This window comes from Cupressus sempervirens, chromosome 5 (genome assembly GCF_028749045.1).
Source record: "Cupressus sempervirens isolate cs-2001-9-10 chromosome 5, ASM2874904v1, whole genome shotgun sequence".
Taxonomy (NCBI): Eukaryota; Viridiplantae; Streptophyta; class Pinopsida; order Cupressales; family Cupressaceae; genus Cupressus; species Cupressus sempervirens.
Window position 1 is genome coordinate 1,008,001,228 of NC_143122.1, and position 72,089 is coordinate 1,008,073,316.

The window sequence follows — 72,089 nt, forward strand, 5'->3', positions numbered from 1 at the left end:
ACAAGGAAGAGGAGGCTTTCGTGGTACCTATTTCCATTGTAATGAATAAGGTCATCGTGCCTTTGAATGCCCTCAATGACAAGAAAGGGTAGATAGAAGAGTTGAGGGACAAGCTAGGGTTGCTCATGTGGATGAGGATGCACAATCATCACATTTAGAGGATGCAGAAAGAGGAGAGACCTTGGTAAATGAAAGGGTCCTACTAAGTGGTGAGATTGAACCAGGACAAAGGAGGAGTTTGTTTTGTACCAGATGCAAGTGTGAGGATAAATGTTGTGACGTGATCATTGATGGTGGTAGCACAGATAACTTGGTATCAGAGGAGATGGTCTCTAAGCTTAAGCTCAAGAGGGAGAGACATCCCCAGCCCTATCAGATTGCTTGGGTGAAAGACGATCATAAAGTCTTGGTAAGTGAACAATGTTTAGTAAAATTCAAAATTGGGAGTTACCATGATGAAGTTCTCTGTGATGTTATTCCGATGGATGTTTGCCATCTATTGTTGGGTAGACCGTGGCAGTTTGATAGACATGCAGTACATGATGGACATGCAAACACATACTCTCTAACAAAGGATGGAGTTCTCCACAAATTGAAGCCCATGAAAAAGGAAGGTGAAAAGGTATGTAGCAGTACTAGGATTTGTCTTGTTGATGGAAGAAAGTTTTTAGATGGCATGAAACATCAGCGTATGTGCTATGCTTTGATTCCTAAGAAAGATAAAGAAGGTAGTAGTGAAATACCACTTGAAGTTTCAAATTTACTAGGGGAGTTTGGAGATATTATCTCTGATAATTTTCCAGAAGGATTGCCACTAGTAAGGAAAATCAGTCATCAGGTAGATTTAATCCTAGGAGCTAGTTTGCCTAGCAAGGCTGCTCATAGGATGACTCCTACTGAAACTGAGGAGCTAAATAGACAGGTTCAGGAGCTATTGAAGAAGGGCTTGATTCGGGAGAGCCTAAGTCCATGTGCAGTAACTGTATTACTTGCACCAAAGAAGGATGGAGAGTGGAGGATGTGTACAGACTCTCAAGCTATAAATAGGATAACTATCAAGTATCGGTTTCCTTTGCCAAGAATGGAATTTCAAGTAGGGGATCTAATCATGGTACACTTAAGAAAAGAAAGATTTCCAGCAGGTACTTACAACAAGCTGAAATGAAGAAATTTGGCCCCTGCAAAATTTTGAAGAAACATGACTTAGAAAATACATATGAGGTGGAGCCGCCAATTGGTATTCACATTTCTCCTATTTTCAACATTGTAGACTTAACAGAGTATCATGATGATGGTGCAGATGAGGAGCTGGTGTTATAGCCATGTCCAATTCTTGCTTCTAAGAAGGAGGAGATAGAAGACATTCTAGATCATCGTGTGGGTAGGAGTACCAGAAATAGGTAGTATGAAGAGTATTTGGTCAAGTGGAAAGGACGGCCGATCGAGGACTCAACTTGGATTTCAGCAGCTGAGGTTTCCCATTTGGGATTTCCTCTACCATTCATAAAGTGATAGAGTCACTTTTCAATCTACCCTAGGTGTCTGATGCCGGAGCATCGAGAGGTATAAGGGAATCCTGTGTCACCCAAAAAATGTACTTAGACTTAGTTTATATTTCATGTGTTTTCATTTTTGGATACCCATTTGGGTCAAATAAAGGTTCCAACTCTCATAGTTCCACTATTAGTTTTCTAAGATAGAGTATTTGAACACCTTGCGATACGTGTAAATGCCAAAAAAATAGGAGTATGAAATTGAGCCATCATTTTGGTGAACTAGGAGGTGTAAATTGGCCAGATGAATTTAATTGTAATTTAGAGCATTCCAGAAAAAGAATCGGGTCAAACGGCCCCACGGTTTGAAAGTTATCATAGTTTTTCGAGTTTTTGAGACCTCCTAAGAATGTTTCAAATTCAGGTTAGGGGCATTAAATGACCACGAAAAGGGCCATAAAATGGGGGACGAGCAAAGCTCATCCATAGGGCCATAGAGTGCTTCGAGAGCTTTTTTAAAATGTAAACGGTTCGTCAATCGACGCTACAGTTCAAAAGTTATGCCTCTCGAAAGTTCGGTTACCGTTTCTGGATTCTTCTGGATTTGCGTCGAATTATAACACAACTTATGGAGCCTTTTATTTGGTCGGTGGATGCCAACTAGTACTTTCTAGAATGTATTCCTAGTCCTTAACCCTCTGGGGTCTATTTAAAGAGATTTCTAGCATTGTAAAAGGCAGTTTGGAGTGGAGTTTGAGAGGAGGTACAAATAGGAGAAATTATCTCCAAATTTATGCTATTGTAAGCCCTTAGGGCATGTTTTGAAGTCAATTTTCTCTGTACTGAATGTACTAGTTTATTTTCACAGTTAATACAATTTTCCTTTTCCTGTTGTGTCCATTCTGTGCTTGGGTTGTGTATATACATACATACATACATTCATATATATATATATATATATATATATATGTATGTATGTATACGTATACATACATATATATATGTATTTATACGTATACATACATATATATATGTATGTATACGTATACATTTATATATATATATATATATATGTGTGTATGTATGTATGTATACATATACATATACATACATACACACACACACACATATATATATATATACATACATATATATAGATGTATATGTACATACATACATATATATGTATATGTGTATGTATATATATACGTACACACACATATATATATATCTATATATGTATGTATATGTGTGTATATATACACACATATACATATATATATATACATATATGTATGTATATATGTGTGTGTATGTATATATGTATGTGTACACACACACATCATATTGTGTCATAATTAGATAAAAACACATAAATCTAAATTTCCATCATATAGTGTCCATGCATAATTAATAATAAAAAGTCCAATGTCTAATAACTAACGATATCAAAACTATAACAAAGTGTCTATTTGAGTCCACAGTAAATAATGTCCATGATACATATCAAGATCTTCTACAACATGTTATACTTCACTAACACTTGAGTAAGTATGCCTATGTCTATGAGATGGAATAGATGTTAGAGTAATAAAGTATTCTTTTATTAATTAAATCATATTGATTTAATTATTAATGCACTTATTATCTCTATTTTACTTAAGCTAAACTTTAGGCATATAATAATTAATTATTATCATGCAACCTAGGTTAGATTCTTATTTGGTTTTTGATCTCCTTTTATAAGGATTGATCTCTTTGTAAATTATTCATTCACTTTTGATAATAGCAATTTCTCTTTTTGCTCATCAAGAATGTCTCATCTATGGATTTGGCAATTTCAACCTCCATAGCTTTTTGCTTCTCTTTTTGTTGATAGGTGTTTGCATGTGGGTGATTCTTGGGAGCTGTGGGGTTGATCTTTCATCAACTTCAACATGGTATCAGAGCTTTAGATGTCCATGCCCCTATTATGTTTATGAGAGGTTTTGGCCTGGCTTTCATATATGTGTTTTTTCTTTTAGAGGGTTTATTTTTTCAGAGATATTTTGTATTGAATCTAGGGGGTCACTAATTTTCAGGTCACTTTGAGCCCAAACTGACATCACCATTGAGCTCAGAGTGCCCAAAAACCCCTATTTTCATATAAAATTTGTTCATTTTGGACACAGTTGACTAATAAGACAAATATTTTTGCTCTCAAAATTTGGACACACTTCCTAATGCAACAATTTGTTTTTTCCAAAAAAAACTAAATTGATTTGTTTTTTCAACTTTATTGAAAAAAATAAAAAAAATAAGGCATGTTTATAAAAAATAAATCAAAGTTTCAAAAAAGAATTTGTTTGTTTTATTTTCAAAAAATATTCAAAAGTGCAAAGGACATTGCACAATGCTAACATTAGAAAAGTACTGACGTAGTAGGTCTAACATCCTTAGGTGTCACGTTAGCAAATTTGGAGCCAAAATTTGATGACCTTCAAACTATCTCTTCTTTGATTTATTTTGTCCTAAAAAGTTGTATGTGGTTTTTTGGCCATATCTTGGTCATACAAAGTATTTTTTGACAAATCGTATATCATTAGAAATCTCTTTCCAAGATTGTCACGAGGGTGTAGGTTATTTGTACTTTTGATGCTGTTTGGTTTCCTATTTATGTAGTCAAAGCCAAAAGTTCTATTTTGCACTCTGGGAAACATATCTTGAGCTCTAATCTCTGATTTGGGAATTTTTTATATTGTTGGAAAGGTCTTTGAGATCTCTTTCCAATGATCATGGTTTTTTATCTAGATTATGCTCCAGGAAGATTCTATTCAGTCTTTTGTATTTTTGCATTATGGTGGATATCTTGGTTGTTTCAGGTCTGAAGATCAATTTTGTCGATTTAGATGATTCGTCATGGGTTGTACTATTTTTTGTATCAACCTTATGTCTCTTTTGATCTTTGTTCACATCCTTTTGTAGTATTTTTGCAAATGCCCTAAAATAAAGTGTCACTCAATTGCATTTTGGGATCTTGCATTTATTTTGTATTTTGTTGTACTCGCACTACATTATAAAGTGCCTTGGGGGTTTATATGTTGGCCATATTTTCCATCTTCCTTTGTCAAGTGAGTGTTCCTTCCATGACATTAACCTCATGATGTGTCGATGACACGTGCTAGTATAGGTGTTTGTACTTCTTTTGCACTCTCAATGTTCCTGGTTCTTCTTTCAGTAGTAGATATTGCATTCAATTTCAGTGTTCATGTCTTACCTCTCAGCATTATAGGGGGGTTATGTTGGTTCTATTGCTTTCTTGGTTCACTAGAGTGAGTTATGTATTCAATATTTGATCCTATGTACTAGGCGATTGCAATGGCTGGATACTTATGCATTTTAGTGAGATGGATCATTTACCATATAGACAATCTTTCATTAGTCTTATTTAAGTAATTTAATCAATTACTAATTACACATTTACCTTTTGACTAAGTCATCTAGCCCACCTCATCTATCCTAGTCATGTGACACATCACCCTTTGCTCCAATAATTAACTTAAATTAATTATTAACTAACCCTATTTATCATCACCCACAAGTCCTATTTTTAAGGGGTCAAGGAAGGGTATGTGTCTTGATGTGGCTTACTCCTATGGACACTTATTTTCATAAGACTTAGTCCCATAGACTCTTATCTTCATGTAACCAAGACTATACCACCTTGCCTATAATCTAGTGCATGGTCAAACCACCTCATATGGTCAAGGGGGACTCATGGGCCACTTTCACAAAGAGTCCCCATGAAGAGTGAGTCTTATCACCTTATTATAAAGGGTCTATGTGAGATACGTGACTCCCATATCTCCCTTCCATGTAAAACTCTTTCTTATCGTTGCACAAGAGGAGGAAGATGAAGAAAATACTGAGTTTGATGAGACTACACAACTTCAAGTAGTGAACATAGTCCCTCCAATGACTGTGGATCAGGTATGTGTAAAATTAGTAGAATCTTAAAGCATCTTGGGTTTCAAAGATATTTAATATGATTCTTTGAATAATGATGCTCAAGTTAAGCTTGAAGGCACAATGATTGATATGATGATCAAGTTCAACCGCACACCCCTTGAATTAGGAATTGGTTATCCAGTGGGATTGTACAAAAGAGTGGATGCTAAGTGGAAATGGCCATTATCCATTGAGAAGAAAATAAGAGAAACAACATTGGCGCAAGTAATGCTAGATTTAGGGAGGACACACATGTCTATAGCCCTTAAAGATTTTGTTAAGAAGTTTATGCCAAGGGATAAGACATACAAAGTTTTGAAGAATAAAGCTCGTAAAGTTGAGCAGGACAACATTAGAGAATGGAAAGAAGCATTTGGAGTGTTTACTGCATCTGTGGAGGTGAGGGAAGGTTGAGATGCTATTGAATTCAAAGATGAATACAAGCAAGAAATAGTCAAGCTGATAGGGGAGATCCAACAACTTGTCAGTGAGTATGAATAGAAAGACTCTGTAACAATTGAAGATGACACTAACACCCCTCCACCTAATCCAAACATACTGATAAAAGAAGAGATTCAAAGTTTAAAGATAGACTCAAGAAAACTCTGTACTAACCCAATTTTTCTACAAATAGTTGAATATCCAAAGCTTGAGGTAAAGAAGACTGATGATGTTAATGTCACATTAGTTGTAGAGGATCCAAGTACCGAGAAACTTGGTAAGCCATTAATTGTATATATGCCACCAACTTATATTCCAATTTTGAAAAAGATTGCAAACTTTGAGAAAGATTCTTGCATTCAATCGATAGAAGATGGAATAAAACAAAAAGGGCAAGATGCTCAAGCTCTTATTCAACTATCGAGTGCAAAGGCTAGAGAAAAAACACAAGTGATACCTATACAACAGGTGATATCTACACCAGTGCTGCAACCAAAGGTGAGATTAAGTGAAAAGGAGAAGCAATTGCAACTACCACTGCTAAGTGATACACCATCTAGATATTAGGATGTGACTCATGGGGATGAGGAAGATTATGAGTTAGTGAAACTTAATGAGGTAATTACATTAAGTACATATGATTTGAATAATCTTACGCTAGAGAAAATGCAAGAATTGCAAATCTTGTTGAGCCATAAGGGAAAAAAAGAATAGCTATGAAGGGAGCAAGAGAGAAGTTAGGTACTTCATACTATAAAAGATATTTTTAGTGCAAAGGCTAGAGAATGAACACAAGTGACACCTATACAACAGGTGATATCTACACCAGTGTTGTAGCCAAAGGTGAGATCAAGTGAAAAGGAGAAGCAATTGCAGCTATCACTACCAAGTGATACACCATCCAGATCTTAGGATGTGACTCATGTAGATGAGGAAGATTATGAGTTAGTGAAACTTAATGAGGTAATTACATTAAGTACATATGATTTGAATAATCTCACACTAGAGAAAATGGAAGAATTGCAAATCTTGTTGAGCCATAAGGAAAAAAAGAATAGCTACAAAGGGAGCAGTAGAGAAGACGGGTACTTCATACTATAAAAGATATTTTTACAAATGCATTTGGAATCACAGATGTGAAGGATCAGTATACAATTTTGGATCAACTAGTGTATGTAGTTGACCAAATTCAGGTAGATGACATATAGACAAATGTGAAACTTAATGAGGTAATGATGTTAATGTCACATCAGTTGTAGAGGATCCAAGTGTTGAGAAACTTGGTAAGGTGTTAATTGTATATACGCCACCAACTTATATTCCAATTTTGCAAAAGATTTCAAACTTTGAGAAAGGTTCTTGCATTCAATCGGTAGAAGATGAAATAAAACAAAAAGAGCAAGAGGCTCAAGCTCTTATTCAATTGTCAAGTGCAAAGGCTAGAGAACGAACACAAGTGATACCTATGTAACAGGTGATATCTACACCAGTGCTACAACCAAAGGTGAGATCAAGTGAAAAGGAGAAGCAATTGCTACTATCATTGCCAAGTGATTAACCATCCAGATCTTAGGATGTGACTCATGCAGATGAGGAAGATTATGAGTTAGTGAAACTCAATGAGGTAATTACATTAAGTACATATGATTTGAATAATCTTACACTAGAGAAAATGCAAGAATTGCAAATCTTGTTGAGCCGTAAGGAAAAAAAGAATAGATATGAAGAGAGTAGAAGAGAAGACAAGTACTTCATACTATAAAAGATATTTTAACAAATGCATTTAGAATTACAGATGTTAACAATCAGTATACAATTTTGGATCAGCTAGTGTATGTAGTTGACTGAATTCAGGTAGATGATATAGAGACAAATGTGAAGTTATTACAATGGTCTAAGAGAAGAATGGAGCATATAGTGTTACAAAAAGTTTCACAGGAACTTGTATAGAGACAAGTCGAGCTTTCTACATATATTGCACAGTTGGAAACAATTTCAAAGACCATCAATTCTTTATATTTAAAATTGTGTGATATATATTTCTTTACAACAGATACTACACTCTCATTAGAGCTATTGAATGTGGATATAAGAGCTAATGTTATTACATTGGGCAAGAACACAAGTTCAAGCTCATCCTCTTATTGTGACCTAACATTCAATCAAAAGAGGTTAGATGAGCTCATGAATAAATATATAGAGATAAGGCACAAGTTGGCATTGATTCAACTTTACTTTTTGTCGCATATAGAGATAATTTAGAAGGTAATATTTGTGGTTAGAGACATGTTGAAGAAAGAGACACATGTTTCCAATCTTATAGGATTCATTGATCTAGTTGTTGAGCTAGAAATTTAATTTCAAATTTTGGAACAAGTACATGAGACATGAAACAAAAGCTATGCCAATACTATGGCAAGTCATTAATAATTCTTTGATAAGTATCAGCTAACCCAAACAGCTCCAAGTTCCATCAATGACAAAAATAAGGGGGAAATGGAGATGATATGTGAGGATATCAGAATGGGATGCTCGCTTAGTTTAGTCATCAAGATTACCAAGTATGACCTTAAACTTCTTTGGTAAAGACCCAACAACTTGAACACAGGATACATTTGTGGGACCCACATGAGCTATTAAGAAAATAATCTAAGAAAACATAAAATAATCTAATTAAAATATAAAACATACCTCAAGGGATTTTAATTGATCTCTCATATATATATATATATATATATATATATATATAATGGCACCATTATATTATAATAACTTAATAAAATGATGTCACCCCATTGATAAATTTACATGAACATATGTAAATATATATTATAAAAATAAAATGAATTATAATTTTTCCAACTATTTCTTCTACCCTTTTATTTTTCCTTTCTTTTCAACCGACTTAACACTTGGCAATTTGAATTGACAAATAATCTTTTATGTTACAAAAGCCAACAAGGAATGATTCTTTCCTTTAAGCTGAAGCATGTATGGTAGATGAACATCCTTTAAATTACACCCGACTGCCTTTTTGTGACATGGTACATTCAGTAATAACATTTCAACTTTCCACCCGATTGCCATACTCAAATCAGCTCCATCTGTTAAACTCGACCCCTTCCTCATTCTATTATATAATTTCCATGCTCTTAATTCTGGTTTCATAAACCTCAAACCTATGTCAACTCAGAACCTTTTGCAAATATAATTGTTGACGTCTTTGTACATGTTGCCATACATATTTCTTTCTTCTGAAGTTGAAGTTTCCTTTATACTCTGAGAGATTGATTGACGAAGGAAAGATATCGAGTGTCCAACAAAGCTCAGCCAACTTCAGATAATATACCAAGTCATGTGAATGATCAGTCTTTCCATGTTGCTAAATATGTTTCTTTCATAATCAGTAAAGCTTTTTTCAATTCCATAACAATAGTTTGAAAATTATATTCGATCTTGAATAATCATAGGAAATAGTTGTTATGAATCATAGTAAAGTACCAAGTCATGGAATCATAAAATATTTAGCCAATGGAAGTTAAAATATAGAGAGTTTTTGTAAGTCTTTAATCACAGAATGTGAAATGCTGGAAGCAACCATTTACCATAAATTAATAGAGCTGATTGCTCTAAGAATCTGAAACACCTAGGACTCACTGGCTATTTAGCGATGGAAAAGGTGAAGAGGTGAGATGAAATCCCACAAGGATAAAGAGAATAAAATCAAACTTGATATTTTTAAAAATAAAATAAATAAATCTTACTTAATAGCTCATGCTCATCCCTATAATGAAATCGAGCGGTGGTGATCAGGTCATTGAGCCCATCAAAAATTATTGGCCTAGGTAGTTTATATGCATGTTTACCATCTAATGATCACTTGATGTCAGTGGTGCCAATTATGCAAGCATGTCCATTTCATAACTGTGCAGACATTCTAAACATCAGAATGCTTAGGTGGCTAGACTAAGAACATCCCAAATCTGATCCCGAAGTAGGGAGAGCCATTCTAATTTAATGGATTGTGTGGGGATAAGTATGGTCCGAGGTTGGGAGGTTATACCTATGCTAATGCTTCTCCTCTCACCAAGTCAAGGCTGGCACAATCAGCTAAAGATCCTCCAATTGATACTTGTATGTTTCTTTCCTTCTTTTCTTGATAAGTATCTACTTTACTTGTATGTAGAAAGGATAGTTCAATTATTATCAAATGATCATTAATCTAGTTAGTTTTAGTTGATCATAAATATAGTTATTTTCAATTGATTGTTAATCTAGTTATTTCAATTAATCATAAAGACATTTATTTTCAGTTGATTGTTAAATTAGTTATTTCAGTTGATCATGAATATATTTATGTTTAGTTAATTGTTAATCTAGTTATTTCAGATGATCACAGATATAGTTATCTTTAGTTAATCGTTAAAGAAGAAGGATGGATCACTAAGGTTGTGTATTGATTATCGGCAATTGAACAAGGTGACCATCAAGAACCGATATCCTCTTCCCAGAATCGATGATCTCTTTGACCAGTTGCAGGGTGCCCGAGTATTTTCAAAGATTGACCTAAAGTCGGGTTACCATCAGTTGAGGATTGTGGATAGCGATATCCCCAAGACAGCTTTTCGTACTAGGTATGGCCACTACGAGTTCACCATGGTACCTTTCGGCCTTACGAATGCTCCAGCTGTATTCATGGGCCTCATGAATGGAGTATTTTGTACCTTTTTGGATAAGTTTGTGGTTGTGTTTCTTGATGACATTCTGATTTATTCTCATGATGAGAGAGAGCATGAAGAGCACTTGAGACAGGTATTGCAGAGGCTGAGAGAGAATCAGTTGTTTGGCAGCTTGTCGAAGTGTGCATTCTTCAGACCCGAGATACACTATTTGGGTCATGTCATATCGGCTGATGGTGTCTCAGTAGACCCATCAAAGATCAGGGCTATCATGGATTGGCCAGCACTCACCAGTGTTACCGAAGTGAGGAGCTTTATGGGGCTAGCAGGTTATTACCGACGCTTCATTTTAGGATTCTCTAGATTGGCACACCCCATCACTTCTCTTCAGAGAAAGGGGAAGAAATACAAGTGGACAGAGAAGTGTGGTAGAGCCTTTGAAGAGCTCAAGAGAGCCCTCACGAGTGCACCAATTCTTGCAGTACCAGATCCTGTTACAGATTTTGTGGTGTGCACCAATGCATCTTTAGATGGTTTAGGAGCAGTCCTTATGCAGGAAGGATGACATATTTCCTTTGAGTCTAGGAAGTTGAAGACTCATGAACTCAATTATCCTACTCATGACCTAGAACTAGTGGCAGTGGTTCATGCCTCGGTGAGATGACAACATTTCCTTCTGGGTCATAGATTCGAGCTTCATTCCGATCACCAGAGCTTGCAGTACATATTTTCTCAGCCGAACCTTAATGCTAGGCAAAGAAGGTGGATGGAGTTCCTCTGTGAGTATGATTTTGATGTTCATTACATCAAGGGAAAGGAGAATGTGGTTGCAGATGCCTTAAGAAAAAGGCACCATGAACTTTCATCTGTGACTACTTGCACTGACTTGAGAGAGCAGATCTTGCAGCACTTACCAGCTGATGAGCTCTATGCAGAAGTAAGTCAGTTAGTACATTCTCAGAGACCCTTGGAAGGGAAGTTTGTAGAGTATTCTTTGGAGTCTGATGGACTTTTGCGGCATAGGGGACGTATGCATGTACCTTCCATTGGGGGTTTGCGCGAGCTCATTGTACTTGAGGCTCACAGAGCACCTTATGTAGCACACCCCGGTTTTAAGAAGTTACATGCAGATTTGAGGAAATTGTATCATTGGCCAGGCACGAGAGTGCAGATTGCTAGCATAGTTGCGAGATGCCTCGAGTGCCAGAGGGTGAAGGCGGAGCACCGTCATCCTGGCGAGCTTCTCCAACCACATGAGATTGCAGTGTGGAAATGGGACACTATATCTATGGATTTTATTGTTGGTCTTCCTATGTCATCTCATCGCCATGATGCCATTTTGGTGATAGTCGACACATTGACCAAGGTTGCCCATTTCTCACCCGTGCGTACTACATTTACAGCACGAGACATAGCTCAGGTGTTCTTGCGGGACATTGGTAGACTTCATGGTGTTCCCCGTAAGATCATATCTGACAGAGACTCTTTGTTCACTTCTTCATTTTGGAGAGAGTTGCAGTCGGCTTTGGGAACTAGGCTCAATTTTAGTACAGTGTACCATCCTCAGACTGATGGCCAGACCGAGCGAGTGAATCAAGTTTTGGAGGACATGCTACGTATGTACATGATGGACCATCAGGTCAAATGGGAGGCATACCTTCATCTTTTCGAGTTTGCCTATAATAATGGGAATCATTCTTCCATAGGTATGCCGCCATATGAGGCTTTGTATGGGAGACCGTGCAGGACACCCTTGAGTTGGGATAGGATTGAGGATCGAGTATCTATTGGGCCCCAGTTAGTGAAGGAGATGGAGCAACAGGTGACCCTGATTAGACAACGCCTGAGAGAGGCACAGGATAGGCAGAAGAAGTATGTAGATGCGAAGAGGTTAGATCGAGAGTATCAGGTTGGTGATAGAGTGTTCTTGAGGGTACGACCACACAAGAGTCTGATTTGATTCGAAAAGGGCTCTAAGTTGGCACCCCGGTTTGTTGGGCCGTTCGAGATCCTTGAGAGGATAGGACCTGTTGCATACCGTTTAGCTTTGCCACCTAGCCTGTCACGCATCCACAATGTATTTCATATTTCAGTACTTAGAGGATACATTTATGATGAGTCTCATATTATAGATTGGGATGCTTTACAGGTGGAGTCAGACGGATAGCTGGCACTGGAGCCTATCTGCATTATTGCCCGACGGACCCTAGCACTTCGAGGCCGAGAGCTGGACCAGGTTAGGGTCCAATGGGATTGTTACGATGAGGTCACGGCTTCATGGGAGGATGCAGCGCAGATGCGATCTCAGTACCCGTACCTTTTTGATGAACTCCAGGAGGAAGTTCATGCCTAGTGGGGGAGGATGTGAGGTCTCGCCCCAACCCATCGTAGCATAGTGATACATTACCCTTATTTTTTTATTTACGACTCGAGATGTCGAGACAGTAACTGATGCTTATAACATATTTTATTATTTCATGTTGTGTGATGTCATTTGCAGATATATTTGATGATTGTCATTTAATGTTCATGTATATGTATGTTGACGAAATCAGTAAAATGTAGGATTAACACATTGAGTTGGAATCTTTATGATTAAGGATATAAGTAGGATGCGAGAAACCCTGATTTATGTATGTTTCAATTTATGTAAATTTCTGATACGTATATATGTACATGTGATTTTCGGGACTACTGATGTGTGCAATAAGTGTGCAGATATTTTAGTCGAGGAAACCGACGAAGGAACAAAACTGATCTCTATGTGCTAATTTTTGGAAACCTTGTTGTTCCTAATTCATGTATTGTGTTGTGAGATGTATGTATGTATCTCTCTGTGTTCAGTAAATGTTGATGTTCGTAACTATGTTTTGGTTAGGGTCGCTTGACACTCGTAAATTGTTTATGTGCTTCAGTGTGTTGTTTAGGGTTAGTCATCCCTAATTCGAATTTGTGCTTGATTTGCAAGTTAGAGTGGTTAGATGGACCTATTTTATTCTTAGAGTTTATTTGACTCTAACCTCTTTCCTAAGGCTTTTAACATGTTTTTTATTCTAACCAAAGGGTTTGGGTATGGGTTAGGGGTCTTTTCCAACCCCTAAGCCCCTTTTTTTGACTTTAGAGGTCACTCAAAAATCCCCTTTTTGCCTTTGTGCGAAAATTGCAAGTGGTTATCATGAGTTGTCTTACCCCACCTCTTTTTAGGGTTTAACCATGGTGTAGGTTGAGTTAGGAGTTTCTAGAGCGGCTAGTGGGTGGAAATAGTTATTGCTCCTTTTGGGTGGTTGAGTTGGAGGCTTATTTAGAGGCCTTCCTTGGTCTAGTGGTTGGGGTTACCCAATCTCTACATTTAGAGAAGTTTTCTTGAAGCTTGAAGGAAGGAAGGGGATACTCTACTCAAACTGGTTCATTTCCATTACCTCTTTGTGAAGGTAGGAAACTCCCATCTCCCTTATTCAGTTTTTATGTTTTGTTTCTTGTTCTTGTTACCTTGTTGTTGTTTTACTGTTGTACGGTTGTGGGTATGTTGGGAAGATTTGTAAACCATGTCTTTTTGGTTGTTTGCCTTCTTGTTTATGTTTGAAATTTTGAGTTTTATTTGCATGGGTGTTTTGGTATTACTCACCCTAGGAGAGGGCAGAAGTGACCAATTTTGGGAGAGGTCTGTTTAGTTGGACTCCAACCTGTGTAGAGTCTCTTCACAGGATGAGAAGAGGGATAAAGGGTAGGGTGTTATGGGCCACTACCCGTCAGCACAAACCTGGTATGAGTATGGAAAGTTAAATGGAAGAACGGAAGTTCTTGGTTATTGGCCCCGATTGGGCATCTGAATTTGGTGTTGTGCTTGACTTCTCCAGTTGGAAGAATCCACCTCTCCCTAGTCAGATTGTCAAGTAAAGGGGATTAGAACTTGCATCATAAATTTGAAGTCAGACATATCCCTTCAACTCATTGGAGTACTATATGTACTAGGGATTAAAAGAAACTTAGTCTCTATTTTTGCTCTTGAAGAAAAAGGGAATAGAGTTACCTTTATAGATAGAGAATTTTTGGCATGGCCAAAGAACTCCACCATAAAGAAAGCACAAACTATAGGAATAAGAAAAGGATGTCTTTAAAAATTTTGCACTAATTCATAAGAAATATGACTCAAGTTAATTTGGCACTGAAGACTAGGACATCTTCATTTTTGTGTTTTGTCTTCACTGGAAAAAATGGTAACTGGGTTGTCCAGACTAATCAATCCCATAAAGAAGCATGCAAAAGGTGTGCCCTAGGAAAGAATATAAAGGGGAATTTCCTAAAATGTATTGGTAAAACTAAAAATGTATTCAAATTAATTCATTATAATTTATGTGGACTCATGTCTGTACCCTTAATGGGAGAATTCTTATATTATATAATCTTTGTATATGATTTCTCTAGAAAGACTTGGATATAGTTTCTTAAATGTAAAGAATTCGAGGAAATCCTTATAAGGTTCAAGGAATTCAAAGCTCTTATAGGAAACATTTTTGGGAAGAAACTCAAAGTACTCAGCACAGATATGGAAAAGAGTACACTTTCAAAAAAGTCAAAGAATTTTGTGTGAATGTTAGGAATAAGAGGGAGTTTATTGTACCTTATAATCCACAACAAAATGGAATTTGAGAGAGAGAGAGAGAGAGAGAGAGAGAGAGAGAGAGAGAGAGAGAGAGAGAGAGAGAGAATACAAAAATTATGAAAGCTACTAGAGCCATGTTGTACGATGAAAACATAGAAAATTCATTTTGGAACGAAGCCTATAGATACTCGTCTACATTTAAAATAGATGCCCACACTCACACCTAGATTTAAAAAAACTCTTGAAGAAGCATTCACCATTGTAAAACCTAACATAAGTCACCTAAGGTTTTTTGATTGTCCTATCTACATTCATGTGCCTAAAGAAAAGAGGTCTAAGTTAGAACCCACTAAAAAGAAAGGGATATTTGTGGGTTATAGTGAAAAATAAAAAGCCTATAGAATATACATACCTGAACACAAATTTATTGAACTCAACATAGATGTCATTTTTGAGGAAGACATTGCATTCAAGAGATCCAAGAGCTCTTGTGAGATAGAAATTCAAGATCCTCCTAAAGACATGGAGGAGAATCATGCTCCTGAGGTTCAAAGGGAGTATTACGGACAAACTATAAATTAAAATCAAAGGACTCTAGTAGATGAACCTAACAAAACAAAAAGAGACCACTTTGGGGTAGAAAGATGATTAAAGAAGCTAAAAATTATGCAACACCCAAAGGAACTTTTAGAGAAAGTACGAGACCCCAGAGATTCTCTAGATATGTTGCCTTGGTGAGTGAGATCATTAAATCATAACCAACTTGTACGAAGCTATCAAACATCACGTACGGAAATATGTTATGATAGAAGAGTATCAATCCATTGTAAAGAATGATGTGTGTGATATAGTTCCAAGCCCAAAAGGGAAATTTGTTGTCTCTTCCAAACGGCCCTTCAAAATCAACAATGTTGTAGATGACAATACAGAGAAACACAAAGCTCATTTTGTTGCCATAGGTTTCTCACATAAAGAGGGTATTGACTATTAAAATACTGTGTACTTGTTACATGTTACATCTCAAACAATGCAGTAATAGATCTTGTGGCACCTGAAGGCTGGAAGATCCATCAAGTGGATGTGAAGACAACTTTCTTGAATGGGACAATTGAAGAATTTTTTTTTGAGAAACCAGAAGGCTTTGTAATACGTAATGTTGAATCACATGTGTGCAAATTAAAGAAGGCTTTATATGGACTTAAACATGTCCCTAGAACTTGGTATGAGAGGATTGTTCGCTACCTTGTAGGACTAGGATTTTTCAAGAATGGTGCAGATCCAAACCTCTATTTTAAGGTAATTAATGGTGATATGCTAATAATTATCTTATATGTTCATGACCAGCTAATCATAAGAGAAGATTTCCTAATCTCTCAATATAAGGACATAGCTTCAAATTTTGACATGAAGGACATGGGCATTTTACATTACTTCCTTGGATTGGAAGTGTGGTAGGAAATAAATTGCATCATTCTTAATCAAGGAAAGTATAACATTGACATTCTAAAAAGGTTTGGAATGTTAGACTGTAGACCCATGTCTACACTTATGGAAACCAATTTGCCAATTGAAGGAAACAATAGAAGAATCAAAATTTGCAAATCCCACTCTATAGATAGATAATTGGATCATTGACATATTTGGTCAACACAAGACCGAATACATGTTATGCAATGAATGCTCTATGATGGTTTATGTGTGAAAAAAAGGAGATACATCTTGTTGTTGCAAAACATATTTTGAGATACCCTAAAGGTACAATTGGGTATGGTCTTACATACAAAAATATTGACCTAGATCTATATGGATACTCTAATTTAGATTGGGCTGAAAGCATTACCAATTGAAAAAGAACATCAAGTTGTTGTTTCAATTTAGGATTGGTAATGATCTCATGGATCAACATGAAACAATCATCAATTGCATAAAGCTCTACAGAAGCCTAATACATTGCAATCTCTAAGGGAGCAAGAGAAGCAATATGGCTCTATAGATTGTTTGAGGGATAATTTGGTGAGCCCTTGAATCCTACAATTATTTGGTGAGTTAATCAGAATTGTATCAAGCTTTTTGTGAATCCAATGTTAAATGATACATCAAAAGACATAGAGATTCCTTATCACTATGTGAGAGACATGGTCGCAAGGAATGTGATTTTGTTGGAGTATATTAGTTCAAGTGATCAAACAAGAGACATTCTCACCAAGCCTATATCCAAGGTAAAAGTTGAACACTCAAAACAAACTTAGTATGGTTGAAAATGTAAGTCAAATCTGAGATTGAGTCTCAAAATTATTATTGTTAGTAGTTCTAGTAGGGCAACCCATAAATTTTGGTCAGATGTGGGGATCGAGTCTTCTAATGCATGATTGCCCCTTCTTTGCCACCCACAAATTAATTTATCCTCTACTATATCTTCCAACCCACAATTGAATCAACTCAACTACTACTATAGGGGGGTCTCAATCCAGAATATAATCAATACACACTTGTCATCCATTATATATGATTACTAGTAGTAGTGGGATTCCCACTGGCAACCATTTCCTATGTGGGTGATGCCTATACCAAAGTTTCCCATGTCTTTGCACTTGAATTTTGGGACCCTTCCAGCAAAACCCTAACAATTATGTTGTAGGGGCTTGCACAATATTTAGAATGATCACAATCTCTTTGGCTTGCTACTACTATCTTTGTCTATTCCACTATCCCTATCAATGCCTATGCCATCTATCAAGGTAAACAAGCTTAAAAAGGAAGGTCTTCTAGCACCATGCGATAATCTATTTGGGGCCCAGTCATCTATAGAATGGTAGGGGGTACCCTTCGCCTTTGAGGGTTAGCACACCATGTTTTTTTGTATGGAGGGTAGTTAGTTTGTAGTATCGTGAACAATTTAGAACTTTTTAATAGAGTTGAGTGAGATGGGGGCAAAAGCATCTGCTTGTTTATTGATTGAATCAACGCACCAAGCAATAAAATTCTCTCATTTCCTTGGTTCAAAACAATTAGCTAGTGGACAGGGATATAGAATGCGACAAGGGTTATATAAAATATTTATAATGTGTAAACTCTTTTGTGATCATGTGTGTGACTCCATGAATTTATGGGCCCCTATGGACATTATTGAAAGGTGACAATCTTTCAAACAATGAACACTTGTATTTGACATTATAAGGTGAGAAATTTACAATGATTTGTTTCACTATTGTGATGGATATCACGTGACTTGATATCCATGGATATACAATGAGATGATAGTTAGTATCTCTTCAACATTCTAATAGATATCATGCGACTTGATATCATCTAGAGACAATTATGATCCTTAAGAGATAATGGTAGTGGATAATGTATTCGTGGATATACAATGATTCATTATGGTAGACATCATGAGACTTGATGTCATTACACGTACCATTATTTGGATATTTGTGTTACGAAGAATGTCACATGACTTCATATTTGTAAACATACCATATCTTTTGATATCATGAGTAAGGTGATATAGTTGTATACTTGTTAAACTTGTATCTTCCCTAGCTAAGAGGGAGTGTTGAAAAATGATAGCTTCAGTTAGACATATGAATGATATTAATCAATAATATGATATAAATATATATGTATGTATATATATCAATATATATTGTGTATATCGATACATACACATATCTAAATTCTTGGAATTATATCATCGTATTGATCTAATATTTGAAATTGGCTATCATTCATACACCAAATCAAAATATCATATATAAGCGGTTCCAAGTATAATGGTGATGTGCATTTAATCTTACAAATTATTATTTCATGTTCCACATATAATTCCAATCAAGCCATGATTAGTAGTGCAGAGATTCCAATCAAATTGAGTCTAATATCATTACCTGTGTAGATCATTGATTATGGTATCAACACGCAGTTTGTAATTGCAAGTCAATGTGTAAACCCCAAAAGTAGTCTGGGACTAGTTTGAGAAGTGAAATGACACTAATCCAAAATTCATGTCCCTTCCAATCAAAATAACATATACTTATATGAGATCCGATTGGACCTAGAGGAACACTGAAATCAATTAGTGAAATCCTCTTAGAGATTGATCATTCAATCATATTTAGATTTGTTAAAACAATAAATAGAATTTAATAATATTGTTTGTCATTTCCATATTTAAAAAACATAATAATTATCCATATTTTGATTGCAACTTGCAAGATGGAAATTTCAGTCAATAAGCATATCATTCAAGGGTCGAGAAATTCAGGAGTATATAGACTGTTCAAATCTAAAGGAAAACTCATTTTCTTCAACAAAGAAGAAAACCAAAGAATTTGTTGTATATGAATAGTCCATGATCTTGCATTAGATCTAAAAGAGTACCCTTAGTCTATCGTATTAGTGTACAATAATCCTCATATTTTGTAATTTTAATACATCTACTAACCAAAATATATATACAAACTAAAGATTTACCTTCATTACCTATATCCATTGTAGAATACACTAATTGACAATAAATGATCATTTATTGACTTTGCATTATCTTAGTACTTTGTACTTCAATTGTTATCATACTAAGGCTCTCTTAGCACACTGATCGACCTTAAAGAAATTCAAATCACTTTAGTGTGTGTGATTTGATTTGACATAATTAGACTTTTCCATTTCAAAATATCTTTGACAAATTATGATTTGAAGACACAGCCACACAAAAAATTGGAAAAAAAAAATTAATACCAAAAAAATGCTTTTGCTGTGGCCCGTGATTTTGACTATCAATCCTCCTCCTAACATCATTATTAGGGGATAATCTTATGTTGTTATTCCAAAAAACAAATCGTTCTCTCCAAGTTTCATTGATTATTTTATCTTTCCAGAGCAGTCTACTACAAAATACCCATAATTCATACTTATTTGAGTCCTCCACCCTTCGATGCCTTCTATTGACTGATTAATATTTTTCTACTTATTTTCATTTTTTCACTTTGTCTTTGTAATGAGGTAAGCTACTTGGTTTGATTATATTGATGTGATGACACATTGCAAGACATTAGTGTTTTCGGTGTGTGAGGTTGAATCCACATTCTCATTTGCACTCATTAGATTTTTTTGCGAAGAACATTTTCATCCCCCTTATAATGAAAATTATTGGTTCATTGGACCACCATTTTTAATGTCTAGAGTTATAGGCTAGGAAGAAACTTAAATGGCACTGTCGACTCCAACACAAACAAAACATTAGAAACCATTCCACGGGAATGTCTCCAAAACTCGATATGTTCGAAATGATATCGATGAGATTTAGAGATTAGGCATCCCCTTTAAAATGGGATCTCAATTCCTACCAAAGGGTTCCCAAAGAGTCATTATACACAATCTTAAAAGTTAGATAATCCAAAAAAAAAAAAAAAAAACCCATCAAACCAATACTTCAGAAGACCTACAACAAAGAAGTCTATGTAAAAGTATGACTAAAACCCCAAGGAAGAAAGCTTTGGTTATTCCTTAAGAAACAAGCCTTCCCTATGTTTACGGACATGAAAATGTTGAACATGTGGGGATGTAGACAAAATAATTCCAATTGGTCTGCAAAGAATCATGTAACCAAAGTTTAAAGTAATCATGCAAGAAATGTACGTGTATGAGCATTATTAAATACCACATGAAACAAAGATATAAGCAAATATTAAATGAGATTATAACCTTGCAAGGAAAATAATGTTAGAAATCCACAACATTCCTATCAAGGTCAATTGAGGAGAGAGGAGAGGGAAGGCACTATGAAAGCTTGAGGATAGAGTTCAAGCTATCCTTTGTGTCCACCCATTTGTTAACCAAGGCTAAGAAAGAGGATTGATCAGTACCACATTGGTCAAAAGCTCTATAGCATTTTAAAGTATATAATACTTGAGGATGAAAGCTATGAAGGGGTTCCAAAAGCCTAATGCCTCCTCTATCATACTTTACATTTTTTGTCAAAACATTTTGTTCAAATCCAAAACAAATAATCCGCTTCTAATCACCATCCATCTTGCTCCGTTGTCTCTAAACAAAGAAAAAATGAGCCCCTTTCAATAAACTGGCCTTGATAATTGAAACGAACACAGTTGGTGCTTGCCGAGCCTTCTAAAATCATGTTCCAGTCTACATCACAATTTGTCTTTAAACAAAGAAAAATTGAGCTTCTTTGAATAAGATCACCTTGATAATTGTAAACAATATGATTGGTCCTTGTTATAGAAAGATTACTACTTTAGGATCTATCTAATTTGTAAAGCCCTACAGGTTTCCTCCATGACAATTGTTTACAAACTTTTCATACAAATGGTTACATTCAACCAAACACCAACATGCCCCCGCGACAAAACATAGGGGCAATGCAACTTAACATTGTCAGCAATATAAGTGATAATCTAGATGTTTCTACAGTTTTTGCTAGAGCTGTTTGGTTCTCACATTGGATATACAGTTAAATAATTTTATTTTAACCTAGAGCACACCAAATGGATGCGGAAGGGAGATGGAGGAGAGCTGTAGTAGATGCTTAGCCAGAGGAGAAAACAGGTAGAATAAGCATTCAAGTTGGAGCATAGATTGGAGATTGTGTAACTGCTAGGCACAAAAGTGAAGTTGGAGGTAGCAAGAAGGATCTACTCAGGATGAACTGCAATTACAGCAATATCCATTGACGATAGGGCACTAGTTAAAGCAGTGTCCTTTCAAAGATATGTATGAGATGTGGACCCTGTAAACAAACCCTCACAATTTCAAAGATAGGGCCCCAAAAGAAAACCTGGTATTTAATTAAGATACAGTTTTATTCTGCAAAGTAGCAATTTGTAAAGCTTAATCTACCACTCCACAATTGGAACCCAATGGATAATTTTCTCTTTTAATATGTGTTTGCTAAGTTACCAACAAGAAAAAGTGCAACTGGGGAACAGATATTCCCAGACAAACAAAAGATGGATAACTGGTAATAAACTGCAAAAATGTTTTTTTCCTTCATATTATAATTTTATTTTATTGTATGTAAGTTTCTGCGGAAAGCTTCACAAATAGTCAGTTACCAAAATTGCATCAATACATATTATCTAGTATTTTACACTTGAGAAAATTACAAATTGTATAAACTTGCATTTTTGCACAACTCTGATACCTTGTTCATGTCCATCCCGATCTTACAGAGTTCTCTCATGGAAGTACAGTTAAATAATTTTATTTTACAAAAAATATCAATTGCCAGGTGTCCTAATATTCACATTTATTTGTAAGTGAATCTGTTAGCTGTATTAGCATTTGTAGATTGGCTTAAAATAAAACTGGCAAGAAATCTTGCAGAACAGAGACATTAAAACAAGACCTGAAATGCAAAACGATGCCCAATTTATTAACCAAATCATGAATAATATAAAAATTTAAATGCTTTGAAGAGCCAAAAAATACACCTTATCCAACCACCAGTGACTAAGGAATAATAACTAGCCATGAATTATTGGGTAACTCGGGCATGTTTGCACCTGTATAAAAAAAAAAGTGTCACAATCTAGAGCTACGAATTATGAGTCAAATTGAATCCATCGATGTCTTTCAAAGTATGTAAACTCCCCTTAGAGGAGAGAATGAAAATTAGTAGTCAAATGTATATTGATTGAAAATATTTCAGAATTTGCAGTACATTCCATAAACGATAAGACTCCTAAAACACTTCATATGAAGTTGACCTGAAGATCCAGGAAGGAATTCAAAAGTAATGTTTATATTTTATATCAAGAACATCATATCAAATCTCTTACAAACAGCTTCAGGATACATGCATTTTTCATTCACAGTTCAAATCCTACCTACTTGCACATTTCTGATTCTTCAAGCAAGATGACATAGTAATTTACATAATTTACACTAGTCGTAACTCATACACAACCTATTCATGTAAGTAAATGGTAGAAATAATTGCATGCATATTGCTCCATAATCCTTATTACCTCCTTATTTCTGCAAAAATTGTTGTTGAAGCCATAATAGATGTCAACATAAAGATGCAGATTCCATGAGAGGGATTACAAGACTGAGCAGTCCATCAAGATTATGAAATTTCAGATTGATAGCCTTTTTCACCACAGATATTTCATGTTCTCTATAACTTGAATCACTAGCAACATCCAAAGCACTACCTGCTTTTGCAAAAGCTGTAAATGATGCACTAGCATCATCAACCTGCAAGTATAAAAATATTCTCTTACATGCTTTAACTAATAGAAACTGAGAAATAAGTACAAAAAATTGTTCAGAGGATAAAACAAAGCTAAATTGCATGGATCAATGTCACAGTGCAATTTCATATTCTAGAACAACATGTATCATCTACCAAATGCCCCAAGGCAATTTTCAACTTACAAATTGTAACAAATGGTTATAGTGTTGGCAGTGTTGTGTATCAATCACATAATTTCCTGATGCATTTAGAGATGCAACTCGTTTTTGTTGATTCACTACTGTTAATGCATGGCAATTCAAGTTGTCAACATTAGATGCTGATGAACAAGGAGATTCACCTGCACAAACAAAAAGTTTAAATACTAGTAAATATGCTAATTATAAATCATAATAAGTTCACACAACTCAGTATACATTACTACATTTTACTACAATGACAATCAACAACTACCCTGGGCATTAGATGTCTCTCCGTCTGCACATACTATCCATTACAGAAAAGACTAATCTTAGAATTGTCATACAAAAAGTTTGGAATTTCAACCATATAATGGACAAATTAAGAATTCTGATGCCTAAAATCCACAAAATTCACTGAAAATCTAGTTTCGCAGTATCTTCTTTAATTAGTTAGAATTTGTTGTTGGGAAACTTGGGTAGTTAAACAGTTGGCATAACTGAGGGAGTTACACGAATGGGAGCATAAGAAATTTCTCCGTATCATAGTAATATGTCTCCAGAAGTCAAGAGACTTCAGATGAAGTTTCTTCAAATCTCTCTTAGAAATCAAGAGCTTCCTACAGAAGTTTCTTATTCTTTTATGTATAAATCAAATTGGTTATCTTCCTAACTGTCGATATTTTGTTGGCAAGGGCTAAAAGCACTAAAGAAATACAATAGGACTTGAGGTTGCTTTTACATTTTGCATTTAATTGTACAAATTTTTCTAGTATAAAATATTCTCAGCTCCCAACAAGGTATTAGTAAGGAGAGAAACAATAAAAAGGACTAAGATGTTTTTCCACTGAAGTTTTATTGATTGATTCTAATATTGCCAATCATTGAGTGGCACCTTATCATGTTTTTGAATAAGGGCATTCTCATCCTGGTTCTCATCAGCTTTTTCTAGGTGGCTATTATTAAAAATTTAACAGCTTGCATTATAATGATGACTATCAAATACCAATATAATATGTCTTTGCTTTCAGTGAAATTTTCATTAGTAGTTATAGTTTTTTCTATTTTTAATTTTAAATTTTTTAGGTTGTATAGAACTCCATACTTTTTGTTCATTTAAACATTTAATTGGTTTTACTTTTTGATATTTATTATTTTCTTTGTTCTCAATGGAATGACTAGATGTAACCATCAAAACACATGATTGTTTAAATGCTCTAAAATGATCACCAACTAACCTAATGATCAGGAGTAAGATGTTTGTCTAGTGAACTATTATTGATTGATTGATAATTATTAATATTCCTAACCTTTGAACGACATAGTATCATGCTTCTAAATAATGGCATTCCCATCCTAGTTCCCACTTGCATTTTCTAGGTGGTTGTAATGTCCCCTTCCTAAGCTAGTTCAACATGGTGGCATCATTAGGTTATTTAGCCGATTCCCAAGCGCTAATGATTAGGATCAGGAAATCTTGGAAGCAATATCAGGTGAGATGTCATATTTGGACATTTGAATGAGCATAACATTTCTTTCTACAGCCTTTTGGGTTAACTCTCTCATGCCTACTATTTTTAGTAAGTTAGTTATCAGCTCCAACAGAGTTGGCATACTTGCTATTTTTAGTATTGATGGTAGGTCCAATTTTGATGATCATCCCAACTTTGATATAGGCCAGGGATTTTACACTAAATGATGATAAATTATATGATAATAGAGTTAAATTAAATATTATATATTAAATTTATCGTTATTTTTATTTATTTACTTAATGAAGGGACTATAGAGGCCAAACATTAAATTGAAGATGATTTATTTTAATGAATGGGCCTTTATTATTTATTGCTACAATGGGAGATTGGAAATGGAAGTGCTTCTTATTAAATAAAAGCGAACAAAATATTCCTGAAAAATAGTGAAAAAATTAAGCTATTTTTTAAAACAATGAAAAAGAAAAGCTATTCCAAGAAAAATAGTAAAGAAGCATGAGAAATATTCTCAAAAAGATAGCAAAAAAGCAAAAAGTGTTTCCTTTTCTTGAAAAAGCAGCGGAAAAGCTACAAAAGAAGGAATAGGACTCTCATTTAGGGATTGTCATGTCCCCAAATTTGAATGTAATAATTTAATTTAATTAATTAATTAACTGGTCCCAAAAATTTAAATAATATAACAAAAGGACCTTTAATTGGTTACTTTAATTTATTAATATGGGGCACAAGTTAATAATATTTGTATTTGTGCTTCCGATTGATTTAGTATATCTCGGACCCATTTTATTTTTAATTGTGTCTGTAGGTAGGTGTGGCCATCAGCTATCTTTGTACACCCTCAGAAAGGTTTCCCCGACAAGTATTTAAGCACATGTAGGTAGTAGTAGGTATGCGATTTGGTTTATTATTTCTCTACAGCGAATTCTTGTTGGGATTTCTTTGTTGTTCGTCATTTCAAGAGTGAAAGATCTTCTCTACTTGGCTCTTCCGACTTAAGTGGGATTCAACCCTCACCCTATTCTGTTTGTATGGTTTTGCTTGGATCTGGCGAATCAGAGCGGCATTTTATCTATTATTGTATTTGGCAAATCTGAAGTGCTAATATTGTTTCTCTATGTGCACTATCTTTATTTGCAAATACTCATATCTGCATCAATCTATGATTTGGTTTTCAATACTTGTACTAGCATTGTTTGGTGTCTCTGACGAATGCAACATTCTTCATCTTGTTGAAAGATACGATATGGAGTATAATCTCATGATTTTATTTTAAGGTCACATTTGGGTAGCATTGGAATTTAGGTTTTTAGATTTGCAAAGCTTATTGGATATTAAATTCGCTAAGAACTTTGCAGAAGACTGAGAAGGATTAAACTTCTATTTTTCTGGTTGTAACTCCTTCCTTGCTGGCCAAACCGTTTCCACCCAGCCATATCACTTCTTGAGGGTCAACATGAAGATTCTAGAGCAGCCATTGGGGTTTAAGGAACCAATACCTGCATTCACTAAAGATCATAGTTGTTGTTTGACAGATCTAGACCCAACCATACCATTTGAAGCATTTTAGTGAAGAACCTAGGGTTGATGGAGCTTATACATGCTGATTATTATTACTGCAGTCATTTATGTTCATTCCCAGCAAATGGGTATGTTGTATTTGTGTTTATGATCAGACTTATCCATCTAGATATCTTCACTTTTGTCTTTATATTGCACTTTCAATTTGAACTTGATTTTAAAAGTGAATATTTTAGGCATGTCCTTTATATTTGCTGTCAAAGTATTGTATTTATTGCAATATAAATGAGCTCTTTCTATTCTGTTTATCAGATGGTCTTAAACTCACAGGCAAAATCCAAAAAATCAAGCAGATATTTACAACGACTAATATTTGAAACTTAACAGCTTACACAATGATGATGGCTATCAAATTGTGAGGCCTCGCCCCGACCCATCGTAGCATAGTGATACATTACTACTATTTTTTTGTTATCCGTGACTCGAGATGTCGAGACATTATCTGATGCTTAGAACATATTTTATTATTTCATTTTGTGTGATGTTATTTCCAGATATATTTGATGATTGTCATTTAATGATCATGTATATGTATGTTGACGAAATCAGTAAAATTGAGATTTGATTCAAGATATTTCAATGGTTAAGAATTATGTAGGATGAAGAAACTCTTATTTGATGCATGTTTTAATTTATGAAATTTTTTGATACATATACGTTTATATACATGTGATTTTGAGGACTACTGATGTGTGCAATGAGTGTGCAGATATTTAGCCGAGAAACCCTATGGAGGAACAAAATTGATCTCCATGTGCTAAAATTTGGAAACCCTATTGTTCGTAATTATGTTCTTTCAGTGTCGCTTGACACTCGTAAAATGTTATGTGCTTCGGTATGCTGGTTAGGGGTAATTGTTTAACCTTTGGTTTCAAGTTAGTGTCAATTTTTTTTCTATTAGATTCTTATTGAGGGTTAGTCATCCCTAATTCGATTTAGGGCTAGATTGCAAGTTAGAGTTGTTAGATAGACCTATTTTATCTCTTGATTTTTATTTGACTCTAACCTTTTCCCTAAGGCTTTAAAACATGTTTTTATTCTAACCTAAGGGTATGGGTATGGGTTAGGGGTCTTTTCCAACCCCTAAGACCCTAGCTTTGACTTTTGAGGGCACTCAAAAAGTCCCTTTTTTGCCTTTGTGCGAAAATTGCAAATGGTTGTCATGAGTTGTCTTACCCCACCTCCTTTTTGAGTTTAACCAAGGTGTAAGTTGAGTTAGGAGTTTCTAGTGTGGCTAGTGGGTGGAAATAGTTATTGCTCCTTTTGGGTGGTTGAGTTGGAGGATTATTTAGAGGCCTTCCTTGGTCTAGTGGGGGTTACCCAATCTCTACATTTAGAGAAGATTCCTTGAAGCTTGAAGGAAGGAGGGATACTCTACTCAAATTTGTTCATTGCCATCACCTCTTTGAGAAGGTAGGAAACTCCCATCTTCATTATTCAGTTTTTGTGTTTTGTTTCATGTTCTTGTTACCTTGTTGTTGTTTTACTGTTGTATGGTTGTGGGTATGTTGGGAAGATTTGCAAACTTTGTTTCTTTTGGTTGTTTTCCTTTCTTGTTTATGTTTGCAATTTTGAGTTTCCTTGCATGGGTGTTTTGGTATTACTCACCCTAGGAGAGGGCAGAAGTGACCAATTTTGGGAGAGGTCTGCTTAGTTGGACTCCAACCTGTGTAGAGTCTCTTCTCAGGATGAGAAGAGGGATAAAGGGTAGGGTGTTATGGGCCCCTACCCGTCAGCAAAAACCTGGTATGAGTATGGCAAGTTTAAATGGAAGAACGGAAGTTCTTGGTTATTGGCCCCGATTGGGCATCTGAATTGGTGTTGTGCCTGACTTCTCCAGTTGGAAGAATCCACCTCTCCCTAGCCTTGATTCACTGTGAATCTTATTGTGTAAACCATGTATGACTATGCATGCTTGATGTTCTTTTGGTTCTGCTTGGTTGTCACCTGATCAGTTATTGGTTTCCTCCACGGTTCTTGAAATGAGTTTTAGAAGACATTACAAACTCCTTGATTTGGATCATGAAGAAAATTTGATGAAATTATTGAAAATTGGGATTGAGATCCTTTTGTAAATTGTATTTTTTTTAAACCTTATTATATATGGCAACGAAGCCGGGTTTTCTTCCTGATTCTTTCCCGGCTGAGCCTTGAATCAGGTTGATAATAAGATAAGTGATTGAGTAAATTTACTTCTCTTAAAATTTTCGTATTCTATGTTGTCATATGAATGTGTATCAGAGATAGGATGCAACAATGATGTTCAAATTATGTATGATTAAATTTGTGATGTATGGTGATGCCTCTATTCATATGGACGGTAGTGAGAGATATTCCTAATCCATGTAAATGTATGATGTCTTTATCAAGTGTGAAATGATTTAGTTCATGGTTGATCGTGTTGAAAATAAATTTGCAAGAGCATGTAGGAAGAATTATGTCCAGATATCCAAGCTACAATTGAAAACATGATAGAGAAATAACTTTGTGTATTTGGATACTCCTTTCAAAAAGAATGGAGCATTATCATTTTGATCTCTCTTATTGTCTCAAATGCCTTAAGACTAGTTTAGTTATTATGTTGATCCATCAACTTATTAGATAGTTAAATGAATACGTAGATGGTTATTTCATGTAATATGGTATTATTGAAATGCTTGGCCATTTGAGGTTCATGGAAATAACGAATTAGAAATTCATAGGAGAATGCATACACCTATTGTGGTAATATAATTGCAAAAGAAAAATATACATTGAGTTTCAAGAGAGAGTAGAGAAATTATCAAATAACCCACCTACAAAATTCTGGAATTTTTATTGCAAACACATATTTAGTTGATTCTATTACAAGCTAATAAAATAATAGATTCCTCAATGAAATAATAATTTAAAAAAAAAAATAACAATGCTTAAAAAAAAAATATATATATATATATATATATTTATATCTAAGCTACTAAAGTCTTTTCTCACCATATAATCTTTATGCATTAAGTCCTCCACCCGCTTGAAGCCAGCTCGTAGGAGGGTCATGATGACCCTTTTTTATTGGTGAGGACGTCAATCTCAGGTGACGTCACCCTGTACTTGTGCAGGGGTCGACTTCCTCTTTGGAAAGCGCAGAGATTTTAAAACAACCATAGCATTTATGCTGAAGATATCCTTAGGGTCGATTGGTGGGAGTACCTATGTTCTAGGCGTTGTTGGAGTAGTGTCATCCTATGTGATGATGTCACCTGCCATGCTTCCCTTTTATGGGTGCCAGTTTTGGGTTGCGTGAAGGTGTGTTTAAAGATTAGACTATGTGTTTCATCCACCTTCCTCACCAATCACTTTCTTAGGGAGCTTTTGGTTGATGGACTTGCTGTCCCATGTACTTGGGTCAGGTCCACTTGGGTCTGCATGTTGCAGACCCTCGGGTTGCGTGGGTATGCTTGGGATTCGCCCAAGCCCTTCTTGGGTGAGAGGTGTGTAGGGTGGAGAGTAGGGTTTAGGGAAAAATAAAGGGGTAGTATAGAAAGTTAGCAATAAGTGTTAGGGGTTAGTAGGTTAGGGTTAACTTGTTAGGTGTAGGTTAGTAGGTTCTTATTTATTTATTTATTTTAGTTTGAGTTTTATTTAATGTTGTAAACTTTTGTTAGAATGTTAAGGGGTTAGGATAGTTCTAATTAGATTAGGTTAGATTTGTGTTAGTTTATGAGATGTTAATCTAATTTGCTAAAGTTCTAAGTTAGTCATAAATTGATAGAAGGATTAGATAGTTTTTTCATTATGTTAAGTTAGTTGTATTGCTTAAAGTTGTAATTTTTAGATGTATATATTTCAGTTTAGCTTTTAAATTAGTTTAGTTAGTTGTTATATAATTAAATATAGATTAAATTGGATTTAGTTAATATTATCTAGTAGTTCTAGTTAGTAAGTAGTTATTTCCGATGAGTAAGGTTTCACTACCTAATTATAAGTAATCATGTTAGTTTAATCGAGACTTGGTTAGCAATTGTTAAATTTTTTTTTTTAATTAAAACATTTTAAATTAAGTAAAATGGATATTTATTTTGGAAAGTTTCCAATTTCGTAATGTAATTAGTAAACTTAATTTCGGTTAGAAAGTTTTAAATAGTGGAAGATAGTGTCATTTTAAATAATTGTTTCTTATTATTAAAAGTTAATGTAATAACATAAGTTTATTGATATAAATCTGATAACTAAAGTTTCAAATCTTAAATTTTAATAACCATCCCTTTCTTTATAATCTTCAGACGTAATGTAGAGAACCTGTACTAAAACTTCTACCTCAATCATATCAAACTTAGAGCATGTTTAATTATTAGTTTATTATTAATTCAAAAAAAATCTTGTGTGTGTTTTTGTCCTCTTAGTTGGGCATGACACAAATACTAATATAACATCTTTTCTTTTAGTGGCATTATTTTGGAACTTCTAGTTTTTTCTATTTTTAAACATCTGCATTTCTGAACTTCTATAGCACTCCATAATTTTGTTAATTTTAACATTTATGTAGTTCTATTTTTTGATGTTTGCTTTCTTCTCGAGGAAATGATTAACGATCAAGATCTGCAAATGGGTAGGAGTCTTCATGGTTATATTATAGTAACCGGGGTGGACACAAATGTCTTTGTTGGAAATTCCTTAGTTGATATGTATGGCAAGTGTGTAAGAATGGAAGATGCTTACAGCTAAACCCTCTGAAATGATCACTTATTATACTATAGATCAATGATTTTTAACCAAAACCTAGGTTGAGGACAGCTTAAGAAAAGGGCTTCAGGAGACAAGTGTTAAAAACTTAAACTCTTCAAATATATTTTGAATGAAAAAATCTATATAAAACTCTAAATAACCCTACCTAGACAGTACGAAGTTCTTAGTAGATACCTATAGATAAATGTATATCAGCTGAAATTATATTATGATGATAATGCTTTCCTTCACCTGTACCTCCATGTTTTACGGTTAGACTGTCAATTCCATTATCTTGCAGAACATTGAATATGGATAACGTCTGACACAATAACAGAGTATGTCTAGAACAAATAAGCGTTCACCCTTCCATAGCATAGAAATCCCCAATGTGGTCCTCTCAGCGATGGCAATTACAAATAAAAAAATTTAAATCAACAAAATTACAAATGAATACAATGTTAAATTCTTAAAAGTGTAAACAAAAACTAACCTGTCGGAAGCATAACAACAACTGATTTAAGTTCTTGTCTATGTTTGCTTAAATACAGATTCTTGGCCATCACAACATGCATACATGCGAATCCTGTGCATTGGTAGGCTAGAGCAGCAGCTGCCCACTTTCCATTTCGTTCATACACCTTAGCACAATCCCTATAAAATAAATGAGAATATTTTATAATCAATGTAGTCAAGAATTAGGAAGTGAATAATTAAATATAAACCCTCAGTGACCTTTAACATACTGTAGAAACAAAAATAGTCTGAACTTCAAGTTTGAAAACCTCATTGAAGCAATCTTCCATTACAAAGAAGCTTTAATGTCCTTAAATTTTTAAGCTTTTAGGTTTAGCTGGTCCATTCACTCTGAAAAACACATTTTGTTGTTAAAACTATGTAACCTCGCATATATATAATAGCTAACAGAAAAAGGGGACTAACATGTTACTTTTCAAAGATCAACTAGTAATTGACCCTAGGACTTCTCATGTGCATGTTAGGGTGCCCTACAACCAAGTGAACGGTCCTTTTTGTAACCAGAGCTTTTTGTAACCATGTTATTTTTCATGGACCAGCAAGGACCTGAACCTAGGGCCTCCCATGCGCAATTTGGGGTTCTCTACCACTGAGCTACAAGTCCTCTTTCTGATGGGGAAACTTGCAGACACATACACAAAAAGTGCATTTTGTGACCAAAAGATATTAAATCAATTTTCTGTCACTTGAGAAAATTTTAGGAACAAACTGTGGTAACTACAATTTAAGACTTCAAAGCAAGCTTCAAACTTTGGTAATAATAAAGATACTAAAATAGTCACCAAGTGCCATGAACCGCAATAGACCTTCAAGGAATTCAAATGTCATATGGCATAAATCATCAAGGATAGCAAAGGTCAAGAGTATTATAGACCTATCAACATATTAGCTTATCTTAACACAAAAAATACTACTATGTGCTTGAAGTTTGTGAGTTTCCTGTCTTTTAAACGTGTTTGGAACTTAGGATACATAATTATTATAAATGTTTCTAGACAAATTATGCTATCTATAATAAGGGATGAAACAAATCAGTTCCTACTACAGTTGGAGACAACTTATAAGATATTAAAGGTTCTCTATTTAGAAGCTCTGTCCATTTAACTAAACAATTAGCCCAAACCATTTTTTTTAAATTTACAATTTTAGAATGCATATAATCTGTGAATTTGCTCGATCAACTCCAACCATTAAAATTTAAATGCCACTAAAAGGAACTTACTCAGAACGCCTAGGAGAGTATGTGAACAAAGGCGTAGATTTATTTCCCCAGTGCCTCACACTATCAGAACTCAAAGGCGGCTCTAAAATTGAAGCACTTTGTAGAAATTTTAAAGATGCACGAAAATAGAAACCAATAGCTTCAAGTTCATCGCCTCCATTGCTCTGGATCATATAATAACAAAGAATTAACCAACCAAAAAGACTTTAATTCACACATCACAGATCACACAAAAATCCTAACGAATTTTGGTCAAATCCAAAGAATGAAGTGTATGGGTAATTTACATGAAACAAAAACAAACCTTAATCCTATCTGCTTTTTGTTCCAAATCCTTGCCTTCTTCTAAAGCTGCATTTTCCATATATGACTTATGTTCCCTACTTGAACTTACAAGTGCTCCCTCAACATCCCTTTCTACAAATCCTTTCCACTTTGAAGAGTTTACTTGGGAGCCTGAAGTCCCCTTACAAGATGTGTCTGATTGTTTACGAACTACAAAAGATTCACCTCTAGAAGCATCAATCAACGATCCTTCCAGTTGGTTGCCATTAAAAAATAATGTATCCAAACTGGGCTTCCCTCTTGTTCCTGATGATTTACACAGGTCTTTAGCACCCATTATAAACCCCGAACAGTCACTTAGAGAATCGCCAGTTATGCCTGCTTTTGGAATAGGTTTCCTCGAATTACAAAAACCTATCAAGTCACAATTTCTTGCATTAGTGTGTTCAAAAATTGAAGGTTTTTCAGCTTGTACAATCATAACAGGCAATGATGAAACAGAGCACTCGAATGCAGATCCTTGTCTTTCAGGTCTAGTGCGAAGAGATTTAGTATAGCATGAAAGCTTAGATGAATTGGATGTAGAAGATACAAATGGAGGCCAACAAGATGATTCCTTTTTCAAAGGTTTATTATGATCAGAAAAAATCTGCATTAATCCATGCTCCTTTGACTGTTGGTTGCTATATTCTGCTATCTCATGAAGAATGCATTCTACATTTGATGAAACAGTTTTCACTTTTTGCTCTTGTTCATCTTTATTTCCTTTGCTTGCATGAGGTTGAATAGATTCTATCTTTAAAGGTTTTTCTCTTTTTCACTTGGGTTGGCCTTCCTCCTTCCCTATTTCAAAATCCACCATGCAATTTTTTTCTACCACCCCTTGATGGGTTGCCTTTCCTTTCTTCTGCTCCATGATTTTCCTTTTCTTGGTTACCTGTTGCTGATCCTTAACTTTACTTTCTCCATTCAAAATTTCTACACCATTTTCTTTGGTTAATGCAGCATTTGTTACAATTTTGAATCTGTTACCTATTTTCTCTGATTTCAGAGGCAGAAAATCAACCCCTTTGGCATCATGCACTGCCATGGAATAACGAAAAAAGGTTCTGTAATCTTTTCTACTAGAAAAATATTTTCCAATACATGACAATTATTGGATGATGCTTTCAGAGAAAATGCAGCTATTACCTGGATGGTTTTTCGCCTTCATCTTTTTTGCAGACTTGCACTCCTTTAATTTGCTATCCATCTTACGCTTAACATTTAAAGTGTGTGCACGATTTACTTCAGGCTCATGGGCTGTCACGAGGCAACCAAAAACTGAAACAATTACATCCAAAAACAACGACAAGAAACTCACTAATCACTAAATGATCTATCTACAAAAGGAAAAACACTACATGAAAATAACCATCTATATTCTAAAACTGTTGGAAAACAATTATTTTTATTTCATGCCAATAAATGCAGATTCATATCAAAGTTTCAAACTCATAATTATCTGTAAAAATAGATTATGATAACACAGTATCATTTCTTGCAGAAACATTGACATAGTAAGTTAGTTTCACCCTATATACGTCCCATCTGTAAGAATTTTTTTTGGTGTCTGAAGATTGGCTTTCAAAACAATTATTACATTCAGTAACTTGCAACAACATGTGCCATGCAGAAGTGTACACCTTCCATCTACAAATCTAACTTGAACAATCTATAACCCAGGTGGCGCAAGGACCAAAGTTATAATTTATGCAATTAACCTACTAAAATTCAAACATGGTTTAAGCATAAAATGATTTATAAGACAGAGAAGATCTGAAGATAATAGAGGCAAACATTCATATAAGAGGTGCCTGTGAAGCATTCTGATTGAAAAGACTGAATACTTTAGCTAGATCAAACAACCGCTAAGATTTTATAACAAGCTAATGATATATGCATTTCACAGTTTTTGTTAGTTGTGACTGTCAAATATGCCAAGTTACTTCAGCAGTGATTTACTAACATCTATGTCCTGTCACACACCACTACAACATAGTAGTTACATGGATGATAATTGAAAGGCAAAATTGCAGGTATAATTATAGTCTTCAGAGCATGCCCATCCCTACATTGATATTTTATATGTGCACTGACATACATGATCAATTTTTTCTATATTTTGTAATGACAATATATATAGACACACACACACACACACAAAGTCTAATTCTATAATTACAGGTAGAGCATTAGATTAAATAGAATCTTCAAGTCTAAATACCTCATAATAATAACACTTTCACTTAATTGAAAAATTTCTCTGGCTAGCTTTAGAAACACAGATCTCCAATTTAATATTTTTCAATTTGAGCCTATTAAGCAGGTTTGGGGAAGCCAAGGGAAACAATGAAGTGTTCCCAAATTCCACTGTTGTAGAAACTATGGTACTCTGTAGCAATTATGACCTGTATTCAAGCCCAACTAAACATGCTCCACATGCCCGTGTTTCCCTCAAGAAGACCATTCAATCACTTGCTAGTCTGATTCTCTATTCTCCCTTGATCATTAACCTTTGCCTCTATAATATGTCTTTCTTTCTTTTTTTGTCTCGGGAGTGTCCTTGCGTCCCAAGCCCTGCAGGTTCCCTTTACGGGGCGAGCTTGGAGTGAGACTAATCCCTTCGGCCACAGAATAACCAAAACCTCCCCCAAGTGTCTTTGGAGGGGTAATGACGGGAAGGGGAGCCAAAACCAAGACCATGGGGATCGCCCACAACCTCAAACCAACTCACCTAACCCGTGGGGGCTCTAGAATATATCTTTCCAAGGTATGTCCAGTGTCACATTTCTCCTGTAATACATATTATCTTCAACCCCTTCTAATCTAAGTATAACCAATCAGTACATAATCTTTACAAATGGGGCATTCCATGCAGAGGCAACAACCTTTGGACCTAAGGACAATCTGCTCTACTCTTCAATTGTAACAATAGATATCAAGCTCCAACTTCAAAATGTCACTCCTGTTCTCTGGTTTCATTGTTCCTTCATCCAACATGTAGCTCTGAATAAATTGAATGTTGTCTACTAATGAATTTAATACATTTGTATTCAGAATAGTAATTGACATAAATGAATGCCTGCCGTAGTGTTCATGAATACCATTTATGAAATCAAAAACCACCTGTTTTGCCAGTGTTTTGATGATGGAAATTAATTTTTTTATGATAACTCAGCCAACACAAATTACTTGATGACTTTTTCCAATAAAAATGTAAAAAATTGTGATACTCAACAGAATAATGAAAATTTCTGACTTTGTCAAACTTAATACCATGTTTGACTGATTAATAAAGGATTTTTTGGAGGAATCAAAAGAATTTCAAGCTGGATTGAAGGTTTTGAAGATGCATACACTTTTTTAATTTCTTTTAACATCTGCAACAGGATATTTTGGAGGAATCATGTTTTTCAACCTATAGGATGAAAATTGAAAACTGTACAGGGTTTCAACTTGATTTTAATATAGCAATCAGCAATTCTAATATTGTTTCCAGATTTCATCTTTTAGGTTCAGATTTTTTAACTAAATTATTCCTTCCATTTATAGTTTGATAATATATATATATATATATATATATACACTATTTTGGCACGAAAGGTAATTCCCCAACCCTAAATGCTGATTTCTCACCAGAATTTAAGCATGGGATCAGGCGATATCTTCAAAAATAGCCCTTATTTACAACTAAACAATTTATTTTTGGGTGATGTAGCACTGCTCTTTCACCTTAGATGCTCTTGCATGAGCAATTAAGGCATATGAAGTAGCAATTTATGAACAAACAAGGTAGTGGTCGGTTTGGGTTATGAAGAGGCATCATTAAGAAAGGTCATGACCATTCTTAAGGGTTGGCATGAACAAAGGTCATCTTTCTTTGTAGAGAAATAAAGATATAAAATGTATAAGACTGCATTGAAGGAGGGCATCAAGGAAGAAAAAGATAAGTCAGTATCGAGTGAATAGATCTGCAATTCAGAATAAAGCCATATTTGGATATAATAAAATATCATGGCAGGCATGAGAATATGTTTGATATGTATGTTGTGTATGCAATGTGGACCAACATTATCATATATGTATATATGCTCTTCAAATATCACTTACCAAGACAATAATAAACTTTATTATGTTTCTTTAATTAATAAATATAAAAAATATATATCTATTCTTTACTCCATAAGAAATCATACAGGAACAAAAGGAAATATATTAGGGAATATGGTAGACTGGTTCTCTCGAATTAAGTAAGCAATCCCAAGTGATGGAATTGCATTAATGGATACTCCTGCCATTTGTGGGCCATGAGGGCAGTTGTCTTAGTTGGATGTTGTGCACTCTTGGACTTCATTGGGCTGAAAAATCTTCCTCAATGACCCGGCTTACTTTGAGTTAAGTGGGCAAGCCCAAGTAATGGAATTATATTAGTGGATATTCCTGCCACTTGTGGGCCTGTTGAGTAACATGGATCATTTTCTGCAAATGTAATAACACTGCCCTTGTTATTGGTGTGTTCCAAATGCAGATTTGAAGACTTATAAATATGAGAGAAGACATGTCTCTATGGTTAATCATCATTAGATAATAATAATATATTAACAATAATATAAATAATATTTTATATATGTATATACAATATATATATATATATATATATATAAACCATCAACAATGTATCTCATGATCGAATCAATCTGACTAAAGCTACAACCTTAACACTCCCTCTTAGCTAGGGAGGATTGTTATAGAACACATTATGCTCTCAAGTATATGAAGAGATATCATCTCAGTATGATATTCTTGGAATGGCATATTTAAGGATATCAATAAATATCCATCAACTTAGATGTTATCTTTTAAAGTAATTTGAAGTATGTTTCAACAAGAAATATCAATCATATGATATTCATCATACTTATATTCTTTTGGTATGTGCACTGGCATCAATCCTTGATGCCTACCAAAAGAATATGTCATATCCTAGTAGGATATGAGTTATTTGATTTCCAGCGCTCCAAGACAACAAGTTAATGTAGTTTGATCGTGATACGTTCGTTATCATGATTACCGACACTCCAGGACAACAACTTAATGTAGTATGTCATGATAACAGGTCAAGCTATTGATAAGATCGTCACCAATAGAAACCCTTCAAATATATATGTGTGTGTGTGCGCGCGCATGTATGTGTGTGTGTGTGTATATATATATATATAAAAGGTATCATTCACAAGGGATTGTACCTCAAAATTCTCCGTCTAAACAATGATATTAGGAAGTTAGGTCTTGTAGTTTCTCCCTTAGGGGCTCTCTTTGCCCAAGGATGTTTGTCAAAGTCTCTCTGAATTTGATATCGATCTTCCAACTTTCTGGTGATAAGACATTACTTCCTCATGATGTACAAGAGTAGGCCCATCAAAATCATGCAGTCAAACACGTGTATTTCTAGATTCCCACTGAGTATCAATCTTCTAAGCTCTTGCGTTGTCTTTGAAGAAGCTCCCGCTTAATGTAAATGAATTCTAGAGCCTCAAATTATCTAGCCTGATTATCAGATGACTAATGAATTCTAGATCACAGCTTCTTTCGAGCTACTGTCATAAGATTGAGTTTGCACAATATTTGGTAGCTAAAGTTAAGTACCAACCATCTTTTCTTGCAAGAACATTCTCAAACATAAAGGAAAAGATCAAAGAAAATAACTCTTATGATATGTATAGGATTACAAATAGGAGAGAGACTACAATGAGTAGATAAATGTAAAAGATAAGAATGCTTATCTACACATGAGGGTCCATAGAGATTTGAGAATGGAATGCCTCCTTTCTAAAGATGGTTCAAGTGGAAATGTAACATTGATTATTATTCTCCCACACAATGTAAAATTCTCACTTTTATATCATTGACCCATCAGATCCACTTCACTATTGTATCTCATCTACGTATCTTGAGTTAATTTATGGTGATGGTAATTATACCAAATGTGTTTGTGTTAAATCAAATCCTTTGAATATACTACAAGATTTGCATTCATGATAAGCCCTTTAATATGTAGCTTCAACTTTCCTTACTGCTTGCAACATTATCTCCTATAACTTTGTGCTGGGAAAGCATGCATCTGAAAACTTTTCAAACTCATCAATCTCCTCCACATAAGGATTGTATCATGGTGTCCTAAATCTTTTATTCGTCTCCCTATCTTTATCCAATCCTATCAGCCTTGAAGGACTAGTGCAATCATGTTATTAAAAAATAAAAGAGATGGATAAATAAAGAGCAAAATGAAATCTGCTAATGGCACCCTACACATCCACACATCATCCTTGTGAATGTAATCCACATCTTTCTTTTGAGTATTTGTCTTTCTTCCAAAATTCAATTTGTTCCTTCTAGCTCCAAATCAGATTGCATTTCTGAACATTAACTCCTGTGGAAAAAACACATATAGTTCCCAGACTATTCTATGTAGCTTCTATCAATTTGCTTTAACCCCTTGTTGGTTCCTTATCTGTGCTTAGCAAGGTCTTGATAGTTTTCTTGAAGTCCTCTTTCACCAATGATTCACCCACTCCATTTAATGTGATCTTCTATCTCAACTAATATTAATAATGTGTTGTTTGGTAGGCATATGTGTTCTATTATGTTTCCAGAGCTAATGAGCCATCACTATACAGAGAGGTGATTGGATTACTGAGACATTGATTCAAAGTTCACTGATGTGTCCCTATGTATTCTCATACCCAACCCTACTATCAATTCCACATGCCATTTCTATATATATGATGATTTCTGCAGATGTTGAATATTATTGTGAGATATAATATCCAGGAATATCAATTTTAAAGCATTTGTTATATTCGAATATGTAGTTCTCCCCTGTGATTCCAAACCTTCTTTAATTTTATTTTTTACGCATAATTGCATTCTATTAACAAAATCCGTTAACTAATCCAAGCCCTGACGACAAAATTTAATCTTGTGAGCTCCAAATAAAACAAATCTTCATACTAAATATTCAACCTGATCATATTCATTTTCTTAGTGGTCTAGTTATGTCATGTCATATATATTTAAGTACGAAAAATAAGTCCCTTCTCTTTCCCCGTACTTTTCTTCTTACTCCAGTGTGGCTGACATAACTTTCTTTCACCTTATATTGCCTCTGACTATTTTACACCTTCCATAGACCACCTTCAGGTATTGGTCTGTTATACTCTCTATTACCGTTGACTTCTATAAACTCTCGAATAGTGGGTCCTCCTCCATATTGGGTGTTAGTTCTCCTTTTAGCGGTGGGTCCACCTTGTTTCATTTATCTGTAGTTATGTATTAGCTGTTGGTGAATAACCTTTTTGCTAACCGCATACATTTATTTTGTAGTTTTCTGCCCCTTTGATTGTCATTTCAAGTACACAATCTTTTTCCACGTAGGCCGCTCTAGAGTGGTGTGTCTTTCTATTTTGTTCGATCACTGCTTTCTAAAGGGCTTCAATGTTGGTTGTGATTGAAGAGCCAAAACAGTGCTGTTGGAATCTTCTGCAATTGGAACTCAACTTGGGACATGCTTAAAACATGGCTGCTGAGAAATAGAGGTGGAGGGTCTTCAGTTTTGAAGTCTGTAGAGCTTGATGTGAAGACACTGACCGAGATCAGAGATGGACAATGAGGTCTGAGTGATAATGATAGGCGCTCATCTCATATCTTCAAAGCTCTGGAGATAATGAGGAAAATTTCCCATGAAACAAAATAATAAACAAAAGCAAGCTATGTTGAAGCCAGATGAATGTCAATCTGATCTACGGTTAGACTGTTTGATGGTGAATCAATGTTGCTTCTAACAAAAAAAATTCAATGGTTGAAGAAGGATTCTAGTAGGGAGTAGATGTCATCTACATCCAGCATTATTTTGCTCATGTAATTTTCGTCCATGTTCCAGCCCAATTGGGGCAGATAAGGCTCGAAAACAATACTGGCCAGATTGGGAGAAGAAGTTGAGGCCTAGAAGCCTGTGGTTTTAGTAATAGTGTTGTTCTCCTACTTGTGCATCACAAAGGGACCTGACAATGTTGAAATCTCCTGTATTTCCACATAGTTTTCGGGTCTGTTGTCATACATACTATATGATGGCCATCATATTTTATAATATCGAATATGTATGTCTACAGTATATGTTATCCAATATGTTTCTCTTCTGCAATTTAAATATTATCCTCTGCAATAGGTATATTGTTTTCGATTATGATTTTCTATTACACATTGAAGTATCATTTGTTGCTACTGTATTCTTTTCAGCTTCATTCTCTCCTTTTTGACATTTGCAACCTGGCTTTGATACCATGTTGAGTAACATGGATCATTTTCTGCAAATGCAATAACACTGCAACTGTTATTGGTGTGTTCCAAATGAAGATTTGAAGACTTAAAAATATGAGAGGAGACATGTCCCTATAGTTAATCATCATTCGATAATAATAATATATTAACAAAAATATAAATAAACATGTGTGTGTGTGTGTGTGTGTAAGAATATTTGTCTAAATGATGATTTACCGTCAACAATGTATCTCGTGATCGAATCAATCCGACTAAAGCTACAACCTTAACAGGACCAAGGGATAATTTTTCTTAGTTGGATGTTGCATGCCCTTAGGCTTAATTTGGTTGAATAAGTTTCCAGGCACTGTTTGTGGATTTGCTCTCCAAAACCTACCATGATTATTTATGGGAGTTGGAACAACTGATGGCTTGGTTCCAAAATTTAAAAGCTCAGGCACAATTTATCTAAATAGGTTAAGATAATTATTGATATATATGCACTTATGTTTATCGGATCCCTAACCCTTATAGAAATAACTTGCCTTATAAATTATCTTTTAAACATTGTATAACATGATTGCAAGATCTAAACCAGACTTGATAATGACATTTTATTGGTAGAGGTATAATCTTAACTATGGATAAGTTTCTTGTTTTAAATGAACTTAAGATTTCAGAGCAAGATTTAGGAAAAACCCAAAAGGGGACACTCCATTTTTGTGTTTGCTTGGGTGAGACTAGGTATAGAACCCCTCCAAATTTTATCTTAAAAATTTACATGAAAAATTCACAAATATTCAAGCACTACAATGTAAAAGTCACTTTTTATTTAATAAAGCTTTTTATTTGTACTAGCCTTCTTTAAGTAAATAAATGTGTATGCACCTCATCGGACAAGACTATTACAGGCTATCCTTTGCCCTTGGCTTCCAATGTACAATGCATCTTTGTATGACAAATCACTTATTGTTGTAAGTTCTTGTTTTCTATTTCAAATTTGGGTTCTGCATGCAAATATTTCTTCTGTTAGATACAATCATTGGAAATCTCATCCTAGGGTACAATACTGTTCATAATGGTTATGCAACTGTTTTCTTCTGCTTTCTCAAACTTTGCTATTAGATTTAATTGAGGTGTATATCTGTTTCAGATAGTCTCAGATAGTCTCAAGTTAACATTAAATTAATTGGAATAAGATTGAGTAAGCAACATAACCATTTACAACTAAAAAAAAAATTTCAGCACAGACATCCTCATTCCAGAACACTATGCATATTGACTTCAAATTCGATACAAAAGTAAAATGTTACAGGAAATTATGTAATGGAGGTAACAGGCTAACCTCAAAGAAGAAAGAAACAATTAAAACATTGAAAGCGTTATTAACTTCTTCTTGAAGTTACCTGTGCAGGTCTTAAATGTCAATCTATAATTTTTATAATAGTCTCGAGAATTTTCTTTCAATGTCTAGAACAAAATATAATAATGACAAATGCAAAGAATCTATATGATGCATTATGAGAGTTAGTTGCATCCTGCACTGGTCAAGAAATATGCATTGGCTTATTGTGCCTCGCATATTTAAAGCTTGATATTAGTTCCATTACCATTCATAAACAACAGATATTTTAAATCTATAAAGACAACATAGTTCATTTGAAAAGGAGCTAAAAAGAACATTACCTTCACCTCCAGATGTCTCTTTTAGTATCGCCGTATCTTTAATTTTATTTCTCTGCTTGATTACACCATTTGACTTCCCTCCATCTTTACACTGTGAAAAATGTACAACACTTTCTTCTTGCTCCATAAAACTCTTGTATTGGTCAATTCTATTTTTTACAGGTAAGTAATAGTCCTTCCCAGAAAAAGAATTTGAGAACTACTTATGCAAAGCTATATTGATTTTATTTCTTAAAGAGAAAACAAATGCACAATTTCCAATCAGAGAGTAATTTCTCCCTCTAAGAACAAATATACATATTTAAACTAGCATTTAACCCAGTATCAATGAAAACCAAAAGGACTTACAGCCAAAACATCATGTTGCAAAGCCAATTGTCTTTTTGAAGGGGAATCTTTAGTCCAATTGGGCATACACGCCATTTCCCACATGCATCACAACACACCCAATCATCTAATCCAGAAGTGTCGGTTGCTGTATTCTGAGTTGCAGCTTGTTCTGACAACAACTTAGCATCGTGAGCTTTGATAGTAGATGCATGCTCTATTTTTTTCAGGTCATGTTCATTGGCAACATCCCTTCTCTTTCCCCTCTCAATACCAATTGAAATTTCTCTAGCAAAATATTTGTTCTTTGCTTGTTTCGTATTCTCTTTGCAAAAAGCCATGCTGATTTCTTTCTTGTGGACAAATTGTTCATTCGTACAATTCGCAATGTTTCCATGTATGTCCTCCCTGCTATTGTTTTTTGATTGCTTCTTCTGCCCTTTGATAAAAACTGATTTTTCAATTAATGATTTCTTAAATTTTCCTTTTGAAACTACCTTGCTCTCTTGCTTCATTGTTTTTTTATTAACATTAATGCCATTTGTTTTTTTATTTTCCATGTCCACGCCCTTTACATGTTCTGTACTGACAAATTCATGGGTGGCTACACGTCTGAGAACATTTTCTTTTGGAATTCCTTTATTTTCAACATCCAGCACATTCTTTTCCTTGTAAGTACTAGCTCCTGAAAAACCTAACTTACTCACTTCATTGAGTGACTTATCAATCTTTCTTACGTTAACAACGTGCTTATGGCCTTTCTCCTTTCTGGTTGCTGTTTCTGGCCCATTTTCCCCACCTAGCATAGACAGCCAAACAACATGGGTGATAGGCAACAGCGTAGCCCACCAAGAGACAATAGGAATGAGGATTAGGAAACAAGGGAATTTTTTTCAGAGCAATGATTATAGGACAAGAGCGGATGGCTCAAGCTTTGCAAGCACTCACCACCATGGTTGAGCGCATGAACCCACAGGACAGACGAAATCAGGAACAAGGGGATAACAGGAGTGTAGTGGGATCACCTAGAGCTCATAGAACTCTTTCTAGAACAGCAAACAAGCCCACACGTCCTACCTTTGTCAGAGAGGAACTAGTACAAGAGCCAACGAAGGAAGCTGAGGATGGGACACTTGCAGATATCCTTATGGCCGCTAATGATGAATACAAATTATTTGCATCGTAGGTATGGAAAAGAATGACTTTTGAGAGGTTTGTGAACCAAAGAAGAGAACACTTCCATGCAGTCAAACAGAATAGGAGACCTTGTGACAAGGATAATGAATTCAAGTAGACTACAGGGAAGCTTTCCTTGACTACATTTTATGGGAGTAGCAAAATGATAGTGCAAGCTTGGATTCACAACCTTGATACCTTCTTAGCACTAGGGCCTATGAAAAAAGTGGAGGCGATAAAATATGCCACACTACATTTAGAGGGAGCTGCACATGATTGGTGGTACCATGGGATGGTTACCCTTCAACATAAAAAAGTGACTTCATATCAGGACTTCGTGGACAAGTTGGTAGGGAGGTTTAATGAGAAGGATCCAGAAGTCTACTTCAGGGAGTTGGCACAGTTGAAACAGACAGGCAGATTGCAGTATTTCATTAGTGACTTTCAGAGGCTATCTGTTATGGTGCTAGATATATCAGATAGGAGATTGGTTGTTTTGTTCACGGAGGGATTATCCAAAACACTAAAGGGTTGGGTAAAAGCCTTTAATCGATTCAACTTGCAAGAAGCGATTAAGAAGGCTAGAAGTATGGAACAAACAGCCCTGGTAAATAAATTTCAGTCAAAGGGTGCATCGTCTAACAAAGACAAACCATTCTTCAAGAAACCTAAGAGAAATGAAACAAAAGCTGAAAATAAAGATAAATCATTTACTCCTTTGGATAGAGACACATTGAATGATTTAAGGAAGAAAAAACTATGTTCTTATTGTAAAGGACCCTATGACATGAACCATGATTGACCTTTGAGGCCAACGGGGAAAGCAAACAGGGTTATGTGGACTTATTATGAGGATTTTGATTCTGAAAATTTAGTCCAGCAATTTGAAAATGAGGAATCAATTGAAGAAAAGGAAGGCACAGATGATATATTTGATGAGAAGACAGAGGGTAGACTTAAGGAGGCCCATCTCACTAGCGTACAACAAGAGGGATCATTCAGGATGAGAGGGGTATTAGCTGGTCAGTGAGTTATTACTTTGCTTGATACAGGTGCTACTCACAATTTTGTTGATTCCAAATTGAATGAGAGGCGTGGGATACAGACAGAGCAATTTGAGGGTTTGAGAGTGAGGGTAGCTGATAGCTACATCCTCAAATGTGATAGGAAGATTATAGGTCTACCCCAAAAGATCAACAATTTTGATTTTAAAGCAGATTTTTATGTTGTTAACATGGGTGATACAAATTTGATCTTGGGTATGACTTGATTACATGTATGAATTGATTACATGACATAGGGGAGTTCACTCTCAATTTGAGAGATATGGAGACGAAGCTTCGGTCAGAGGGGAAGACCCATATACTTAAGGCCATTCATGATGATGGGTTTAGGATGATGTCTTGCAGACACATGGAGAGCTTGTCGAGACATGACCAGGTTGAGTGGGCAGCCTGTTGCACTTTAGTGCCATCACAGGGGCAACAAAAATCAGAATATCACCCAGACATATAGGACCTAAGAATCAAGAACTACAAGGTTTTTAGTGAAATACCACCAGATAGACCCCCAGATAGAGGTATTGAGCATATTATTGAGTTAGAGGAGGGTGTAAAACCCATCATGATCACACCCTACAGGCATCCAAAGAGATTGAAGGATGAGATCCAGAAAACCATTAAAGAACTACTGGCTATGGGGCACATATAGACCAAGTAAGTCACCTTTCACTTCTTTTGTAATTTTGGTGGAGGAGGATGGAACTCCTAGAATGTGCATAGATTACAGGGTCCTGAACAAGAAGACTATAAGAAATAGGTACCCCATCCCACAAATTGATGAGTTATTAGATGAGTTACATGGAGCATGTTTCTTCTCCAAAATTGATTTGAGATCAGGCTATCATCAGATCCGAGTCAGAGAGCAAGATATAGAGAAGATGACATTTAGATTTTATTGTGGCCATTTTGAGTTTGTAGTTATGCCATTTGGGCTAACTAATGCTCCAGCTACTTTTCAGTCCATAATGAACAGGGTTTTTCCACATCAACTGAGGAAATTTGTGTTAGTCTTCTTTGATGACATCTTGGTGTATAGTAGGACATGGGATGAGCATGTGTGGCACTTAGACACTGTTTTGAGCATTCTGAGTAGGGAGTCCTTGTATGCAAAGGAGTCCAAATGTGATTTGGGATTATCAAAGTTATTATATTTGGGTCACATTATTAGTGCTCAGGGAGTACGCATCGATCTTGAAAAGATTTGTGCTATTATTAAGTTACCTACTCTAGTGAACCTGACACAATTGAGAGGATTTTTGGGGTTGTGTGGGTTCTACAAGAGGTTTGTTAGTGGATATTCCAGGCATCCAATACCCTTGATGGACTTGATGAGAAAGGGGGCTTTCTTATGGACTCTTGAGGCACAAGAGTGTTTTGATAAATTCAAGGAGATCATGACTTCTTGTCCAGTGCTAGCATTACCAGATTTTAGCAAACCTTTTGAGTTGCATCGTGATGCGTCTGGTGAAGGTGTTGGAGGGGTGCTTATACAGGAGAAGCACCCGATTGCTTATGAGAGTAGGAAGCTCAGGGGGGCTGAGAGGAGCTTTAGCATTTATGATAAGAAAATGTTGGCCATAATGCATGCTTTGGCCAAATTCAGGCAGTATTCAGTGGGTAGCAAATTCAACATAAAATCTAACCACAATAGCCTGAAACATTTCCTGGGGCAGTGAGATCTTAATGACAAGCAACAAAAACAGGTACGTAAATTACAAGCATATGATTTTAATATTGCCTATTTCAAGGGGACACAAAATGTAGTAGCAGATGCCTTGTCACGAAGATGCCACTTGAGCTTGATGACCGATATATCAAAGGATTGGAGACATTTGATCCTTGTAGAGTATACAAAGGGTACATGAGCATTGAGATTCATAGATGGATTGATCCAGAATAATGATTTCACCCTTGTGAATGACATCATCATTTACAAAGGGCGCATTTATTTGGTGCCAGGGTCAAAGGTGAAGAGGATGGTGTTGAGAGTTTATATTGACTCACCTATGGTAGGACATCCAAGTTTTTACAAAACCTCTTGGTAGATTCATGAGCATTTTTCTTGGAAAGGGCTTAAAGACAAGCTGTTGCAATACTTGCCAGCATAATAAACAAGAGCACTCTTATCCAACTGGCTTATTTAAGCCACTTCCAGTTCCTGACAAGAAGTAGGAATGTTTATCCATGAACTTCATCATAGGATTGTCGAGAGCCCAGGGTAGAGACTGTATATATGTTGTCGTTGATCAGCTTACAAAGTTTGCCCACTTCTTCCCAATCAACACTACATACACTACTACACAGGTGGCAAATTTATTCTTCAAAGAGTTATTTAGGTTGCATGGTTTACCTCGAAGCATTGTCAACAATAGGGATAGCAGGTTTATGAGTCACTTCTAGCAAGAGTTGTTCAAATTGTGAGGTACAAAACTCACTCCGAGTACTAGCTAGCACCCGCAAACAGATGGTCAAATAGACATAGTGAACAAATGGGTGGAGGGATACCTCAAGAATTACATCGCAGGACAACGTAAGGCTTGGGTTAAGTGGATATATCTATGTGAATACTGTTATAATTCTACTTATCACATGTTATCTAGATGTCACCATTCATGGCATTATATGGATATGAGGCACCCAGTTTCATGGATTTGTTTTTATTAGATAGTAGAGTGCCCAGTGATGGAGATTTATTAAAGGAAAGCTAGGACATTGTGAAGGCTCTTAAGGATAATATCACTAAAGCACAGAATCAATAGAAGTAATATGCTGATAAGAAGTGGACTAAGTGGACTTTTGAGGTAGGTGATATGGTGTATTTGATTCTATAACCTTACTGCCAGTCCACCCTCAAGAAGAGTGGTGCTGAAAAAATTAAGTCATGTTATTATAGGCCTTTTAGGGTGATCAGGAGAGTTGGGAGAGGTGGCTTACGAGTTGGATTTGCTGGCAAAGAGAAAAGTCCATAATATGTTTCATGTGTCACGTCTCAAAAAGGCATTAGGACGTCAGATTGTTCCTTCTACAGTGTTTCCACCCTTGGACGATGAGGGGAAATTGGTTTTAGTACCAAAGGCTATCGTTGAGTTTAGGAAGAGGAATTTGAGGAGATGTACTATCAAGGAGTACTTGGTGAAGTGGAAGGACTTGCTAGTCGAGGATGCCACTTGGGAGAGTGAAGAAATTTTGCAACATCTAGAGTTGAGATTGCTTAGGGACAAGCAATTTCAAGAGGGGCGGACTATAATGTCCCCATCTTTTTAGCATCTCAGTGGAGTTCTTAGCCTTTACATTCTTTGAAGGTTAAGTGGAGAAATAAAGAGAAATTGATTAAATCAATTTATTATAAAGTCATTAAATAAATAAAAATTAAAGGTGACTTTATATTTAATTAATTTAATTTTCTACAAGCACGACTAATTACTGTGTTGGAAAGCGGGAAGCTTCTAGAGTGTGCATTTTCTAAAAGTACAACTAATTATTGCCTCGGAAAGGGGGAAGCTTCTAGAGAGTGCAATTCAATAATATTTTATTTCCTTCTAGAAGGGTGAGGGAAAAGAATAAATAGAGGCGAAAGCTTCAGTGCTAGGCATCTGATTATTGTCAATTGCATTTGATATAAACTTGGGAGAAGAAACTAAGGGTTTCTAATTTCAGTTAGCTATTGGAGCGCATCAATTCTTCAGTGTTGCAACCTTTTGAGGTGGTGAAATATCCATTGAATTTTGCATTCAAGAGAGCTTCATTCTAGAGTTCTATTTGTGCTTAAATTGGAGAATACATTTATTGTTGGCTGCTACAGTACGCGTGAGCAGTGTTGCGCTACAATATTTATGCTTGATTCCAGTTGTAACTTTCATCTCCATCCTTGGGCATCACTATTATTAGGTTGTGCTTGCAGCTATTAGTAGTTAGCATTTTAATTTTAGGCATATAATTTTGTTGTTGTAAGTGATAATTCAGAATTAGATTTGGCATTATGGTAGTCATTATTGTAAGCCCATTTGTCTTGGCAAACTCATAGCAACATTTTACATGGGAATGAATTCAATAAAGGAGATATATGTTGCATACCATTTTTTTGATGAAATGTCCATCTAATAGTATATATGATCAGCATAATAGTTGTTTGGCAATTGTCTATCAAAATGTCAGTTGGCTGTAGGTATGCATTCCATATCTAGTTTCCATGTATATGCATTTAAAAAATACCAAAAAGAACTGCACTTGCATATTAGTTCATTGTAAGAGGCATTGTAATATCATTTGTGAGCATTTTAAATTTTTTAGCATCATTCAAACTATATCAAACAATCTAAAACACAAAAAATTAGAAAAGAGAAAGGCAGCATACAAGTGTTTGACAATAGTCCTTGAGCTAAAATCAGTCAATTTGGGCAAGGGATATTACACTTAGGGTGGTTAAAGGCTAACTATGAGAGTGAGGGATCTCTCCTACTCTTTGAGCTCAACTCAAACTTGAGAGGGTGTTCCTAGAGCTATGCATTAATAAACATTCAAATAAAATACAATGAAAATCCAATATAACTCATAGCAGCTATACACAAATGTAAAGTTAATGCCATAACTGCCAGTAGGTTAAGCTTAACTAGCCGCAAAAAAGATCTTGATGGCTACTTAATAATTTGCACATGCATCTAATAGAAAATGACAGTGTTACAATTTCTTGAGTTGCAGTTATAATTTCATAGGCATTGGCAAAATGTGAAGATGTTGAAACGGTTCACAAAACATGCTTATGTAACATTTTATTTTACTTAAATTTTATCCTTGGTTTGCAAAAATAAATGAAAACAACCACCATTTATCTACTTCCGCTTCCTATACTGTAACCAGTTATTGATGATTTCGAATGTATGTGAAAGGTCTTAATCTTTAAAACCTGATTGTAACCCGTTATTGATGATATAGTGTAAACATATCTACTTAAAGATCCTTCATCAAACTCAAAACATTCTTTGAAGCTCAGTACTTAGATTCCGCCTTTTCTTTTTCAAGGGAATGATGTCACTCTAGCTTGATTTGATGTCATGTTAGTCTTTTTGTGTCCAACTATCTATTAGTCTTTTTGTGTCCAACTATGTTTTAGTCTTTTTGTGTCCAATATGCATTAATCACTTCTGAGCTTGTGCATGGTTGTCAGAAATTAGTTGTTATTGGTTATCAACAACTGTGTTTTTTTTGGCAATTGTCAAATACTTTACATGTACTTCTAGTAGGTAGTCCAATTGGACACACGATCCTCCCTAATCTAAATTTGGATTCTATGTGCACAGACTTGAAACATTGTGTGCAAACTTGATCACATCATTAGTTTTGTGCCCTAAGTTTTTGCTGAGTAAACTCATGACTTTCTGTCAGCAAGTTTCTGGTGAGTGTGCCCAAAATTTGTGGAAAATACTTGCAAGGTACTAAAGCCTGTCACTGCAACCCGTGCTACAAATCAAAAATGTTTTCTCTTGGCTTGACAGACATTTTTTTTGCCATTTAAATATTTATGTAAATGGTGTGCACCATAAAGCTCTGTGTGGTTTTGAAGGTCTTCACTTGGGCTTGGTGGCAGAGGCATCACCCCTTGATCCAGCTATATATCACAACAGGCAACTAGCTAGGTGTGAAACCCCCAAAGCCCACTAGAGCTGCTCATACGCCCATTAAGAGTATTTCCCTCAAATACCCGACTAGAAGTGCTGGCCCTTAACACCAAAAGGGGTGCTGTCCTCAGACTCCCCACTAAACTCGGTTGATATATTTTGTAGCTATATTTTGCCTAAAAAAATTCCACAATAAAAAATGAAAAACTAAATCACATTTAAGTTGGCCAGATTTTTCCAAGTTAATAAATTTTGGCCTGGAGCACAAGTTGAGTCCAAGTTTACATAATATGCCTTGAATAAGGCAAATAATAATCTCCATTTACAATTACAATAATCTTAATATTATAAATTATTAAGAATTAAAAAATAATATTAAAATATGATAGTGTATAATTATGATGTAGGCATTTCTAATCTAAAATACTTCCATATGTTTATTGTGATCAATGGTTCCAAGTGGTTGGAAAGCTAAAGATTGACATTGGGACATTGTTAGCCATCTATCATGTATTATAGAACAAAATGCAAATGTTGAATAGTTATCAAATTATCATTGACCAAACAAGTGGTGTGCAGATTCATAAGTAATTTCATTGTGATTCCTTACTAGTTGTGTCCTCCCTCTAAATGTCCCATCCCACATCGTTCAAGGCAATGAGGTGGTTGATAATTAAATCCTTTAAAAATTTATGAGACATCATCTCATTTTTAATGTTGTATACATTGGAAATAATTGATAGTAAGATTTCTTGATATCGATAACCAGACAGTGGAAACACAATAATAAGAAGCAACAATGTAAGATCTGATACTAATTTACAATAATTTGTTCATAAAATATAACTGACTACATGCAATATGCTCGGTTGTAAGGCCTTCCGGGTTAGGGCCAAATACAAAAAACAATTACAAAATTAGTTTTGCAAGATCTGACAAGATCCAACTTACAAAACAATCTTAGCCAGTCCAGATACACAAGTGGATAAGAACACCGAGAAGAATCCAGACTTGTACCCGCAAGTCCACCAAGAGATCCTCTAGTTCCTAAGCTGCAGCTCTAGCTCTTCAAATTCGCATCTATCCTTCATTCCATCCCCACTGAATGACTAAAAGACTCCAAAAGACCCCTACTTATACCAATCTAACCCACAAGTCAGCCCAAAACACAAATTAAATATATATACATAAATTAAATGCCACAAGTCGGCCTGCAACAATAATTAAATGTCCAAAAATTGATATTCGAACAAAATTGTGATATCTCCTAGCTTCGATTGAATTAGAATGCATGCTTTGAACCGTAGGTAGTACTTTAAGTCCTTTACAACCACTTAGTGTGCAAGGGTTGATTCCCCAAGGAAAAGTGTACATCCATCCTGAAAGTCATGCATAGAAACCCATCGCGTAGTTTGTCAAAAATTGATACTCTAGGAGAATTTCCATATCTCCCAACTTATAATGAATTAGAGCTTGCGCCTTGGACCATAGAGAGTAATCTATGCCCTTTTCAATCCCTAAAGAGTGAAACCTCTTATTTGTTAAGGATAATTAGTTATAGGGCCTGCAACAGGCACCCACAAACTAGAAAAACACAGTTCCAACAGCAAGGTAAAAATAGTTCAAACTTCAACTCAATCCATCCAATCTATATGAAATCATGAGGAAAGGTTCCCCAATGTGTCTCCAACACATCCCAAATCATAAAAGCATACCTCCACCAAAATCCAAGATCGATGCTCCTCAATACTTAACCAAAATCCCTCCAAACATGCAAGATTGCAAGCAAGCCTAGGATGCTCCTGCATCAGACACCCGAAGTTCAAAAATATGTTCTAGTAACTGGAAGAACATCTTTTGAGATTCAACAAATAATTCCCAAACTGGTTCTTCACATACATGTCCTCCAACTCTTCAACTTGCACATTCTTTCCCTTATTTTTCTTTTTCTTCTTCACATCCACCACATGTGTTCCATAGGTCTACTTCCAACCTTCTCGAAATTTGCCAACTCAACTCGGCTGCCAATACTCAGGTTCCTCCTATCAAGCTCTTCATTCTACAAAGGAATCATGGAAAACTTCCTACCACCTTTCTCAACAGTAAACACATTCCTAACACAATCATGCACAACCCTGCAATCATACTGCCAAGGTCTACAAAGTAACTATTCATATCTACAATATCACACAACACTTGATCCTTATACTGCCCAATCTGTAAATCAACAAGGCATTGTTCCCTCACTTCAAAAGCATGCCCACTTCGTAACTAGCCAATCCTATAAGGATAAGGATGTCTTATTCTCTTCAAACCAAGTTTCTGAACCATCTCTTTAGCAGCAAGGTTATCAATACTACGACCATCCATAATCACCTTCCAAATTTTGCCACTAGACTACAACAAGTCCTAAACAAACTAGTCCTCTAACAAGAATCCAATGTCCTCTCACCAACCAATACTTGTCGAGCTAGCAAACTCTCTCCTTTCTTAGGTTGACTATCTTGGACTGCAACCTCATTCACAACAACAATTATCCTTCCAATCGGACATTCAAAAGATCTATGCCCTTCTTGACCACACTTGAAACAATTACCTCTGAACCCACCTCCACCTATCCTCCTTTTCTATTCAATAGGTTCTGATTCATCTTCTGCTTTCAATTTAGCTTGTGCTGAGTTGTCCTGCTTCTCCTTCCCTCAGGAACTACCTTGATTCTTCCTCTTTAGCTTCTCCTCTGCTCTCAAAGCATACTAATAAGCATCCTCAATTGAAGAAATATTACTTTTCAAAGACCAACTAGTAATTGACCCTAGGACTTCTCATGTGCATGTTAGGGTGCCCTACAACCAAGTGAATGGTCCTTTTTGTAACCAGAGCTTTTTGTAACCATGTTATTTTTCATGGACCAGCAAGGACCTGAACCTAGGGCCTCCCATGCGCAATTTGGGGTTCTCTACCACTGAGCTACAAGTCCTCTTTCTGATGGGGAAACTTGCAGACACATACACAAAAAGTGCATTTTGTGACCAAAACATATTAAATCAATTTTCTGTCACTTGAGAAAATTTCAGGAACAAACTGTGGTAACTACAATTTAAGACTTCAAAGCAAGCTTCAAGGATGGATTTTCATTTGGTAAATCTTACTCCTGGTAGAGATTGCTAAACTTGAATTTACTTGGAAGCTAGGTCAATATAGTCTAAACCTAGATATACAAATTTTTAAGAATTTATAAGTTCAATGGAAAAAAATAAAAACCTTCTGTGAATTTCAACCATTGAGTCTCATTTTCTGAATTGATATCTAGCTTGAAATGCCCTAGAAAATGACCTTTTCCCTTAGCTCTACCTTTCATGACCTAGACTGGAAGCCAAATAGGTCTTCAATCATTATGCAAAACAAGTGAATTTGGCAACCAAACTTTATACAATCAATTTCACAATATGTGAAGATTGCACTTCCAGAAGACTTATAGAATGGCCATTGTTTTTTCCTGAGAGATACAAACATTTTATAATTGAATAATCATAAAACTACAAGAAAATTCCAGTTTTGGAGTTCAATTCAATCCCATTGCTATTGTTTGATAGGGATTAGCTAGTGTCACTTAATGCTATGTTCTATATTGTTTTAGTAGTGTGCGTGATTCAAGACAGTCAATATTTCTCCTGATTATTATTAAGTAATTGGTAAAATACTTGTTTGATATTAACAGAGACTGAGAGGTCAATATATACAAAAGAATGAAACGATGTTTCCTTAAAAAATGATCCTAAGAATAGAAACTTTCTATTCTAGCTAATAGAAAACATGCCAACATAATTAATGTTTTGTAAATAAGAAGGTGTCATAGTTTAGTTGTCTCAAATAGCCATCCTCACCAAGCATTCTATCGAGGTTTTTTTCTTAATTTTATTCTCCATCTTCTCTTAGTTGTATCATGATTCAATCATAATGATTTTGTCATAAAATAATGTTAGCTCAATGGATTTGTGAAGATGTGGTAGGCATTAAACTTGTTAAACAAAGTCAAATATTCATAGTGGATGCACCTTGACCACATCCAAACATATGAGGAGAATAGCATTATAGAATTTTGCATAAGATAACATAGATAAATTTATTAATGTCCAACAAGAGACCATTAGGGTCTAAGGGAGTGGAGACCTACAACACGGCAACAGCATGCACCAGGAGTACCAAGCAATGACGGCAAAAGGAGCCAATAAGAAAACAAAAGAACATGACCAAAAAGGACTAAGGACTCACCACTATAATGTCCCCTTTTGGGACATTAGAAATATTAAAGGACACATCTATATAATATTAAAGTTGACTATGAAAGCGTGGACTTTAATTATAAAAGGTCAACTTAATATTCAAAGTGGGCTAAAGAGGACAAGGAGAGATAAGACGTAAAGCCAGAGGAAAGTTGAAGAGTCACAGGAAAATAAGATGAAAGCCAACGGTAAGTCGAAGAGTCTCAGTTTGTGTATAAAAAAGGGAAAGAGGCTCATTGCTGGGCATGCTTAATTTATGATTCTGTTTCAGTTTTCTCTCTTGTGAGAGTTATTCAGAAAGCTTCAGCTTTTAGCTAGTATAAGGACATAGCCCCTCGTGCCAACAGACAGTGGATGCAAACCCATTGTCCGGGAGACATCAATTCAGGGGTTTCATTTGCAGTTAAAGGTTCTTATTGTAGTATTCCATTCTGACTGTTAATCTGTATTTAAGATTGAGTTTTGGACTGGTTATTGTATTGCTGTTGTATAATACGATAATGTGTTTATGGAGTTGTATGAGAGTTTTTTGGTTTTAGCATTGTGGGTCTGTAATACATTTCTACATGCTTGAAATCTTGAATATTAATCTGAAAAGGACGCATTTATATTTATTGGAAAATCAAATGGTTTTCTACTGTTGTTTGTAATTTATATGCCTTTGATTTAAGTTCTAAATATCAATTTGTAGGAAACAATTAGACAACTATTAGTTAGACTATTTCCTATGGTTTACCTTGCTAGTTATTTATGATATGCTTTCATGTTTTTACTATCTGAATGCTATTCTGATGAGAAGTCTAGTAAATATCCAGTTCGAGATATTTTAGTGGCATTAGAGTTGTGCATCCTGCCATCCTGTGAGGTTATTGAGTTTATAAAACCTAGTTCTCATTTTCAATTTTCAAGTCTAAGATTCGAATTGTACAATAAGCTAAACTGCTCAAGTAGTCTGATCAACGAACTTAGTCATTCTGCAACACCTTGGAGTCGGGTCTGTTCTATTTTCTCTAAATCGTATGTGCAATAATATTTGTTTATGTAAACCCTCACATACTAGTATTCGGCCAATGAAATATTAGATACAGAACTTTGATTGCTGTTATCTCCATAAGCGATATTACTCCTTAGGTTGTTATACCATTAGTAATATTTATTTTTGAAGTCTCCATTTCATTGTTAACATGAATATTCCCGGGTATTCAAGTTTGAGAGCAGCTAAGTGATAGTAAATTAACTCATGCTAAAGATCCACCAGTTACATGCCAACTGTTTGACGAAAAGTCAGGAGTTCAGATTTAAGCAACAGAGATCATTACACCATTTTTGTCCCAATTTCAAGTTTGTTGTAACTGTGTCGAGCAGATACAGAGTTTAGTAACGCACACCATTACAAATTAGTCAGGTTTCTGAGAGATAGATTCTAAGAAATTGAAACTTTAGCATGTATACGAATTATTGAGAATTTGTGGCTCTTTACCAGCATGATTATGGAAATGTAACATCTCTAAGGGTAGGAATATTTGGTAAACATTTTGGTATGCAGTGTGGGACCCAGAGTAAGGTAACTAAGGCCGCTTTACATGCCCAAAACTACTTGTTGGATTGCCATACCATATTGGACTTCTAGCTGGGGTGTTGTACATGATTGGAAACTGCTATACAGGCTCGTGTTCTTTGTGAGGGTGTTGCAGCAGTCATAAACATAGCAGAACTTAATTGTATAAGGCTGTAGTGGATTACGGACTGTTGTACTAGCATTAGGAGGTAGTAACAATATCAGAAAGTCATTTCTCAATTCTGAGCATTAATTTGAAATTATACTAAATCAAAGCTGTTGTTACACAAAAACGAAAACTGGGAGGCCCTTTCAGTAATTTTGGAATATATATTAAGATTTAAACAGGGCAATTACTAGTTAGCAGTTTGGGAAATCAATACTGTCAATTCGCAATTGTTAAGTCTGCATATTCTTCAAAAGGTTGATAAAATATTGTTGCAGCTAAGTGATAAGTTTGAAGGTTAATAAATGTCTCTTGGAAGTAGTTGCAGGCATAGGCAAATTACTCACATGATGGAGGGAGGAAGTTGTGAGCCCTGGAGTTTGAGAGTAACTCAGGTCAGCAGAGCTACTTTTCACGGTAATGTGTACGGTGAAAACAGACAGTTTGGAAACATTGTGCAATCTCCTTAGGTGGGAACCAGCTGTGAACCTCATGCAAGACGAACATTTTTTATCACCAGTACAGTGATATACTTGTAATACAAATCAAATTATTTGACATAATTTCAGAATATTTGAATAGAGGAATAGAGGATAAAGCTTACACTGAAAACTTATGTCTATCTAAAAGTTGGATTGTGGGGTTGCTGAAGCACTCTACTGATGTTGTGCGCCCCCTCAACTGTTGACAACATTATTTGAGAAAATTGGAAGGTTTGGGTTGGAGCTGAGTCCGGAATAGAAGTTGGGAAAAATGCCTAATCAAGACAGGAACATGAAAGAGCGTGCTCAAAATAAACAACAGTCAGCCCAAAATCCTGAATCCAATAGCAAAAATTCTCGACATTTATGGAGAGTATAAAGAACTTCTTACCTGAATTCAAAATGATTTACTATTTAGTGATTATGTAGATTTTCATCTAGAGCAGCAAAATAAGACAGGTAGGGAAAAAATAAAGTATCTGGAAGTGGTTCAAGATCTTCTTGCAAGGGTCCAAGGCAAAAATGTGTACGAGGAATATCCAAAAAATCATGATCAGCGAATAGAGGTTCTTGAAAAAGAAGAAAAATCAACTACCATTGATTTACAGCCTTCCAACGATCATGTAGAAGATGTTACCCAGGGTACAAGTTTTTATGTTGGTGAATTGGAGGTTAGTGTTGACAAACAGGCGGATGAGGATGGTTGCACACGAGGTAATTGTTACAAGATTCAAGAAGAGTTAGCAGATTAACGGATTTTCGGATGATTCATTGATAAATAGAGGAACAAACGTGTTCCTTATCAAGAATTACAAGCACGTTGTTTCTAAAAGAAACAACGTAGATTGAAGACGGAATTAGAAATAAAACTAGAGACAGGATAGGAAACATTCCTATCTGGACTGAAGAAAAAAGAGACGAGATAGGAAACATTCCTATCTAGACTGAAAGACGGACTACAGACAAGTAGTTGAATATTATAGAAAGTATAAGATATTATCTTAATACCCTCCCTTAATGGTCAATGTATGAATGTCGGAACATTCTGGGATAATTGAGACCCTCCCTGGATCTACAGAATGTTGAAACCAAGAAGCTTTGCCAGAAGAGCGCTATGACTCAAAATAGGTTGCAATTACAAAACTTCATTTTTGTGGAAAAAATGGTAAAATCCAGAATCTCATGCAACCTTGCGTATTACAGACAACTTGAAATGATTTTTGAGGAGAAAATCAACAAACCCAAAATAAACAGAAATAGATTCAGAAAGCGAAAAATGCAGCTTCGCCTTGATCAAGAAGCTCGACAACTTGTGCTGTTGGCTAGGAAGCATTTTGCCTTGCTTGGGCAGCCAAACATTTCTGGCACTCAAATTTCATATGGCCAAACTTGTGACAATAATTACACTATACATTTTGCTTCATAGAGCCATCCAAGGATTGAGCAAAAGGTTGATGCTGGGAAGGTTGAGAAGACTGATGGTTGCCAATGTTCTGTTGAAAAGATTTTGCAGCAAAGGCTTGCTCAGTGGAGGTGGAACTAGAGCTGCTACCAAACTGTTGTTTCCACCGATCTTGTTGAACCAGCAGGGTGCAAAGATCAGTGAACTTTAGATCAACACCAGTAGATGTGATGTTGAGGGTCTCGATAAAATGCTTATAGGATTTTGGTAAACTACGAAGAGTGATTACCACAATATCCTCTTCCTCCATCTTGCGATCGATGGCAAGTAACTGATCACGAATTTCCTGAATCCGATTCAGGTGTGCCTGGAGTGAGGTGCGCTCATCCATGACAATAGAAAACAGAGTGCTTTTCAAAAAGAAGGCTCTACTCTTGTTGGAAGTCTCATGAAGACCTTTTAGATGTGTCCAGATTTTGGCAGCTGTCTTGCCGGATGGAATCTGACAAAGCTGGTCATCAGCTACGGATAGTTTGAGAAGCATTACTACCTCTCGATTGTTCAGATCCCATGTATCTTGATCAAGACCCGGAGAATTCGGACGCTGCGTAACACCCAGAACAAGTTGATCTGTGTTTTGATATTCGAAGATTGCGATGATGCACTGCTTCCAGGTTCCATAATTGCGACCATTGAATTTGGAATTATGTTCGAGCAGAATATTTGTCAGAGATGCCATGACACATTTTTCAATGAAAAACTGTGAAAATCTGTGAAGGTACATTTTTCGAAGCAAAAATACGAAAGACCTAGAAGAATCAGAGAATGACCCAGAAGAGAGCTCAAAAACCTAGAAGGAATCTGCTGTCATTTTTTGGATCCACTGGCTTGAAAATCGAGGCACAAAAATCAAGGCACCCAAAAAAAAAGGACGACAACCTAGTTGAGCTCTCGAAAAACCCACCAAGAATTTACAAACAAAATATTTTTTCAAGGTAAAAAACTAGGGTTTCGAGCAAAACCCTAGTCGACGACTTTGAAGGTCGGATTTGTAGAAAAATGTCAATTTTTTGTGAAAAATCAGACTTTTCTTTTCAGAATAGGGACTGATGGACTGATAGGGCAGTAGAGATGAGGATTTCGAACCAAAAAATGGTGTTACAAACACATTTTTGTTGCAGATACAGGGAAAAAAGATTGCAAAACACGGCTCGCGATTTCCAGTCAAAAATGAGCAAGAGAAAAATTACGCAAGCAATAACAAACATGCAAAATATTAGAGGTCACTAAAGGGATGCATAACAGACGCGAGAAAGCTGAAGTCGCATTTTTGCAGATTCGAGCTTGAAAAAATAAAATACGATTTGCAGATGGAACGATCCCCTGAAAAGATGCGAAAAATAGGGCATTGAATTGCGGTTGGTAGAGACTCAAAGGCACAAGAAAAAGCATGAAAAAAATGCACGTTTTGCAAACTGATGTCGCGATTTCCAGTCCTGAGTTGCAGATTCTTTGCATCCCAAACCCTAGCCTTGCTCTGATACCATGTTACAAGATTCAAGAAGAGTTGGCAGATTAATGGATTTCTGGATGATTCATTGATAAACAGAGGAAGAAATGTGTTCCTTATAAAGAATTACAAGGACGTTATTTCTAAAAGAAACAACATAGACTGAAGATGGAATTAGAAACAAAACTAGAGACAGGATAGGAAACATTCCTATCTAGACTGAAGCAAAAAGAGACGGGATAGGAAACATTCCTATCTAGACTGAAAGATAGACTACAAACAAGTAGTTGACTATTATAGAAAGTATAAGATATTATCTTAATAGTAATAACAGATTGGAATTTTTTGTGTGATGAACCATATATTACCTACACCCATGATAGAAATTCAAAGGAACAATCGAAGATGACGCTACAAGACGATGAGTTGTATCAACATGATAATGAAATGCATGCATTTAGAAGCTAGCTAAAGCTTAACAAAGAAATGGTTGTGGCATCTTTGGTATGTTATGATAGCACTCATAAGGTGGTTGAGGATCTCTATAGGAAGGTTCAAAAGGGAGTGGAAGAAGAATGGCTTGTTTCTGATTTGCAAGTGATCAATACAGGCCTTGAAACTATGAAATAGAAATATTTGTATTTGCTTTTCGACAGAGATAACATTCTTAAGGTTGTTGAAACACATGTTGATCAGCTGAATAAAGAAAGGAATGATATTAAGGAACTCAATAGAGAGCTCAAGGAAACACATGAGGCATTGAATGATGCTCGATTTTTCCTTCAGGAAGTAAAAAATTAGATTAGGATCACAAATCACTCTCAGGAGTAGGAGGATAAAGAGATTGAGTTTGCACAATATTTGGTAGCTAAAGTTAAGTACCAACCATCTTTTCTTGCAAGAACATTCTCAAACATAAAGGAAAAGATCAAAGAAAATAACTCTTATGATATGTATAGGATTACAAATAGGAGAGAGACTACAATGAGTAGATAAATGTAAAAGATAAGAATACTTATCTACACATGAGGGTCCATAGAGATTTGAGAATGGAACGTCTCCTTTCTAAAGATGGTTCAAGTGGGAATGTAACATTGATTATTATTCTCCCCCACAATGTAAAATTCTCACTTTTATATCATTGACCCATCAGATCCACTTCACTATTGTATCTCATCTACGTATCTTGAGTTAATTTATGGTGATGGTTATCATACCAAATGTGTTTGTGTTAAATCGAATCCTTTGAATATACTACAAGATTTGCATTCATGATAAGCCCGTTAATATGCAACTTCAACTTTCCTTACTGCTCGCAACATTATCTCCTGTAACTTTGTGCCGAGAAAGCATGAATCTGAAAGATTTTCAAACTCATCAATCTCCTCCACATAAGGATTGTATCATGGTGTCCTAAATCTTTTATTCGTCTCCATATCTTTATCCAATTCTATCAGCCTTGAAGGACTAGTGCAATCATGTTATTAAAAAATAAAAGAGATGGATAAATAAAGAGCAAAATGAAATATGCTAATGGCACCCTACACATCCACACATCATCCTTGTGAATGTAATCCACATCTTTCTTTTGAGTATTTGTCTTTCTTCCAAAATTCAATTTGGTCCTTCTGGCTCCAAATCAGATTGTATTTCTGAACATTAACTCCTGCGGAAAAAACACATATAGTTCCCAGACTGTTCTATCTAGCTTCTATCAATTTGCTTTAACCCGTTGTTGGTTCCTTATCTGTGCTTAGCAAGGTCTTGATAGTTTTCTTGAAGTCCTCTTTCACCAATGATTCACCCACTCCATTTGATGTGATCTTCTATCCTAATCTTAATAATGTGTTGTTTGGTAGGCATATGTGTTCTATTATGTTTCCAGAGCTAATGAGCCATCACTATACAGAGAGGTGATTGGATTACTGAGACATTGATTCAAAGTTCACTGATGTGTCCCTATGTATTCTCATACCCAACCCTACTATCAATTCCACACGCCATTTCTATATATATGATGATTTCTGCAGATGTTGAATATTATTGTGAGATATCATATCCAGGCATATCAATTTTAAAGCATTTGTTATATTCAAATATGTAGTTCTCCCCTGTGATTCCAAACCTTCTTTAATTTTATTTTTTACGCATAATTGCATTCTATTAACAAAATCCGTTAACTAATCCAAGCCTTGATGATATAATTTAATCTTGTGAGCTCCAAATAAAACAAATCTTCATAATAAATATTCAACCTGATCATATTCATTTTCTTAGTGGTCTAGTCATATCATGTCATATATATTTAAGATCCAGTGCTGACTTGGATTTTGTCTTTTAAGATTACCGATAAGTGTCCAAAAAATAAGTCCCTTCTCTTTCCCTGTACTTTTCTTCTTACTCCAATGTGGCTGACATAACTTTCTTTCACCTTATATTGCCTTTGACTATTTTACACCTTCCATAGACCACCTTCAGGTATTGGTTTGTTATACTCTCTATTACTGGTGACTTCTATAAACTCTCGAATAGTGGGTCCTCCTCCATGTGGGGTGTTAGTCCTCCTTTTAGCGGTGGGTCCACCTTGTTTCATTTAGCTGTAGTTATGTATTAGCTGTTGGTGAATAACCTTTTTGCTAACCGCATACATTTGTTTTGTAGTTTTCTGCCCCTTTGATTGTCATTTCAAGTACACAATCTTTTTCCACGTAGGCTGCTCTAGAGTGGTGTGTCTTTCTATTTTGTTCGATCAATGCTTTCTAAAGGGCTTCAATGTTGGTTGTGATTGAAGAGCCAAAATAGTGCTGTTGGAATCTTCTGCAATTGGAACTCAACTTGGGACATGCTTAAAACATGGCTGCTGAGAAATAGAGGTGGAGGGTCTTCAGTTTTGAAGTCTGTAGAGCTCGATGTGAAGACACTGACCGAGATCAGAGATCAAGTTATGCCTCCCGGAAGTTCGGTTACTGTTTCTGGATTCTTCTAGATTTGCGTCGACTTCTAATGTAGCTTCTAGAGCCTTCTATTTGGTTGGTGGATGCCAACTAGTACTTTCTAGAATGTATTCTTAGTCCTTAATCCTCTGGGGTCTATTTAAAGAGATTTCTGGCATTGTAAAAGGCAGTTTGGAGTGGAGTTTGAGAGGAGGTACAAAAAGGAGAAATTATCTCCAGATTTATGCTATTGTAAGCCCTTAGGGCATGTTTTGAAGTCAATTTTCTCTGTACTGAATGTACTAGTTTATTTTCACAGTTAATACAATTTTCCTTTTCCTGTTGTGTCCATTCTGTGCTTGGGTTGTGTATATACATACATATATATATGTATGTATGTATGTATATGTATATATATGTATGCGTATACATGTATATATGTATATATATACATACATACATATATATATATGTATATGTATGTATATGTGTATATATACACACATATACATATATATATATATACATATATGTATGTATATATATGTGTGTATGTATATATGTATGTGTACACACACACACACATATCATATTGTGTCATAATTAGATAAAAACACATAAATCTAAATTTCCATCATATAGTGTCCATGCATAATTAATAATAAGAAGTCCAATGTCTAATAACTAACGATATCAAAACTATAACAAAGTGTCTATTTGAGTCCACAATAAATAATGTCCATGATACATATCAAGATCTTCTACAACATGTTATACTTCACTGACACTTGAGTAAGTATGCCTATGTCTATGAGATGGAATAGATGTTAGAGAAATAAAGTATTATTTTATTAATTAAATCATATTGATTTAATTATTAATGCACTTATTATCTCTATTTTACTTAAGCTAAACTTTAGGCATATAATAATTAATTATTATCATGCAACCTAGGTTAGATTCCTATTAGGTTTTTGATCTCCTTTTATAAGGATTGATCTCTTTGTAAATTATTCATTCACTTTTGATAATAGCAATTTCTCTTTTTGCTCATCAAGAATGTCTCATCTATGGATTTGGAAATTTCAATCTCCATAGCTTTTTGCTTCTCTTTCTGTTGACAGGTGTTTGCATGTGGGTGATTCTTGGGAGCTGTGGGGTTGATCCTTCATCAACTTCAACATGGTATCAGAGCTTTAGATGTCCATGCCCCTATTATGTTTATGAGAGGTTTTTGCATGGCTTTCATATATGTGTTTTTTCTTTTAGAGGGTTTCATTTTTTCAGAGACATTTTGTATTGAATCTAGGGGTTCACTAATTTTCAGGTCACTTTGAGCCCAAACTGACATCACCGTTGAGCTCAGAGTGCCCAAAAACCCCTATTTTCATGTAAAATTTGTTCATTTTGGACACAATTGACTAATAAGACAAATATTTTTGCTCTCAAAATTTGGACACACTTCCTAATGCAATGATTTATTTTTTCCAAAAAAAACTAAATTGATTTTTTTTTCAACTTCATTGAAAAAAATCAAAAAAATAAGGCATGTTTATAAAAAATAAATCAAAGTTTCAAAAAAGCATTTGTTTGTTTTATTTTCAAAAAATATTCAAAAGTGCAAAGGACATTGCACAGTGCTAACATTAGAAAAGTACTGATGTAGTAGGTCTAACATCCTTAGGTGTGACGTCAGAAAATTTGGAGCCAAAATTTGATGACCTTCAAACTATCTCTTCTTTGATTTATTTTGTCCTAAAAAGTTGTATGTGGTTTTTTGGCCATATCTTGGTCATACAAAGTATTTTTTGACAACTCGTATATCATTAGAAATCTCTTTCCAAGATTGTCATGAGGGTGTAGGTTATTTGTACTTTTGATGCTGTTTGGTTTCCTATTTATGTAGTCAAAGCCAAAAGTTCTATTTTGCACTCTGGGAAACATATCTTGAGCTCTGATCTTTGATTTGGGAATTTTTTATATTGTTGGAAAGGTCTTTGAGATCTCTTTCCAATGATCATGGTTTTTTATCTAGATTATGCTCCAGGAAGATTCTATTCAGTCTTTTGTATTTTTGCATTATGGTGGATATCTTGGTTGTTTCAGGTCTGAAGATCAATTTTGTTGATTTAGATGATTTGTCATGGGTTGTACTATTTTTTGTATCAACCTTATGTCTCTTTTGATCTTTGTTGACATCCTTTTGTAGTATTTTTGCAAATGCCCTAAAATAAAGTGTCACTCAATTGCATTTTGGGATCTTGCATATCTTTGTATTTTGTTGTACTCGCACTACATTATAAAGTGCCTTGGGGGTTTATATGTTGGCCATATTTTCCATCTTCCTTTGTCAAGTGAGTGTTCCTTCCATGACATTAGCCTCATGATGTGTCGATGACACGTGCTAGTATAGGTGTTTGCACTTCTTTTGCACTCTCAATGTTCCTGGTTCTTCTTTCAGTAGTAGATATTGCATTCAATTTCAGTGTTCATGTCTTAACTCTCAGCATTATAGGTTGGTTATGTTGGTTCTATTGTTTTCTTGGTTCACTAGAGTGAGTTATGTATTCAATATTTGATCCTATGTACTAGGCGATTGCAATGGCTGGATACCTATGCATTTTAGTGAGATGGATCATTTACCATATAGACATTCTTTCATTCCTATTTTTGGAGGCCATGAAGATACCTTCCATCTTCAATTAATCATCTCTTTAGACTTATTGTTCTATACAGTGGAGGTTCTTCAGATCAACAGTTTGGTAGTGTTTGCAACTTCATGCTTCAGTGGTGTTTTTCATGATCATCCTTTTGTTCCTATCTTCTACAACATTACTTTCATCTCTTTTTGGAGTAGGGTTTTTCTCTTGTGGTTTTCTCTATTTCTCCTCTTTTCAAAGATTTGGTTGTGCTTGGGTATTCCTTTCAGTAGTAGTTTCTAGGTTTTTAGCTACTCCCTAAGTTTATCTTAAGGGGGGCTGTTACAGTAATAAAGTATTTTCTTATTAATTAAATCATATTGATTTAATTATTAACTCACTTATTATCTTTAGTTTACTTTAGCTAAACTTTAGGCATACAATAATTAATTCTTTTATTAATTATTATCATGCAACCTAGGTTAGATTCTTGTTAGGGTTTTGATCTCCTTTTATAAGGATTGATCTCTTTGTAAATTATTCATTCACTTTTGATAATAACAATTTCTCTTTTTTCTCATCAATAATATCTCATCTATAGATCTGGAAATTCCAACCTCCATAACTGTTTACTTCTCTTTTTGTGATATGTGTTTGCATGCAAGTGATTCTTAGGAGCTATGGGGTTGATCTTTCATCAACTTCAACAATAAATGGTCCCATCTCCTCTGCATCACTTGCACATGTATCTAGTCTTAGGGGTCAAGATACTAAAAACTCCCTCCCACCTTGTGTTTGAGGATGCATTGATGGCTTGCCTACATAAGAGATCTCTTTAAAGTTCCCTATCCATTGATATCCAAGAATTGTCTAACAGTATGCGTCCTTCTAGTAGGTAATCTTTCTATTGGTTCTCAATATCATCCTCAAGTTGTCAACATTTGGACTCAAGTTATAAGTCATCTCTAGGTTATCTAAAAGAATATTACCCTCTCTAAGTCTCTCTAGTGTCATGTCTCTCTCCTTGATCATATTGAATAACTAAATCTCTAGCTTCTATATCCTCCACTCTAACTTTGGCACTCTAGCTTCCATAATTTATGTGCCTGCAATTTGAGATAGGATGTCATCTACATCAATATCCTCCTCATGATCCTTCTTTCATGATGTTGTATGTAAGGATCATCACCTCCAATATCCATATCGCAAGGCACATCCTATATAGAGGCATATTACAGTGGTCTAACTGCCTCACCCTCACTTATCCTCACATCCTCTCCATGTATATATATATGGATGAAGTCATGTCTATCTCTATCTTGATAGAGTCCTAGTCGCCTCTCTCTGTCTCAATAGAGTGGGTATTGGTCTCTACACATCATATCTTACAATGCCTCCTTTAGCCCTAACTCTCCTCTCACCTCTCCCGTTGCCTCAACTATCATAATCTCTAGGGTATTCGTCATCTCTCCTTATACTTCTACCACCATCATCTCCTCTATTACCAACTCTACAATATTGACCGTCAGACTCCTTTTCCTCCTCATTATCTCCTTCATCCCCAACCATTTGCCTCATCCATGGGTGGTGGTCTCTCCTTTGGTGCTATCAATATGGGGATAGCATAGTCTTGCAGATATTTCTTGTACTCTATGACCTTCTTTGGATCAACCATGTACCTCCTTGTAGTTCATGCCTAAAAAAGGAATATATAAGAATTATTATTTATCCATCTCAAATGATAACATCAAGCCCCAATCACGTCTCTCCTAATGAGTATGAGCACATTATGTGGTACCCTAATGCATCTCATGGACATGTCAAAATTGTCTCATTAATCTACTAACCATATTTTTGTCAATAATATATGATCCCCTACTAATTAACCATTTCATCTCAAAATAGTATCCTAACTCCATCTCATTATCCTAAACCTCACAATCTAGTTATGACCTCTAAATTGTTGAATCAATGGTGTCCAAGACATATATCCAATACTCAAGTTGACCCTACTTAGGTTGGAACTAAATGTATCCATATAAGAAAAAAAATGGTTGCCTTGCACCTTTGAATCTCATAGCAAATAAACATGTAATAGTTATGTGTTCTCGTGCCCAAACATGCATCAATTTAACACCAATTGGAAATGACACTCCTCTATGGTATACAACCTAATTAAGATCATGATAAAGGAATCCAAGTAGACACACACCCCTAAGAAAAATAGGCAGCCTCCTCAAATATCCTTTGTAGAGTCCTCCCCCATCCAAATGCAAATCTATGTGACCTTTAATCTAGACACACATATCCTTCAATGACTCTTGCTAAGACATTTCAACTATTTCCTCCTGAATGATCTTTGACTAATCTATATCATCATCCCAAGAAACCTTTATTCATATTGCTAAGCCTCCATGACAATCATTACTTTATCAGTTCACTTATAATGAGAAGTCAAAGAATGTGATATACATCCTCTAAGGTGACTGACATCTCTCTTGTAGGGAGATGAAAAGTGTTAGTCACATAATTCCATCTCTCTATGAGTGCTATCACCATGCCAAGGTTATACCTAATCTCTATCATATAAAGAACATGGTGAAAGTTGATACATGCAATCAAAAAAACATATATCTCTAATAGAGAAAGTCTCAAGGCTTCTATCAGTTGCTGTCTCTCCCTTGACACCAATACATCTGTGATATCCTCCTACTATTACAAACATCATGAAATATATTTCTATCAAACCTATGATCTATTTATTTATCCTACAAATGATCCTATTACATTTTTGTCATAAAAATCTAACATTTGTCTTATGTAGTCTGTTAGCTAACACACTTTGTGACTATGTTGACTAATAAAGTAAAATTAGTTTATGTATTTCATAATTACAAAATCATACTCCTTTTCTTTTTGAAACCATTAATAAACAAGTTTAATAGATCTTCTTTTTTTTTTCATCAAATCTATCAAATTACCATGAATGTACAACACATAGATGTGGTTGCACAAAAAACCAAGTCAAAGGCTACATTCCAATACATGCACACCTTTTTTCAATAAAAGTGCAATATAATCAAACACTGGTAAACAATTATATATGTGCACCTAATTTGCATAGATGCACAAATGCCCCACACATTTGTGCAAAATTAATGTTTACACACATTCTATTCATATATGCACAACATAAGCAACAAATATGTCAAAACTCAAAAAATTCCTTGCTTGCACATTTGTGACAAATCTTGTCCATACATGTTACCTCACCATGCACACATATGTTGTAATTGTGCATACGTATGACTCTAATTAAAATTTAAAATAAAAAATTAATTCTACATAAATCTACAAAATCTATTAAATCTATCAATGACATTCATGTTCATCAACTAAATCACAAAGGAGGTCTTAATTACCTACTGCCTCTTAGTAGTCAGTGGGCTTCTAGTATGGTATTGGAAATGCTTGAATCGATGATTTGATACTTCATTAACTTGGTGTTCTCCATCTATCTCTCCAAATGCTAAGTGTGCAAATGATGCCCCATTTGGATTCTTTTCTTCTATTGATAGCCTCACGGTGTCCTAATTGCTTGGGGTGTTGACTTCTTCATACTTATTTTTTATGTTCTTTCTTTTTCTCACATTTTCACCTGAGTTTTGCTAAACTTATTATGAGATTAAACAATTTCATATATGTGAAACTTAATGAGGTAATTACATTAAGTACATATGATTTGAATAATCTTACATTAGGGAATATGCAAGGGGGGAGGATGTAAGACCCCTTCCCCAATACCATATTATAAACTTGAAGTCAAGAGGATTGATGATGTTAATATCACATCAATTGTAGAGGATCCAAGTGCCGAACAACTTGGTAAGGTATTAATTGTATATACGCCACCAACTTATATTCCAATTTTGCAAAAGATTGTAAACTTTGAGAAAGATTATTGCATTCAATCGGTAGAAGATGAAATAAAACAAAAAGAGCAAGAGGCTCAAGCTCTTATTCAACTGTCAAGTGCAAAGGCTAGAGAACGAACACAAGTGATACCTATATAACAGGTGATATCTACACCAGTGTTGCAACCAAAGGTGAGATCAAGTGAAAAGGAGAAGCAATTGCTACTATCATTGCCAAGTGATACACCATCCAGATCTTATGATGTGACTCATGCAGATGAGGAATATTATGAGTTAGTGAAACTCAATGAGGTAATTACATTAAGTACATATGATTTGAATAATCTTACACTAGAGAAAATGCAAGAATTGCAAATCTTGTTGAGCCGTAAGGAAAAAAAGAATAGCTATGAAGTGAGCAGAAGAGAAGACAAGTACTTCATACTATAAAAGATATTTTAACAAATGCATTTAGAATTACAGATGTGAACAATCAGTATACAATTTTGGATCAGCTAGTGTATGTAGTCGACTGAATTTAGGTAGATGACATAGAGACAAATGTGAAGTTATTACAATGGTCTAAGAGAAGAATGGAGCATATAGTGTTACAAAAAGTTTCGCAAGAACTTGTATAGAGACAAGTCGAGCTTTCTACATATATTACACAGTTGGAAACGATTTCAAAGACCATCAATTCTTTATATTTAAAATTGTGTGACATATATTTCTTTACAATAGATACTACACTCTCATTAGAGCTATTGAATGTGGATATAAGAGCTAATGTTATTACATTGGGCAAGAACACAAGTTCAAGCTCATCCTCTTATTGTGACCTAACATTCAATCAAAAGAGGTTAGATGAGCTCATGAATAAATATATAGAGATAAGGCACAAGTTGGCATTGATTCAACTTTACTCATTGTCACATATAGAGATAATTTAGAAGGTAATATTTGTGGTTAGATATATTTTGAAGAAAGAGACACATGTTTCCAATCTTACAGGATTCATTGATCTAGTTGTTGAGCAAGAAATTTAATTTCAAATTTTGGAACAAGTACATGAGACATGGAACAAAGGCTATGCCAATACTATGGCAAGTCATTAATAATTCTTTGATAAGTATCAGCTAACCCAAACAGCTGCAAGTTCCATCAATGAAAAAAATAAGGGGGAAATGGAGATGATATGTGAGGATATGAGAGAACAAGACAAGGAGAGTCAATTTGCAGATCAAAGATCAGATATCATATTTTATAGGATCACATTATGGTCTCAAGGGGAGTATACATGTTTTTGAATGAAATGATTTCATGACAAAGAGTTTTTGCCACTAATGTCAAAGGGTGAAATTGTTGATCTCTAAGACTATGCTACCAATTAGTGTCCAAACAATTAGTCATTTACTAGGAAAGATTAAAAGGTCATAACTATGATTGAGTTATCTAGTAAAGGCCGAGCATACAACACTTATACCGAGCATAATAGTCATTGTCAAGCATTCAGTAGAGACTAAATAGAGATATGAACCAAGAAATATAATGAAGAATGACTATAGT

The 72,089-nt window shown here is 35.2% G+C and overlaps 1 pseudogene; it reads right to left on the reverse strand.

Annotated features, from left to right (window-relative positions):
- Positions 1-23,231: 23,231 nt before the first annotated feature.
- LOC149559345 (cysteine-tryptophan domain-containing zinc finger protein 3-like) lies at positions 23,232-44,590 on the reverse strand (annotated as a pseudogene).
- Between the last annotated feature and the right edge of the window lie 27,499 nt (positions 44,591-72,089).